Source organism: Haemaphysalis longicornis, unplaced genomic scaffold, assembly GCF_048455015.1.
Source record: "Haemaphysalis longicornis isolate Haplotype H1 unplaced genomic scaffold, Haemaphysalis longicornis Haplotype H1 scaffold_7, whole genome shotgun sequence".
Lineage (NCBI taxonomy): Eukaryota > Metazoa > Arthropoda > Arachnida > Ixodida > Ixodidae > Haemaphysalis > Haemaphysalis longicornis.
The window spans coordinates 178,274,097-178,346,185 of record NW_027526422.1 but is presented as its reverse complement, the minus strand read 5'-3'; the positions used below and the strand labels follow the sequence as shown (position 1 = coordinate 178,346,185).

General features: G+C 48.9%; 1 protein-coding gene across 1 annotated transcript; it reads left to right on the top strand.

Moving 5' to 3' along the window:
- The first annotated feature begins 33,300 nt into the window (after window positions 1-33,300).
- On the top strand, window positions 33,301-47,740 carry LOC144145579 (uncharacterized). The gene is made up of 3 exons (XM_077677230.1): window positions 33,301-33,548; window positions 38,869-39,273; window positions 47,051-47,740. Exons 1-3 carry the CDS (start codon window positions 33,438-33,440, stop codon window positions 47,306-47,308), a joined length of 774 nt encoding a protein of 257 aa, XP_077533356.1. The 5' UTR covers window positions 33,301-33,437; the 3' UTR covers window positions 47,309-47,740.
- Window positions 47,741-72,089: the final 24,349 nt, after the last annotated feature.

Genomic DNA, 72,089 nt, shown 5'->3' with positions numbered 1-72,089 from the left:
GTTTGAAATTATCAGTACCCTAGAGGGAGTGTTACCTTCGTCTTTAGTTGAATGTGGCTGCAATCAAGTTATTTTGACAGGAACAAGTGGGCCACGTCGTGAGAGTCATTGAGGCCTTGTTGATTGTGTCTGCTTCTGAAATGACATTTTCACTCGGCTGAATACTTTCCAAATATTACAATTTGTGAACAAAATATAATAAAGTCATAATTAGTTGTACTACAACAAAGGAGAAAAACGCCGACATACGTTTTAAAGACCCTAAAGACCCTCTGGTCGTTGTCTCGAGAGCACTAAAACAAAACTAAAAATTGTTCAAAGTAAAATCAAATATTCGTCGTCACCAGTGCATGACCTTAGTAAAAGCTATCTGGTCTCCAAATTTCTAATGATGAAAGAAATGCCCAGAGAAACTAAAGGAATGAATAGGCAGCTTGCCTATACACTTTCAATAAACAAATTGAAAGAATTCTTCAATATCTATAAACTGATGATTGAGGCGTGTTATTAAGGTGTCAGTGGGTTTCCACACCCAACTTGCGGGTAAGCGCATGAGCTTTTAACAAATGAATTAGTGGAGATGCGTAGTGGCTATGCACCAGTCATGGCTTTTATTAGTTTACCTTTACAAATACGATCTTGTGTGTCAGTGTATTAGGTGGCTCACTCGCGCATGATTCAATTGTTTTTTGGACATTGTGTAGTTACCAATGATTTCTGGTTCTATTTCTGATTTTCATTGGAATTGTAAATATGCCGGGAGTCCTGTAATAAATTTCTGGCTCTAATAGAGTGCTTCTGTGTTCGTAAAGCCAGCCTATATAAGAAAATTGGCCACCTTGCTTAAAACGATCAAAACCGAAGTTTGGTTCATTCCAAATATTGTCTCGTTAGAATCATGCTGACATGACTTTTAACACACACTTCGCTCAAATAAGCTTTATAATTCAGAAAAAAGGGGAATGACCATGCGACCCACTAGCTCATTTCCCACAACAGAGGCTATGATTTCATATGTGCGATTAACTGAGGCCGGCAAAAGCAAACGCAAATTAGAGATGGCTTGTAAGCTTGCCAAACGAGATATTCTGCTGAAATGTGATGCATATTTGTTTTACAGCAGTAAGAAGGAATGGCGAGGAAAACTGGCTTTGCCAGTTTGTCCCGCCGTTCTCTTTTAACTGCGTGCTGTGTTTACCGCTGGTTTTTTATTCATTTAAATATTTTTATGAGTTTGTTGAACAGTGAATAGTTTACGTGCTCAAGCAATTTTTGGCTGTGATGGTTCCCTGTAGCATTTATATCAATGCTCTCTGCTTTTTTAGCCAATTATGACCCCATTACCAGCCTTAATGGGGTCGTCTTTTGTAGACATCTAGTTGAAATAAATATTTGTTTGCATTGCTTTACGTAACTTGAAAGAACCTTGTCCCAGAACCCCGCTTAAGACATTTTTCTCTTTTTTTGAGAACCAGGAAGGGTGCTCATCGTCGGTTCTTGCTGAAGCAGCAGCATCCGTACTTAACACGTGAGCTCTGAACACGCAGTAATTATGGTATGAAACATTCTCCCAGTATGAGCTTGCTTTGTAGAGGTCATTGTAGATGTCAAAGCTCACGACAGTGTAGTACAATGTCTAATGTAGTGCACAATGTCTCTACAACAGGACCTACCGGGTAGTCCTGTTGTAGAGAACAATTTTGTGGCTATAATGTTAGAGAATATTTTAAAAATGCACGTCAAATACAATTAAAAATAGCTGTCTCAATTGGTGGCCATTTTTCTGGTGGAGGCAGAAAGGGCATTGCAGAAGCAGTGCAGAAAGTGCAGTGAGGCAGAATAAGAGTTTTACCTAGGTGTAGAGATTTAATTGCACATTCAATGTCCCAGAGTTGCCAAAGCTAATCCAGAGCCCTCCTCTAAGGTGCACTTCATATCCCATGTGCAAATTTTGCGTAAAAAGAGCTCAAAATTTACGATCACTTTAAACCGATTTTAATGTTTCTAGATACAAATATTCTAGTTTAGGCTCACGTATTTATACTAAAATATTCTCTAACAGTTGTATAGCTACCAAATCTTTACAGAAAAACGTTTCGCTTTTGGTTATGCACCTTCTTAGCGAAAGAGAAATGTGATTAAGAAAAGCAGAAAAAACTCAAATATGGAAAGTAGCAAACACTAATTCTGCTGATAGAAAAAATGCTAAATGTTTTTTTAGATAATCGTTTACTGATTTCAGTTCTAGTCAACTCTAAAAAGGGCTATAGACGTAAATGCTTGCCATGAAGCACCTCGTACTACTTGCTAAAATTAATGAGCACTGGCTGTTGGCTTTTCATTTCCAACATGAGCCCACATCCACCGGCATGTACATACCGCAAAATAAATTAATGCGTTCGCAACAACGGCATCACATTTCAACAGTGGGTTTCACCAGGGTACTCGTATGCATAGTTTTGTAATGTTTACAGTTACTGGTATTGCTATGTGGGGTGTTACGAATCAGCCCGCCGCCGCACTTCCCGGCACCACTCCTCAGCTGTGCGGCGAAGCCACTGCGTGCGCTTGTGAAAACAGGCCCTATCGGGTCGGTGAACTATGCTTTCACGTCGAGACCCGCCAAAGGACACCGAGGCCCCGCGATCGCAGCGGAGTCCTCTCTCCCCTCCCTCTGGGACTCAGCGTGCGCCGATGCTACCTACTGCTCACAAACAATGCAAACAGCGTTGTGTGTGTCTCTAACGTTCGTAGCGTGCGCAAATTTAGAGGGAACGCTGTTTTGACGGTCGCGCTTTTGGGTATAAATAGAGGACCCGCAAGCGCTATAACCCATTCCTGTTTGAGCAGTGAATCACTGCTGTCACTCTGCTCGTGTCCTGTACTGTTACCTCGCCCGTCGGGGCGTTGTTCTTTGGCTTCGTCTCACCTCTCGCTATGAAGTAAACAGCTACGTCAGCCTACGGCTTCTGGACTTCTTCACGGCTGCAACAGCGGCTGGCCTCTCTTCACACCACGCTACCACACGTATGTCGGAGGCGCCGGAGCTCAGCTCGGGTCGGACCACCCGGTCGCAACAGGGGTCATTTATTCTTAATGTATGTTCATATAACTTGATATACCACCAAACCTTGCAAACCCTGTAGCTTATATTTTTTCTTGAAGCAAAAATATTAATGCAAAAGAAAATAAATGGCAGTGGGGACCCAACTTTTATGAGTAGATTAAAGGGACACTGAAGTGATATGTAAACATTGCGGGATTACTAGCGCACATTGTAGTCCGGAGTCCCCATGCCATGTTTCGACCACTCTGGGCGCGTTTACGCGATTATATTTAGTAGAAAAATTAATTAGAAACTCGTGTCCTCCTCTCTTTACGCTCGCCCATTTTCTGTGGCGTTTTCGTGTGACGTCGGGAGGAGCCGAGCTCGCAATTGGCTGCGCTACTGCACGGCTCCCCGGCCTTCAGACAGAGTAAGTCGGCCCAGCGTTTCATCCGCCGGCCGCCTACGGGTCGTCGCAATTTGTTCGCTCAGTTGAAACGAAGCCAGGACACGTTTGTGAATGGAAGAATGTGCCTTTCTTTACTTGGTTAGTTTGTACACTGTATATAGCTCCAAGTCAAGGTCGCTTCACACAAGCGCTGCACAAGCGCACATGCGACGCTTCGCTGACTGGTACACCAGTAGGAAAATATAAGGCCTCTTGAAGGCGGGAAAAGAGTCAGCGAAGTCAATATAGGTACTAAGGAAATAAAACCAACTGATATTTTTACCGTACAATGTAAAACTAGTGTGCGGGAAGCACTTTTTTGCGCTGGACGAACAAGCACAGCCGCCAGCAGCACGACTGCGCATCTGCGAGGGCTTTTCCGTCTAAGAAATGCAATTGCTAGAGGTGAGATATTGTGGAAACTTGGGGGATGCTTAATGCACGAGTGCAAAACAACAAATAGTCACCTAAGCTGCTTGGAATGCTAAAACTAAATAAAAGTGTAAACTGGTTATACATTATATACCTTATGTTTCCAAGCTTGGCAGCGCTCGCCTGTGGCCGAGTGGTTTGGAGCGCTAGGTATGTCAATCGCAAGTGCTTTGCCAGTCACAAGTTCGAATCTCCGCGGGTGCGTGCTTTTTTTTATCAGTTATCTTTTTCATTTTCCGCCGATGTTTTCTCTATAGAGTCCACCTTTTTTTGGGCCGCAACGTTCATTGCTCCACGAACTAAATCACAGAACGCGCGCAAGCTGGCACTGGCGCGCTAGCGAGTTCTCGTTGGCGTGCTGTTGCCATAAGCACCGTGCACTGTGCACTGCCCATAACCACCGGGCAGTGGGCACAGGCCAGAATCAACAGACCCTTGGCCTGGTGCGAACACGCTTTTTACAATACAGGCATGAGTGAGGCAAGCTCCAAATATGGGGGAAAAGCGCATGGCAGTTGAGCGTCTGCGGGGACGCGGAGGGCGTTCATGCACTGCGTAGGCCTCGGCTAGTGAATGCTACGATTCCAAGCCGTGATGCGAGGCTTATCTAATGCATTTTACAGCCGACAACATGGCAGAAGCGTGGTACCCTGATTACTGAGATATTGAGAATGCCCATCCAACAATGCTATCGGTTGTTTTACAGAACCGAAACCGAACCGAAACTTGTTTGATTGCTAACCTTGGGTATTATGAAATCATGGTGCCCCTCCTCCCATTGTCACAGCGTTAGTTGGTGCGGCCGCCACAAACCGAGCATGGTAGTTTTTCTTCTTTCGCGCTTTGTAAAATAATTACCGATTTGTTGACCGGATAAACGATGAAAAGTGCGCTAATTGGAGCCACTCTACGCAGTGCAAGCAAAAACGGGAGCTTGACAAATTCACTTCAGTGTCCCTTAGATTAAAGCCCCAGTACGGAGGAAACTATACCTATTGCATTTGGTCTTCCTTCATATTGAGCTTTCTTGCTCAGCTCAAGAATAAGGCCCTAAACATTGCGAGTAGCTACCGTGATTGGTAGTTCGATACAATACTGAGATGCCAAGGGTTTTAAGGTTCAAAGAAATTTTGTGCGGCTGATGTGTTGCACACCTAGTTGCTTTCACTGCATAAAAGGTCTTTGCTGCACAGTGAAGCTCGAAGGATGCGTACTGGAGTTCGGCAAAATGAACATATAATTGTTTTTTTCCAAAGTTTTGAATAATGAACAACCGCTAATTTTATGACTTCGGTACTGAGACGTGGCTTTAATATTAGACTTTATAAATCGATGTTTTAAAAATCGCTGGGACAAAAAGTTCAAGCAAATTATCAGCTGACGTTGAGCTTCAATGGAATGTCTCACATAAGCGAGCTTGAAAGCACGAATGTTTCATACCATAATCGCGTGTCATATTCTGCAATATGTGGCTGCATACCTGGTGTGCCATTTGTGAACCTAGGATGACGCACCCTTTTTGTACCACTTTAGGCGAGTGCTTTTGTAGAAAAAGGTCCTACAGTTTGAGGTGGTAAGTAGCACCCTAGGATGCGTTTAGGCCGAAGAGCGTATTATAAGGCACCTGTCCTCTGGTGTGCTTCACAAAGGGTGCTCCTGCGGCGACAGAATCGAAGCACCTTAAACAGTGTAAAATATTCTGTTATAAGGGTGCTCTGTGGCGACAAGCTGAAAGCACTCTTTTGGGTTAAAAAATGCTTAGTGTGTAGCATGGCGGCGAGACACCCCAAGCGCAAGCGATGGCGATAGCCCTAACGCGCATTTAGTATGCTGGCGATGGTAGTTCTATATGCGCATGATTAGTCGCCGTTCACACCAACACGAGTAATTTCGCACACTCGGAATTTTTTTATTTTGAAGTGCTGTTTTACGTGAGGATGGTAAAATCCCATACGTTATTCTGAAATAACCGGTGTTCTGAAATTCGCTGTAGTAAAATATTTCACACACAAATTAACGAGGATTTGGTACGGAATTTTCAAAATGTTCGTTAGTCTGAAAAAATTGTTAATCTGAGCTTTGAAATAACGGGATTTGACTGTAGAGCGTTTAATCGGCCGGCCGCGGACAGTCGTCGCAATTCGTTCGCTCAGTTGAAACTAAGCCACAACGCGTTTGTGAATGGACAAATGTGCGTTTTTTTTGTTTGTTAGTTTGTACATTGTATCAAGCTCCAAGGCCAGGTCGCTCCACAAGCGCTGCAGAAGCGCACATGCGAAGCTTCGCGGACTGGTGCGCTAGTAGGAAAATGTAAGGCCACTTGAAGGTGGAAGAACTCAGCGAAGCCAATATAGGTACTAAAGAAATGAAATGAAGTTAAACTTCTACCGTACAGCGTAAACCCAGGGAGCAGGAAGCACTTTTTTGCATTGGGTGAACAATCACAGCGGTCAGCAGCACGACTACGCAACTGTGAACACTTTTTCGTATAAGAAATGCAATTGCTAGACATGAAATATTGTGGAAATTTGGAGGACGCTTGCTGAGCGAGCGCTATACAAAAAGTAGTCACCTAAGCTGCTTAAAACGCTACAACTAAATAAAAGTGTAAAGTGGTTATACATTATATACCTTATATTTCCGCCGCCATCAGCGCTAGGTATGATGTTTTGCAAGTTGAAAGTTCGAATCCCCTAGCGTACTAATGAGTTTTCGTAAGCTGATTTTTTTTCTTTTTCAGCGGATGTTTTCCATACCGAGTTCACCATTTTTGGGCCATAACGTTCACTGCTTCACGATCGAGTTCGCAGAACGTACGCAGACTGACACTGACACGCTAGCCAGTTCTCGTTGGCGTGCTACTGCCATAAGCACCGACTGCTCGCGGGCAGTGGGCACAGGCCAGAATGAGCAGACCCTTTGCCTGGTACTAACACGCTTTTTTTACGATACAGGCATGAGTGACGCAAGCTCGAAATATAGGGGAAAAGCTCATGGCATTTGAGCGTCTGCGGTCACGCGGAGTGCGTTCATCCACTGCGTAGGCCTCGGCTAGTGATGGCTACAATTCCAAGCCGTCCTGGGAGGCTTATCTTAGGCATTTTACAGCCGCCAACATGCCAGAAGCGCGCTATGGCGATTACTGAGATATCGAGAATTCCCATCAGATAACGTCGGATGTGAAGCATGTTTTACAGAACCGAAACCAAAACTTGTTTGAATGCTAATCGTGGTCATCGTCAAATCACGGTACACCTCCTCCCGTCGTTACAGCGTTTAGGTGGTGCAGCCGTCTCAGACCACGCATTGTAGTTTTTCGTCTTTCGAGCTTTATAAAATAATTACCGACTTGTCAATCGGATAAACGATGAAAAGTGTGTTAGTTTGAGCCAGTCTACGCAGTGCAAGCAAAAACGGGAGCTTGACAAATTCATTTCAGTGTCTCTTTAAAATCGGACGCTCTATCTGGCGTTGAAGTGAACCAGAGAAGGCTAGGCCGTTTGGCCTTAGGAGAGCATGGAAAAACTCATGAAGCAGTGCAGGGAAATGGGCTGGGCGTCGTTTGAATTTCGAGAAGCGCAGAGTAAAATATGTTTTGAGAGGAGGTTGAGAGCCATGAATCAACGTCGGTGAACAGCTAAATTTTTAGGTACCTATGCCTGAAAAGTATAGGCACGCAGTGCTCAAAGAAGACTAGAAGGCTAACGTTTGAGTACGGAAAGAACAGTGAAGAATCACAGAAAGCCAACGTAACGAAGAAGCAAGGCAGATAGAAGCAAATAAATGGAGAAAAAAAAGGAATCTAAAACGCCGTTAGAGATTCATAGGGCAGAGAAATTGGACATCATAAAGGAAAATTCCTACGGTAGTTCCAGGGACAGTGCATTGCTTTTTGACTTTTATAGGGTAGAATAGGTTGTTTCAGGAGTAGGCGTTTTGTGGGGAAGTATACACTAAATGATGGGGTATGCGTGGTCTGAGGAAAAGAAACTTTGCGGCACGTATATGGTTGAAATGTGAGTATATCCACTCAAATTTAAGTGAAGGAAATATTGGGGTTCCAGAAGGCCTGGGATTTCGGAGTAGCAAATAGGGAGTTAACTTCAAGGCTGTCGAGGCTACCAAACGAAGATTAGAATGCTGGTGGACGAAAAGCAGAGGGGAATCCCGCCTAAGCATCACCTGCAACAGGAAAAAGTATTTACTGTTCGCCGTAAGAGCCGCGCTAGTATTAAACGAAGAGTATAAAACATATATGCATTTTTTGTGTCATGACACGTCATTACCCCGTTACTAAAGGTGATACCACTAGGAATCAATCAATGCAATGGGGCGCCTCAATTCACGCGCGTCTCCAGCGTACGGCGGCGCTGGCATCGCGATCATGCAGCGTGCAACGGCGTAACGCGGTTAATTTAATCCACCTCGACAAACCACAAGCGTGTTTATCGCGGGAGGATGTTGACGGAAGAGGAACAGCACGGGAGGTGAGCGGAAAAGATAAGCCGGGCGTTTGCTGGCAGAGGCGGCACGCGACTATGCTCTGTCGACGACAATCGCATTGAAGTCAGCAGATGCGCGGCCAATTTTTTTTTTCGTTGTTTCATAGTAAAATCCAATTGCGAGAGAGCCCGACAAGAAAACTCGATCACCACAATTGAATTTGAGTTTGCAGAAGTATTTAATAATAAAAGGAGATGACGCTGGCTCCAACTTAATCAGTAATATCAAACAAAACGTAGTACACACGTGGAGGCCCAGACTAATTACAGTCTAGTTTGAAAGAAGTGTCCTAAACACAGTAAGAACACAGGAGCAAACTAAAGACAAAATATGCGGCGTGGTGATTATACGCAGCGTGATAATTATACGCGTCACAGAGAGTGACGCCTTGTGTTACCACATAGTTGGTAGAATCAATTTCTGACCCTGCAGAGTTCACCGATTGTCTTCACGCACGTAATTTCTACGCTTTGAACACTGCCCGCAAAATACTTCAGAGTCAGTCTAAAAAGGAGCATTTCCTCTCCGGGTTCATTGCGGATCCGCTCGGGCATTGGAAAGCCTGGGCGAACGCTGGGAAGTTCCGCACTGCCTTGTTGCAGTCGGCAAACTGAAATCGCCGCTCGCTGGTCGTCGAGGAGGTCATGTAGCACAGAGTGGAAAAAAAGACCTGATCTCCAGACAGGTCTGGAGCGATGCCCTGCGGAGCACCACCGCTCTTCCGGACTTCGTCGAGGTAGGCACCATACGTGACCTCGATGGCGGGAATCTCTGGAAACAGGCTGCTCTTCCGTCCTTGTTGTTGGCCTTCATTGTAGTCCAAGCAGCTGTCCCTGCCCTTGTAAGCCTCCATTGAATCCCTGGGGGACGGAAGGGGAATGGGAGGTGCAAATGGTTATGAACACACACGGGACGATTTAGGAAAACAAGAACAGAAAACGTGTGGGCTGCAGGAAGCGACTGCAGGAGAATAAAGCACCTCCATTTTCTGGTCTGGCTCATGGTCCGGTCGTCTCCCGGTAAACCCTTGAGGTGTGCGCAATGCTACCCCTGTTTATATCTTGCACAGTTTATATCTCGGATTTCAAAACAAAAGAAGTTCCGTGTTCCCGCAGCTGTAAATGTTTAGTTATACTGAATATTTGAACTAGCTAGCCTTCACGAATTAGCCGGCAATTCAATTATTGTTCGCGAACACGTGCGGCTTGGTGAAGTTATTCTGCGATTACAATTTATGAACTCGTTATCTCCTATTCTGCAAGGCTCAGTATTTAATGGCGCTTAGTCACGGTTTGTTCATGTAGGAGTTACAAGAGGGGAAATAATTCGTAATAGATAAGAAGGATAGCTTCATTAGAGCTTCATCATGGCATGGCTAGCCCAAATGTAAGAAAACTTCAGATGTGACTTTATACAATAATCGCCATAATCCGCGACAGAGATTGCAATGGATGTCACGTTTCCATCGGCGGCATCTTTTTGTCTTAATAGCAAGAATATTTCGGGCGGGCCCGTTGGTTCACCTGGTGAAAATTTATCCTCCAAATGTGCCATTCAGGTGCCACTGTAGGCCGTAACGATCCAAGGATTTCATCAACTGTAGCGCCATGGAGAAGCCGAGACCCCCATAGAACATAGCGCTGGTCCCGTTTCCGTAATATAACGGATGGTTGACGGCACCAACCGCGACGTTGAGGGTACCCGTCGGGCGATCATAGCGCAGATACGGCAGTTCGTAATTAACCGGGTAGTTGAGGACATGAGCATTCACTTGTGACCGGGATACCGCCGCGAGGCTCTCAGAGGAGGCAACCCAGTACTCCAAAAACGATGATGCATTACTGGGGAAGGCGTTATATAGGCGATCGAGCTCTTCGTTGTTCAAGTAACGGACCGGGGGCCACAAGTGAAGAAGCGCGGAATTGATTTTCGTTGTAGCTGTACGGCGGTTTTCGACATCCAGCCAAACCGCCCCGTTGACCTTGCTGGATGCTGTTCGCACCAAGTTATTGAAGCCGGCGGCGACAAATGCCCGTTCTTCCGGCAGAAAGCGCGATACTGAGTTTGCCGCCACCACCAGGAGGCCGTAGGCGGACTCCACAAAGCGCTCGCAAAAGTACGGCCTGAAGCGATTGCTGGCGGCGGCGTCCCCATAGCGAGCCATCAGCAGCCTGGAGTAAGCTGTCGGAGCGTAGAGCTGCACGAATGACCAGGCGATGAACATCAGCAGCGGCTCGTTCGTGTAGTCCTGAAGCACGCGTCCGAACTTCCGGGAAAAGCCTCCATCCGTGAGCAACACCTGATCATCGCTACTCACGTCGGGGTCAAGCTTAGTCTGCCTCAGGGCGCTCAGCCACTCATTCGACGTCACGGATGGAGTGTAATTTGTCATCTGTGCTACCGTCACCAACACGGGCTTAGTAGCTTGGCTTGCCCCATTGCCCTATAGAGACGCCCCAATATTTCGCCTTCCGTTTTGAGGATGCCGTCAATAGCCGAGCCCGTGATTGCAGGCTGACTTGCATTCTCGAGAAGAATGTCGTAAAATGACCTCCAGTATTTGTAGCGCTCGCTTTCTGCTACTGAGTCGTGGTGGTTTAGTTGGACGGGTATCAGCGAGCCCGGAGCCACTGTGAAGCGCCATTGGGGCGTATAATTCAGTCGGAGGATTTTTACCTCGAGTAAAAGCGGAACATTCCAAATAAATTTCAATGTGAAAAGTGCGTAAAAGGCACTGACATTTGACGGGCTTTGGCTGCTGTAGGGCCAGGACAGCCCGAGGTTTTCGAGGATGTCCCAAAATTTTGTGGCTCCGGATCCGTATTTCGAATGGTCACCAATGCAGTGCTCGTACATTGACAGTGGTTTACGTGCTACTTCTAATATACGGTGTCCTCTTAACAGCATGTCGTGGAAGGCCGGGAACCAGGATTTTCGCACGTCGTCCATGGCTGAACGGGAGCGGTCTAGGTAGCTTCCGGGTGGCTTCCAAGCGCTGCATACGTAGGCCTGGAAATCACTGCAAGGATCTAAGCTTCTGTTCAGCGTCGCGGTCAGTAGCTGAGCGTGACGAAAGCAGGCGGTGGTTTTGCAATATGGTTCCATTGGCCGCTTCCCACTCAGTGTTCGTAGCAGCAGTAGCGCAATAGATAACACGACGATGGCGCCCACGATAAATTTGATGCCGAACTTCAGGTTCCCCGCTTGAGAGTCGTCTTTCTCTGGCGCACGCCGCGAACAAGGAGGAGCCGGTTCCACCTTCAAAGAAGAAAGATGGAAGATTAACTTACAGTAAGTAGGTTCACAAGTGCATGATCCACTGGAACAAAACTTTGTCATGTGCGTAGCCACTTCGCGTGGCAAATTTCATGTTTTTTCATGGCAACACTTATCAATGGCTAAGCATCGTCTACATCGTCTACATCGTCTACATCGTCCACATCGTCTACATCGTCTACATCGTCTACAATGGCTACATCGTCTACATGGCATCTACATCGTCTTTGCGTCTATGTCCTCGCTTTTTTGTTTTTGTCGGTTTGCGTCCACCTTTACATTGCTCGCTCGTTGTGCTGCGGCTTTTGGGGAGTATTTCACGGTGTACTCAGCTTCGCGGGTAGATAGTGGCGCCACATCTTACGTGGAAGCACTTTCTGCAACGGGATGTAAAATTAATTATACTGACGGATCGATAGGAGACAATTCACCCCGATGCTTTCAGAATTAATTATTCCCTGTGGTTGGTGTACCCTGCTGTCCTTACTGGCAGTCGGGCGCTCCACGTCCTCACTGGCCGTGCCGTCGCTTACCTAGAGGGACACGTACTAGACACACATTTTTGCAACGAAAACCACACAGATGCCGTGGCATCAACACAGCCGGTCATTTTGAACCCCGGAAACCGCGGGTCCGATTCCCACCCTGTCCGAAATGCACCAACTGTTATCGATTCTACCATTTGATTCGTTTTACAGTTTCATTGAAAGTTTGGGCAAGAACTTGTGCTTTTTGACGTAATTATTGTTTCTACCGTAGGTCAATCGTGCTAGATTCGGACCAAATTGATGTCATATATTTGGGCTCACCATGCCTTTAAATTGAAAATGATCCATATCTCTGTAAAAAGGCCGGAACAGGACATTATCGCGCGTTTGTCATAGCCTACCCTTTAGATATAATACCTATGTTGTTATAAATACACGGGTTATATGTAACTCACATTTTAGACGCAAATGTTTGGCAGTAAGATAATTATTTGGACGTAACAGCCTATCGCAGCGGCGTAAGCGGCCGCGTTATCTTTGAAACTGCTCAATGGTAGCTTCAGTAATGAGTGTGTTAGCGTCAGGCGCTTCAAAAGCGATGTTCTTGTCCGTTCCAGTAACCAGAAAATGAAGCCATGGAGGAACATTTTGCTGCATACGAATTCAGAAGCAGCAACGTACATTTACAACGTGAAGAATTATTGAACACAATGATGTCAAAAGAATTTCATCTTAAAAAACACTACCTATGTATTCATTGTTTCTAACTTGTTGCCTTTGATGAAACAAATGTTTCGTTACGGACGAAGATTACCCTCCACAGCTTCCAAATACTCATTCTTTTTGTGCAGCAGATCCTAGGCCTTTGCGGAAGTTACAAATGCACCTTTACATTGTGTAAAATTATTTCAGCACGACGTCGCCCTGGTGCGCATGACCCTCTCAGAGGGGACTCCAGATCACCTAATCGTAGCCTGACTTGAGGATAATGCTGGATTTTGTAATTTTATCTTCAAAGGATAATGTCAAAGATAGTGATCTCTTTCGGGGTTACGACCGACGTAGTTTTAAAGACTGCGTTAATGTAAAGCAGTCTTGCAAAGCTGAGTTTGCGCACTTGTCACCATTGTGGCCGCAAACGTTCGGGGTAGTGTGGGCTATCAGGACAATCATTGCATGAGGCGGACACTGCAGACGAATTGTGCAACTGTGGAGAAATTTCCTTTTGTCCTTACGTTAAATTGTTTTGTTACGCCCGACATGATCACCTAAATTTCCTATTCTGTTTACCATTTCATGTACAGGGCCGTCCACGCTAGGTGCGAACACGGCGCAGCGTGGCCACGCTCCGCGGAGCGCCATCACACAACCCGCGGCCGCGCATCGAAGCTAAGCGGCGCAGGCGCACAGGGGCTTGGAGGCGGGGCTTCGTGTCGTCTGCTAGCGCGGGAGAGCGCCGTGCCTGCTTTGCTGCGAAGCACGCCTAACTGTAGGCATGCTTGTAGCGTCTAAGCGCGCCGCGACGGCGTTGAGGGAAAGCGCACTTTCCTTACTGCGGCACGTTGTGTAGTTTCTGCGCACGAGAACTCCCAGCTTCCGCTTTTCAGTTCCGAGGTGCCGGTTAAATGCAAGTATTGTTGAAGGTTGAAGGCATTTCAGAACTGGTTTGGCTCGGGTTATAGGGCTTAGCGCCACAAAACGACTCTTGCTACGAAAACGCTGCAGAGAAGTGCTCCGAATAACCAGCCAAGGAACTTTACCGTGCATTGAAACGACGCAGCAAATGCGCGTTCTTGCATTTCGCCTCTTTTGAAAGCGGCACCTGCTACCGGGATCGGACATGGGTCTCCCGGCTCAGTATAGCCAACCACCCAAACCACTGAGCCACCGCGGCGGGCCAGGTGAAGTCCTGGCGGGTTTTTCGGGATTTAACCGCACCCTAGAATTGAAGAGGGTAAGGGAGCAAAGCTGTATTTTTTGCGTGTGCTCTCTAAACCAGACAGCCTTATGCCTGAATGTGCCATCCGGACGGCTTTTTAAACAACGGAGATGTTACTGGCCGTAAGACCGCCGTTGCAGCAACAAAAGAGAGAAAATTTTGAAAGCTCGTGGGCGCGTGCTTGAGGCGACCTCCGAGCGTCCCCGGCACGCGCAGTGGATTTTGCGCGACTAAAAAGCTGGCAAAAACCTCGAGAAGCGAGAACATGCGGAGCACTCGTGAGTGTATACCTTGCAGAAAACGCAGAGTCCCCGGCTCCCGCAGTGGCTCTAGCAAAAAAAAAAAAAAGAACCACCAGCGCTGTCGTCAATCCCTACCGCTCATGTAAGAAAACTTCAGCGTTAATGCTAAAGTCCAATGCTAAAATAAAAAAAAACACCCTGCTTGGTAGAGGTCACCGCGACCGACACAGTCTCTGGAATCCATTGTGGATAATTGGAGACATAGCTACGAGTGTGCCAATACTTCCCGAGACGACTTGCAGATAATGCAACCGCTTCTCGAGTCGACGACGAAGAGCTGGTTGAAGACTACAATGCAGAGGACTACTTTCAATCCACCACTCGCTTCGAGAAACACGACGACCGGTTTAATGCATATGACGACGATTACTAGCACCGCAACTATGAAAGTAAACAATGATATTAAAGCTTAGCTGCGTCCAGCAAAGCTCACCTACAACAGCTTCAACATTGAAGTCTTGCGCGTGAGTGCTAGCTTCCCGAATTTCTTTTTATCGGAGTATTCACATGCTCGGTCTTGCTCGAAGACTCTCCTGGATTGCTCGATGCGACTTCGATTATGATCAACGAGCTCATGGAAATCGACAAGAAATATAGTAAATGTGAAAAGAAATCAGTATATGCCGAGTCCACAATGCAAATGTTTGTTTATTGTAAGGCATTGCATGCATTGTTAAGCATATTGAAAATGTATTGAACATATTGGTGATTTTTCTGTTCGTGGCGTTTGGCTAGGCCATGTGTATAGGGATAGTATAGAGAAGAAAGCAGAAGTTGTGGACCTAAAGAACAGAGAAGCCGTTCCACAATTGTGTAGCATGAAACTGGTGACCATACCTTCATTGCTCACGTAGGCCCATTGCGAGGAAGTACGGGTCTTACCAGAAAGGAGGGCACGTATAGGTGGCAACAAAGAAAGGGCCGCTGTCTCCCAATAACTAGCCATGTAGGGAGCGCAACCAATGACGTATGCACCACAGTTTAGCACACTAGAGCTGGACCAGTCCAGTAATCGACCGTAGAGTAGACGATTGTGCTGGGGGCGTGACTTCCTTGCTGGGCGACTGCTTGAACCATCTCGACGATGCGCGGTATTCATATGTGTGAAAAAAGCCAATACACATCGGGAAGCAATTCGGCAGATCGCAACCCAGCCGCTGTGACCAAAATTCCACGGAGGCGAAATGCACAAACAATTATGTTCTGTGTAATGCCAGTGAGCATTAAATAAATCCTAGTGGCCGAAATTATACGATGCCGTTCTATACAGCGTCTCTCATTGAACCAAACCAAGCCAGTCCTGAAATGTTTGCAACAATACTTGCATTTAACCGGCACCGCGGAACTGAAAAGCGGAAGCTGTGAGTTCTCGTACGCAGAAACTACACAACGCGCCGCAGTGAGGAAAGTGCGCTTTCCCGCGACGCCATCGCGGCACGCTTAGACTCTGCAAGCATGCCTAAAGTTAGGCGTGCTTCACAGCAAAGCAGGCACGGCGCTCTCCCGCGCTACCAGACGACACGAAGCCCCGCCTCCAAGCCCCTGTGCGCCTGCGCCGCTTAGCTTCGATGCGCGGCCGCGGGTTGTGCGCTCCGCGGAGTAAGGCCACGCTGCGCCGTGTTCACACCTAGCGTGGACGGCCCTGTACATTCTACTAAGGCTCTGGCCCATTACTCTTCAACAATGGTAGTTTATTTCTGAACTCCGTCTGCCTACCTGTCCTGTTGCTTCCGGTGAAACACCGGCATCGAAGTTCTACTCCTGTCATTCGTATCTGTGAAGAACTCTTTGCCCGGCATAACAGTCACACCTGCGACGCCCAACTACTAACGACCAGTCGCACACTGTGTGATCCTAATTCTCACTCCTACGCAGACTTTTCTAGTCTCATTGCTCAAATTATCGACCTACTCCCATCCACCAAATATCCCGTCCTGTGGTTTGCAGTCAATGACCCGCATTGTAAACCTAACTTTCGTAGCAGCGCTGTCTGTTTTAAAGACGATAGTCTTTCTTGGGCTACTGAAACGCCAAAATTTTGGTCTGTCTGTCCGTCTGCCTGTCTATCTGTCAGTGACTCGATTCAGCCACTCGGCCAAAGTGAAACAGAAGCTGCACAATAGCCTTAAATACACACAGCCAAATCTAGACGTCTACGTCCGGTGTTAATGTTCATACTTGTCGACATTGTTGAACAAGAACAGGACATTACGCAAATATACGGCAGAAAATGAATACATAAGTGATATTGTACTGTTCCTTTATTTAAAAATATAGAATCTCGGTTTTTGCCATTGAAAATAAATTATACCTCGGCTGAAGCAAACAGTTGCCGGCTGTTGCCAGCGCTCACGGCGGCATTTAAGAAACCAATCGGCAACAGGTAAGAAAGGTTCCACTACATGGGTTTCCCGTTCCGCTTGAAACGGTCGTAAAGTAGGGCAACGTGGTTCTATAAACGTTGCAGTAGGGTGCCTCGATTCATCCGCGTCTCCGCCGTACGACAGCGCTGGCACCGATGCACCCGACTTGGATCAGTGGAACGCGGTAAATTTAAATTGTTTTGAGGAACCTGTAGCGTGTTATCTTGGGAGAAAGGAGACGGGAGAGGAACAGCATGAGAGGTGAGCCAAAAGAGAACGGAGGCATTTACTTGGCAGGGGCGACAGTCGACTGTCGTCTTTCGTCGACATTTGCAAGGAAAGGAGCAGACTCGCGGCCAGTTTTTAGTAAAAAAGTCTTCAGTCCGCATTTTGTGTAATCTATGTGTTTCCTTCTATGCAAACATAAAAGTAATCGCGGTCTGTGTTCTCGCCGCGGGGCTTTGCCATTGAAGCCGACCCACTCAACCCGTCCGTGGTATACTTCGTTGTTTTTTCTGGGCACCTCAATTTGTGATAATGCAGACGTAATCAACTCCTCGAGTGCACAACCTAGAATAACCTCGAAATGAATGAGTGAATGTGCGTAAGTAACTGCAGAGAGATCTTTATCACGCGTTTTCTTTCAACCGTTGTATATTCAGAAATTGCTACAATAACGGCCATTTCTATAATCAAAAATAGGCCCAGGTAATAAGTCAAACACTTGACACCGCAGTCGTTGGTTACTATCGTAACTTCGCTTCGTACGAGTATTATTACCCTGGACTTCGCCAACTCATGTCAATACGTCTATCGCGCGACAGCGATCGATCTGCGTGACTAGGAATCTTCACATTTGTCATTTGTTTTTATTTTTTCGTAAAACAAGGTGTTGTGCTTGTTGGGGAATTTGTGGTAAGAAAAAATGGGTGCTAGAACATACTTCCGGCAAACATAGCCGAGTAACTATATAATCTAGAGAAATTTCTTCTCGGGGAAATCGCACCCATTAATAACAAACATTCGTATTTAATAGCGGTAAAAACACCATGCCGCCTCTCTCTACGAAAGAAAAGGAAGTTTCCATCTATAAGCCAAATTCATTGTAAGTAAAATATAACCTAAAAAATGTAGTATCCGGGGTTTCGGTTTCGGTTTTGATGTCGGTGGTTCTACCACCAGGAGGCTACGTTGCGGGTATACCTCTGACAAGGGCTCTCTTTGGCTTGTGTCCTCTACTGGAGCGCACGTCTCCTGCTTCGCCTCTTAGGAGCCGTCGCTCACGCGACACCACAATGGCGCCGCCGACTCGGAAATGTAAGCACCCCGCGTCTGTGGAGTAACATGTAAGCCGCCGTACTGGCCTCAAGTTTTTCGTTTGTATATTTCGGCTGAAATGTTCAGTCAAGTTCGGTAAAACGTTAGACCTACGCGGTCGACCGCATCGGGAAGACGGCGGCGCGACCAGAGGCATTGTTCCGAAATCGGCCTTCATCCAGCGGTACGCAGCAAATACATCCAATAATATGTAACCATCAGGTAATACCTAAAGATATCGCCAAGTGGAACCAGGTATTTATAGCACCAGGATTATATAAACTTCAGGAAGCACAGTAAAGCAGCACCACTTCGTTCATTATCTTGACAAGATGGCTGCAATAGCCGCAAAGCCAAATCCATTTTTGCCGGGCCAGCGGAGGCTGGACATCTCATGGCGCGAGTGCATCGCTCGTTCGAAACATACCTTCTCGAAGCAGGCTGCGAAGAATTCACGCCGAAATGTGAAGCAGCATTCTTGAAGACCCTTTTGGGTAACGGAAGTAAATCGAATTGCGCACATGATCGAGTCAGCCAGACCGGCGGGCGCAAGCACGGGTGACGACCATTAATACCTCGTTCAGGCCCTCGCGGCTCCATTGACGTCTCGACATCACAGCGGGCGAACCGCATTCAGGTCTGAAGATTATGTCAAGCAGAACGGCATCAGCGATCGACTTCGCGCGCAGCGGGTCGACAGTACAACCCCAGGCAGCACAGGACTGTTCGGCCTAAAACAGGCCAATTTACTTTGGCCGGTGATTTTCTGTCCGGCCGTTTTCCGGCAGCCATGTTCGGCCCATGTCCAAATGTGGGCCTTTTGGCCGTATACGGCCGTACTCCCATCGCTGTCCAACGGCCAGTGTCCGTCGGCCAGTCGACCGGCTTACGGTCATACGGCCAGATTCCAGCCGTAGGGCTCCGGCCATTCCAAAGTCACCCGTGTACGGCCGAAGTACGTGCGCCGGAGGACAGCCGAGATGCGGTCGTCGGATTCCAGCCGGACTACAGCTACCGGAAATACGGCCGTGCTACGAGCATTGGAGTTCAGCCACAGTACGTTAGCTGTACTGAGGCCGGTCACTGCATGTCGCGCAAGCAGATGACTCATTCGCGCAGTGCAGAAGCAGCACAAACCCAGCATTTTGGGTCCAATGCAGCCACATCAAAGTGAGCTCGCGCGCAACCACCAGCCGTCAAGCTTTCAGCGCAGCCTTGCTTAATTACCAGCCTCAGTTGACAGCAAAATTCATTTATTAAACAGTGCTCACAAATTGTCATTCCTTTAATTGCTGTGCCTCATTTACTGCCGAACACAGAAAATATTCAGTTCTTTGTAGAGCTTGAATAGATGTATTGTCCAGGTCCTGATATCCTCTGTGGGGCGGCTTACCTGTAATAAACGGGGAAAGAAGAGGGGGGGGGGGGCCGGAGGGCGCATATTTTAGTGGGTTGAATTTCAGAGAGATAAATTGCGCCGCTTTTAGCCAATTTCTTTTAGGGCAATATTCCGGAACACTGTCATGCTATGACTACATAAACTATTTTTATAACAGTTGCTTGACCAATTTTGATGTATATAAAACCGGCGTGAATGCCTTTACGAAGCGTTTTGGTTCTCAACAAAACACTCAGGAGCATTTAATATAACTCCTTCACAAAAAAGTGTGCCAGTTTTTGCCCATTTTTCTTGCAAAGGCATTTTCTACTCGATCAACTTTTCTGATGATCTTGCGCAGGGCTGATCCTAAGAAGGAGCGAACAGCTACTTTCATTTTCAATCTATTTTAATGTTGTTTTCAGGAGTATACGTCCACACCACTTAATAGTCCAAACGAGCTTAATTTTCTTCTAATGTCATACTACGTTCAAAAAATTCTAGACGCGTCGTGAATGACGCCCTGCTTCAGGTGGCTGCAGGTGTATCCCTTTGTGTTCACGCAAGGAAAGGCGTAAAATTAGAGTTACATAATTTGTTTAAAACCAATAACATAGCAATGGTACATGCATACAGGAAACCTTGCATACTGCAACGAATAGGGCAATAAATATTTTATTGGTCAAGGTTGAATGCGTAGGGTTCTCAACCCGTCGGAGGCAAACTTGCGCCTCTGGAAGTTTATTTATTTATTTATTTATTTATTTATTTATTTATTTATTTATTTATTTATTTATTTATTTATTTATTTATTTATGATGCCTGCTTGCCTTTGCATGCATTACAGAAGGGAGATACATAACACTAAGCATTATATATGAGACACAATAACAAAATAATTCTACAAAGCGCGCTGAAAATCGTCAATATAAACAGTTGATGCAATCATACGTCGAAGATAATTACACTGCAGTATTGATGTAAAATAAAATGAATAGCGCTAGGCGTCACCTTTAAAGGAAAGTTAATAATTTGCTTTAAGCTAGCGGTCCCACTTTGCGATATGTAGAATGGCGCTTGGACATACTTCTCCCCTTCTACAACAGTTTTCGAATGATAGATATTACGAAAAAAGTTCAACCTGTGGTTTCGTCTGTGATCTTTCACGTCCTGCCATTTCAGTTTACTTTTACTTTCTCTCATGCTAAGTTGAGCGTGCCAATTACCTAATACCAATCGCACTGACATATTCTGTATGTTTTCGAGCGTATCAACGAGCTCTTTGGTGTAGGGATCCACGAAAACACATGCGTACTCCAAGATTGAGCGCACATGAGTGAAATACGGTTGTTCTTTTCAGTTAGATGGAGGTTCACTGAAATTTCGTCTCAGAAAGCCAAAAACATATGCAGCCGTAACTTTTATGGTGTGAACCTGCCTATTTAACCTCTAACCACTCCCTAAATAAACTCCTAGGTATTTATATTCCTCGGCCGTTGTCACAGCAGCATAATTTACGGTATACGTATCCAATTGGAATGAAGGTTTTCTTGTAAAGGTGCCGTTAACACACTGTTTAACATCCAAAAACTTTTCTGAATCAGCACACCAGGATGTTATTAAATTCGAATAAAGCTGCAGGTATACGGAATCAAGTTCATTCGCTATAGTCCGGTTAACTACACAGTACTTTTGAACAAAGCTATAGGGCCAATAGTAATAACAATGCAAAAACCGATTCATTCAGTTCATAGGATGAAATGTACTACGCAGAAGGTGATATGCAACACCATCATTTGCTTTTTTGGAGTCCAAGAATATACAGTCAACCACTTTAAGCTTATCTATTGCAAGAGCCAAATCGTGCGTGAACTCAACAATCTGCGTTGAGCGAGAAAATCCTGACAAAATCCGTGTTTGCTAGGATGCTGGCGATTATGTTTACCCAAACGAGTCATATCCCAAGAGTAGCTAAGCTCACCTTCAAACATGGGAACTAAATTAACAGCTAGGCTTCGTCAGTGACAAGGCTCTGTTGTTATCGCAAATTTAAAATAATTTTTTTTTCTAATTAGGCAGTCGTAAAATCCCCTGAAGTAACATAGTGCAGGGCATGAAGTTGATCCTACCAATGCACGAGCGAGTCTCTTCTACGTTTATCACCAACAACATAGTGCAACATTGCTTGTCGCAGTTTAATTGTAAGCAGAATAACTTGCGCTTTTGCTCGCACTTGCCTTTCTTTGGTGGGGAGTCCTTGACATGGTGGCGGTTTAGCTCCTGCGTGGTGGCCGCTTGCTCCACGCTCTTGAAGGCCAGTTATTTTGGTGAACCATCTCCATCTCGGATCGGACATCTCCGGCGGGTCGATGTCTCCAATGCTCTCCATTTCTTGAGCGGGCGAATAGCCTCGAGCTGATGCGTCTACGAAGCCGGCGGCAGAGGCGTGGTATAGCGGCGATGACTGGCGAGGCTTAGCTCACCCGTCGGTGTGGCACAGTCTTCTTGTGGCAATAAATGACATTTCGATGGCCTAAAAGGTTCCCTGCTAATGTCCAGTGAGTCCTTGCACCTTGCCCGTTCACCGAGAACACTCATTACTGTTTGACAAACGATGTTCGTTCATTTAAAACGTAGAAACACGGAGCGGATGAAAAACGCGTCCCCGTCATTCGGCTCCCTAACGGCTTTTTCTCCCCCCCGGAAAAAAACCGGTCGGTCTCCTTCCAAACACGTCTGTGCATGAATTCTCGGCGCCCAGACACGAGACGTTGTTCGGCTGTATGCCGTTTGCCGAAAAAATGACGTATAACCAGGTACCTTACGTAGGCCGGTCTCCTCTTGAACACCGGTTGCCAAATATTCTGTGGCCATTCGCTTGCCGTAATTCGGCCGAGGACAGCTAACCGAATGAAAAACGTATATTCTGGGGCCGTACGTCCGCCGGACGCGCGGGTCACCGTTGAAACAACGAATGCACGGCAGCCGCGCTCCGGCCGGTCTCCTTTCGAACACCAACTGCCGCAAGAATACGCATATTCTGTGGCCGGTCGATTGCCGTGCTTCGGCCGATTACCGCTTCCCGAAGAAAAAACGGATGCCCTAAGGCCGTAGTTCGGCCGTTCTCTTTCTCAACATCGGCAGCCGTAAGAGAACTGAATATCTGGCAGCCGGTTAGCTGCCCTTGTGCGTCCGGACACGGGCGGACGGAAAAATGTCGAAGCGCTGGTTGCCGAATGTTGGCCGTTCAACGCATGATCAGTGGCTGCCAGAACCTGGATGCTGGCCGGACATGCCAGAAAGCGGCCATAGACGGGCCGGTCTTGGGGCACACTTTCTGTGCCGCCTGGGACTTCGGCTCCGACGAAGCCGCCTCACTCGTGGATCAACTCATCGTGGGACTTGCGTCCGATTTCACCAGGGAACGTCTGCTCGCAGAAGGCCCGGCACTGACATTTTACCAAGCCATCCAAGTCAACCAAAACGTAACTGAAGTCCAGGATCTGATGAAATGATATCGAGCAGCCAGAGAAGAGATAATTCAAGCGATCGACGGGGCTCAACGAACTTGACCGTTTCTGTTTCATCGTGAATTTCGATCTACTACGTTTAGAAGCAGCCACCGACATTCACCGCCAACTACTTGTGGCCGTTGTGAAAAGACATGGCATCCACTTCAACAGTGCCCACCCCTCAAAAAAACGTGCTTCAGGCGTGGTAAACGAGGCCAATTCATGAATGCCTGCCGTACGCCGCGTCCTGCATCCAAGCATCCGTCATTGCCTCGTGTGAAACGACACGTCCGGCCACCAGTGCGAAACAGCGACACAACACCCAGCGACAACAAGGAACCTGTGATCGTCAACCAAATCGGGGAACATGCAACTCCATCATGCCAAGGATTCTACTCTGATGTCAAGGTGAATGGCGCCTTAGTTTCCCTGTTCGCAGAAAGCAGACGGAGAGAATCGCAGCTGGCTGAAGAAATGCGGCTGCTAAAATCGCAACTAGCCGGTCTTCAAGAGAAACTACGAGCGAAATCGTCTGAACTTCAGGAGAGAACAAGTGAGTCTCAACAGATTCAAGTTCAAGAGGTACACGACAAAGAAGCTGACAAACGCGAGGGAGACGCCGAGAAGGCCGACGAAGAGGGCAAGACCAAGATCCAGGACGTCAAATATAACGACGAGTCCGCCGATAAGGACAAGAAAAGAGAAGGGGGAGCCGAAGGTAGCAGGGGGCTCACCAGAAACAGTGCTGTGCGCGTGCCGTGAAAGTGCAGTGGTGTACAGAGAGTGCAAATGAAATATAAAAAGTGTTTTGTAGGGACTTATAATCGCCCCCGAAGGAAGGGTAGGCAGGGCAGAGACTGCATATTGAGTGGTTGAATTTGTGTCGCTATTTTGGGTTAATTTATTTTCTGTATCTGGCCTTTCCTACCAAGGGGGGGGGGGTTGTTTCAAGGGGGGGAAATATGTAGCATCCGGGTTTTTGGCAGCTCGGTGTTTCGGTGGTTGTACCACCATGGGGATACTTCGCGGGTATATATGTGACGTCACTCTGAATAACTGCTCTCTTTGGCTTGACGCCTCCACTCGAGCGCACGTGTCCTAGTTCGCCCCTTCGGCGCCGTCGCCGACGCGACACCACAAAAAATTCTGAGTGGAAAATAAACCCTTAAAACACATGAAAAACTGAGTGTCTACTGCGAGATTCGACACACTCGAGAAAGTCTTTCGTCGTTTGTATACAGGTAACGATACAATACAATGCAGGAATCTTCAAGGACAGCGAGATTTCATCCTGTTCTTTTACAACGTGATAATTAGTATGAGAAGCGTCGTGTTTAAATTCCTCATTTGCAGCACATGAGCTATATAGCAGAGCGCAATCTTGTAGAATCTCTTGGGTTACTACGTGGTAATAGTTTTAAAAATTCTCAAACCTTAATTTAGCAAGTAAGTAAACTCGATATATTGTTAATTTCTAGTATAACTGGAAATTTATTACAAGGTTTGCCTGAGCACATATGACTCACCAGGCGTAAGCTCTTCGCTAGGCCTTTAAGACCCTGAATGGTCCCCCGGGAAGCTCGTTGTTCCCGGTCTTGATTGAACGCGGGTGCTGTCTTTGTAGTGCTCGTGGCTGCCGGGTCGGATGTCTTTGAGATAGTCTGGGAGTTTAGGACAGGGCCGTCTTCGACGTCCACTCGGTCCGGGCTGTCCACACGCGACGCTCTGTTGAGGACTCGCGAAGGCTCCCCTGTGCTCGGCAGGTCCAGGGCAGATTGGTAGGTCGGAGTCACACCTGCTCGGAGTCCGGGGGAGGATCCGCGATTGGCTGGAGCAGCTCCGCCCGCAGCAGGTGTCACAGCTTCCTCCGGCAGTGGCTGAACATGGGCGGTAGGCGTCTGACGGTCGGCCACACTTTGACGTCCCGAACTGGGCCTGGAGGACGCGCAGGACGTCTCGCTCATGCCATCCGCGGCGGAGGGCCCTTGGCGGTTCCTGGTGGGTTTTTTTTCTTTGGCTGTAAGCCGAGCCAAGGGCGATAGTCGTCTCGTTTGGAGGGGTCCTCCAAGCTGCGATGGGTGTATCCCCCGGCGCAGAATCCGCAGTACGTTCCTGGTGAGATGCAGGGCTGGTAGGATCCAGCTGAGGGACACCAACGTTGGGTTGGCGGTCCTCCCTGCTGTAAGGAACGAGTGAACGCCTGCCAGTGCGTGTAGAGGTGATGCTGGAGCTTGGTGCCAGCGAACTTGCTCCTACGCCGGTCGCAGGCGTTCGATGGGCAGGACTGGGGTGGCATCCGGTTGAGGAGGAAGTCCAGTGGGTGTCATTCCCGCGGTGTGGGAGGAAGGCCTGCGGTAAGAGGTCTTCTTGAGACCATTCGTTTCGCAAGTCGTCGTTTCACTTTGCATTTTTACTCGGTGCAAAATGGCGCCGCGTCTGGCCGAAAACAGCTTCTTCTTTCAGCGCGCTCCCATAGCGGCTCGTGCGGACAGCGGGATGAGGGATGATGATAAATGTAACTAGATGCAAGCTTTCACACGTTTTTAGTTTCGTTCTTGATGGCGGGAACTGTTTCCGATTGTTCTCACAATTAATAGTCCTTAGGAGAACATATGTGCTTGTACATTTGTCGCACTGGCCTAAAGGGGTCTATCCTGCAGATGTACCTTCTGAGCAACGTGTCGTTAACCCTCCATTCAGCATTTTCATTTTTTCGAATTGTAAGCTCGCTTCGAATTGTTAGGGTGACTCTCCCACCAGCGGAGAGGAAGAGACGTAGAAAGCTTTAATGAATGTTCAAGAGATTCGCTCCACAATCGGCGGGGCTGGCAACTTGAGATGGGGTGCACCTGGTGAGGCGAAAAATGAACAGAAATTAGAAACGGTACGTAGAAACAACGAATAAGAGCGAGAAGAAAATGAAATCCCTAACGAGACCGTGCCCGACACCGTCCCCGACACCGTCTAACGACACCGTCCCCGCTGCATCCGAATGACCCCCAGGGCAGTTTTTACTTTCCGCGAGACCTGCTACCACTAACTGAAGTGTCCTTCACTGAGTAGTACGACTAAACGTTTTCTTTATTCGCAGTTTTTATTCAAAACATGCTGGGTGGACTCTCCATTGTGCTCTGTGTACTCTATGAAAGATGGCATACGGCATGTCTGGTGCTGCTTCCCGCAGTATGTAATCCAACGTGAACCAACGAAAAGAACTCATCTGCAATTGATACGAGGAAACTCTTTAGAAATGGATCACTTTCTTTGGCCGCGGCAGAATCACGATGATGCGGCGCGAAGGGCAAGGGCTGTTTTTTTAAAGACGATAGTCTTTCTTGGGCTCCTTAAACCCAGAAATTTTGGTCTGTCTGTATGTCTGTCTGTCCGTCTGTCTGTCTGTCACTCGATTCAGCCACCCGGCCAAAGCAAAATAATGCCTGCGCAATAGTCTTATATAGTCACAGCTAAATCTACCCGTCTTGGTCCGGTGTAATGTTCATACTTGTCAACATTGTTGAAGAAGAACAAGAAATTACGCAAATATGAAACAACAAATCAATACAGAAGTGATATTTGCAGTGTTCCTTTATAAAAATTCAAACATGCGTGACTTTTGCGAAATTAAATACTTCATCAACTGCAGAAAAAGAATTCACTCCGCCGTCGCCTGCTGTCGCCAGCGCCACTATAGCTTCTGGCGCCATTTTAAGAAATCAACCGGCAACAGTTACGCAAGGTTCCACTAGATAGTTTCCACGTTCTGCTTGCAACGCACGTGGAGTAGGGAAACGCGGTTCTATAAACGTGGTAGTAGGGTGCCTCGATTAACGCGCATCTTCGCCGTACGGCAGCGTTCGCATCGACACACCCGGTTTGGAGCAGTGGAACGCGGGAAATTTAAAATGATTTAAGCAAACCTTTGGTGTCTTTACCTTGGGAGGAGCGCGACGCAAGAGGAACAACATGAGAGGTGAGCGGTAAAGCGAAGGGAGGCATTTACTTGGCAAAAGTCGATAAAGACTATCGTCTTTTGGCGACATTTGCAACGAAAGAAGCAGATACGCGGCCAATTTTTTTTATCTATAACCCACCTGTGGAAGGGTACTACTCACCGCTCGTACACTGATTATAGCTCTTGTAGTAGGCACGCTAACACGGAATAAAAATTTGTGCGGTTTCAGTCATTGAGATATCTAACGTAAGTAGCATGCCAGTTATAAAAAAAGATGTTTTGCGTAAGCAACGCAAGCGGCATGTCGACAGAATTTTGGCAGCGGTCTGTGAATAGAGTGAGACATAAGAGAGCTCAGAAATATATATTGGAGAGAGCGCGTAGAGAGAGAGGGAGAGAGAGAGAGAATAATAATAATGTTTATTGGGAAAAGCAATGGGTAGAAGTCCACAGTTGAAGATCTCTTGATGTCTTTCAGCCTCAACGGCCGTCAAAACCTCTAGGAGTTGATAACTGAAGTCCAAACTGGTGAAGCCCTCTCCCAAAGCTGTTAAGAAGAATTGAAGTGCTATTGCTAATTTAGTGGGGCGCGGTTGCAGCACCCTGCACTGTGAAAGGGCGTTCCGTGGTTTAGGGGAAGATGGCGGGCATATACGGTGGGGCGCCAATTATGCATTTATTGGGGTGGGAAAAGCTGCTTTCTAGAGTGGAGATAGCTGCCTTCGAAGCTCTGGAGAGGTTTCCATGGTGACTGCAAGTCGAAACGCGGCTGGAAGCATGCATCTGCCTTGAACGATCATGTGATTCCCGGCCCCATTTGCAAGCGTTACAGAATCGAGCACAAAGGAAGTGCGCGTAGCAAACAAGGGAGAGATAGGAATGGCGCACTAAATGGCGGTTGTGGAGAGGCAACACGAGGAGCCACCACATTTCAATTCCAATGCTAAAGCTGAAAAACTGACCGCGAGTGAGGGCGCTAAGCACGGTTGCAGTGATGCCTGCGGAACGTGCGAGAAAATACGCTTTGCGTCCTGCTGACGCCATAGCAAGGCTTGGGCGTAGGGCCGATCTTTAAGTTCATGGGTGAGCAGAACGGTGTAGCTTCAGATATTGTTGAAGCCAGTAGAACAACTCGTCTCTGTTACCGGAAAATCACAATATAAGAAGCATGATTAACATTACACGGGTGTGGTAACCAACGTGTCCACCCGGAATCGAACCCGAACAACAAACCGAAAGTGAACCCATAATTTTCGTCAACTGAAACTTAACGCGAACCCACATTTTTTCAGCACACCGGACCCCAACTAGAACAAGACCTGGACGGGCTCCTCGGAGCACTTAGGTGCTATTACTTGCTTTAAAAGCGAATGCCTGCTGACAGCTGCTGTCAAATTCTTTCCTGCTACATTGCGTTTGCTTCTCTTTCGTTGCTACGGATTTTTTTTTACAGCGGAGTTGCTGTAGCTGGCCGCAATGCGTGGCGTATAACGCGCAACGTGTTGAAAATACCAAGAGAATGCCAAGCGCTCGTGAGCCCGCGCCTCGCAGTGACCGCCGAACGTCCCTGGCTGTCGCAGTAGCTTTAGCAAAACGCAAAAAACTGGCGAAAAACACTGGAGAGGACCTCGCGTTGCCTAGCAACCAACGACGCCAGATCTGCTGCAACACCTGCTCCCCAGAAACTCGACGCGACCCCAGGAACGTAGTGCACGCGTATTGCTTGTATTCACTGGCGAGGCACGCATGCAGGCAACAATGCGAGTGCGCCGTTACTGGTTACGTCGGGCTCCGCGGGATGGCGGTACTTGTCCGTGCTAAGCACATGATTTGTATTGGACGTTCCAAACTCTACCCCTGAACGCAAGTAAAGCCTTGAGTTGAATGTGAGTGCGATTAATAACATCTCTGTTGACACCACCGTTGAGAATCGGGTTGCATCAGAGCAGACGACGCACGCCAGTTTTTTTTTTCTTCGGCTTGCGGGCGCAGTGGCACAAGCTGCGCCACGTCCGTGTCGCATCGGCCATAAATACGGCCGTTTCCAGTGTTGCCAAGCGAAGAAATTGACAGCTAAACTTTTCTATTAATACCACCTATACATAGGGCACGTACGCGCCACCGTTGCGCTCCATATGTCGTCAAGCGCTACCGCGCATGTAATGCATGGCACGAGGAACACGACAATACCGATGCATGTGACAGGGACTACTACTAGCACAGTGCAAAGCGACGGTGGAACATGTAAATAAACAATTTCAAACTTGTACAAATGTGTGCAGATGTGTCCTTGAGTTCTTACGTACACAGAAATCCTGCAGCTTCGCTATGATCTAAGCTTTGCGCGACTTAGCGCAAGCTTCTCCAGTATTTTTTCTCTTTTGTGGAAAATTATTTGCCCTGCTTTTCTCGCTATACCACGTCTGCACGCATTTCAAATCTTTCATTTCTTCCTCTTGCAGTGCGAGGCACGCATCATTCTCTAACTTTAACGCATTATATACAGGGTTTCGCGAATTTCGAGGCTCCCATCAAGACAGAGAGAACAGCTTTTATTGTGAGCACTGATCAGAGTATCATGTGGGAGTGGTTCTCTATTCACGGGAATCCATTGGCTGCCTTGACCGTGGCTGCCCACTCGGTGAGGATGAGCTGGTCTGGTACGGACGGGCTAAACAGCGGTGTCTCCCCCGGCTCTCGGGGGTGGGGGGAAGGGAATATTAGGGGTGGCAATCCTGGCGTAACTGTACATTTTGCAATAACGTGCCTGAGTGTCCCTGTGTGCTGGCAGAATTTGCATCCGGCTGAATATTGGCTTGGGTGCATTAGGTTAAGTCGGGTGGGACGAGGATATGTATTTGATCCTTTGTGAGGCTTGGATGTGGGAGTGGGAACGTCCTCCCACTAAGCCTGTAATGCTGAATAGTTTCTTGAAATGTAGTGAGTGGGATAAGCTCTACCGTACTCTCCAGGGCCTGGTTGGTCAGTACGCGAGCCGGTTGGTGAACAAATTCGTTGCCCTCCACGGAGACGTGGGCAGGTGTCCACACGATTTGCACCTTTCCGTTGCGGGGTCGCTTGATAATGTTTGATGTACTAGAGGGGCAACCCATCCCGATTGGTAACTTCGGTATGCTTCTTGAGAGTCAGTGATGATTATACGGGCTATGGTCTGCGTGAGCGCCAGCGCGATGGGTAATTCTTCCGCTTTTTTAGTTGAACGTGTTTTTACAATAGCACTTATGACCAGATTGTGCTTGTTCGTCACTACTGCTATCTTGTACTTTCGTCCAGCGAGAGCTGCTGCGTCAGTATAGACCGTGTTTTGGTCTGCTGTATAACCTTGTTATAGGCTTTAGCTCTAGCTTACCGCCGGCCGGTGTGGTAGACGGGGTGCATATTCCTGGGTAGAGGACGAAGAGTGAATTGCACTCTCCATTGCTCAAACAAATTATAATTCTTGGTTTCCAGTGTCGGAAACCCATTTTATTTTCTCGAGGACTTTTCTTCCCGCTTGAGTCTCGGCAGGCCTTGATTTTTGGCTTGAGAGATGGTCTTCCGCTAACTCGTCTAGCGTATTGTGCAGGCCCATTCTCAGCAGCCTCTCGGTGGACGTGCTCATGCGAATGTTTAGGGCGTGCTTTGTTGCTGTCCTTATGTGGGTGTTAATTTCGTCGCCGTCTTTCTTGCTTAAAATCAAATACGGTATGATGTAGGTGATTCTCGAGAGCACGAATGCGTGAACGAGGCGAAGGCTGTTTGTTTCTTTGAGTCCCTCTTGTCCATTTGCCATTCTTGGTATTACGTAAATGACCTTTTCAGTGGTTTTTGTCAGGCTCTGGATTGTGACGTAACTTTTACCCTCGGCTTCAATGTGGAGGCCAAGTACTCGAAAGGATTGGCAGGGCTTCATTGTATGTCCTTCCAAGACGAAGTAGATGTCTTCTGGCTCCATCTTGTTCCTTCGAGGCCGCACAACCAATAACTCAGACTTTTCGGGTGAGCTGGTGAGGCCACACTTTTTCGCATAATGGCTGACGTCTGTTGCGTCAACGCAACCAACCAACTGACACGCAAAACCAAATTTACGTACTGCGCCTGCGCAGTGCCACCCACGCGAATAATAGCGTTCGGTGACACTTTGCGTAGGGCTCAAAACGCTACACTAAAGCTCCCTAATATCTAGAGAACAGATTGCCGATGTTAGCAACATGTATGAACATTCAAGTTGCGAGCTTGGTTAACTGGAGTAATTTGATAACTACCTGCAGTCATGCCCAGTTTTTGATGTGGCATGTGCACTGGCGTAGTAGCTTTTGTTTATTTGGTACACCTGCATTGCTACGGCTTGCATATGCGATTATTCTTCCCTCGTAAAATTCGGGGCCATATAGGGGAAATTTGCTTCCACATAACAAAAGAAGAAGAAAACCATCGTTGGTTGTGGTGGGTATGCTTTCTTTTCTGGCGCTCTGGTGGCCACTTTGAACATTTCCCTCACTATGGAACTCACTTTGCGTTCTTTATAAGCGGTTCCCTGATATATTCAGTGTTACTGGATCGCAACATTTTTTTACCGTTTTCTTACTCTTTGAACGGCCAACCGCTTTTGTGTACCACCGGCGATGACGCCGGATTTTTATTCATTGAGTTGTGGGATGCTTAGGCGTTAATACTTTCAGGACTCCGGGGTCACGAGGTCTCGGGACATTTATATTCCTCGGTTCATTTTCACAGGGATATTAAAACCTGGCTGATGGTCGTGGTAAAAGCAGGGTTCAATCTCGGCCACGGTGCCTGCTTTCCGACTGAAAACCGAAAACCGAAAACGGCCGTGCGTCAAGATTGAGGTTCATGTTGAACATTCCCAGGTGGTCAAAATTAATCCAGTGCCCTTCACTACGGCGTACCTCACAGCAGCACAGGTGCAGTATTGGCGCGTTAAACCAGCGAAATTTTAAATTTGGCGACAGCACACATCCAAGCCTTGTCAGCTTGCTATTCACCTGCTCGAGAACAATTAGTGAGAACATTGGCCCGTTTGGACTGTCGTGGGGTGTCGGAGGAAGTGCTGCTGGGACCTTGGCCAGACGCGAAGCGTTCCTACAAGGCATTTAAAGCTGTGCTGACATTTCTGCGCAGCAGCGGCCTCTCAGAGATATTGTAGTTGAGGCCCGTCCGGCTTAACTTTAACACATACACCGTATCGGTATAGGCATCTTCTATACATAGCCCTTTATTTATTTCTCCGCCATCTTCATCTCTCTCGTCCTCTATCCACACTCTTTGCTCCACTTTCCCTTCCCACACACAGAATAGCTGGCCAGATATACTACCATCAGGCCGACCTTTCTGTGTTTATTTCATTTCAATAAAATTCCTCTCTCTCTCTCTTGCGACATAAAATATTTATCGTTAGTAATTATACCATGACAGGCAGGTGGCTCGTGAATCGCCCACAACCCTTTTCCACCCTCCGAGCACGACAATTTTAGCTGATGCAGCTGCCGTCTTGCTCTTCTCACCCCGCATACAACCAGCGTCTTCGCAGGCGGAGGTGATTAGGCTCCCTGATATCGCTATAAAACAGGCTGTGTGACAAGACTTGGTCAACGTCGCGAAGCATTCCGGTCCACTTCTCTGCTTTGACCAGCCGTTTTAAGTGCGAATGCACTTTATAAGCGACCCTGAATTCCGTTGACCGCCGTCCGTCCACATAGCAACAGCTGCGGGTGCGCGCGCTCCTCGTCTTCCTTGGCAACGGGGGGAGATGGGCGCGCGCTGCCTCGCCGCTGACATGGCACATACCCACGTGGGGGATTGGCCAGGAATCTCCTCGTCTTCCTTGGCAACGGGGGGAGATGGGCGCACGCTGCCTGGCCGCTGACATGGCACATACCCACGTGGGGGATTGGCCAGGAATCTCCTCGTCTTCCTTGGCAACGGGGGAGATGGGCGCGCGCTGCCTGGCCGCTGACATGGCACATACCCACGTGGGGGATTTGCCAGGAGTCGGGCGTGAGAAGGGCTAATGCACCCGCTTAAAGGAGTACTGACACGAAATTTCAAAGCTGAGATCCGCTCTAGCAATCAAGTACAACGACAACACAAATAGGTGTCTGTGAATAAATGCATCTTTCTTTCTTTGTAGTTGTGTGTGTGTGTGTGATCTCTCTTTCGCGAACATTACCGAACCGCGCAAATTCAACTGCTGCATTCGCACTTTCACATTCTTCCCCTCGGGGAAATGCGGGGAAATTTTTGTTACAAGATAGCCTACAGCGAATCGGGACACGCCGAGAGCGGACAGTATCCCCATCAGCGCAATCACCAGCGCCGTGCAGATTGCGATACAGACGGCCGGCGAATCTCGCGGGGCTCGTGATTGTGCGCGAGGAAGAAAAAGCAGTTGGCAGCGGGTGCGGGGCGTGCAGCAGCGGCAGTAGCCTCGGCATCGAAGGCGGCTTCCAGCTTCGCCATCATGGACATTGACGAGGAGCACGTCCCGGACGGCCCCGCGGTCGAGGCGGACTCGGAGCTGGCCGCAGTCGCCGCGCGGCTCCCGGTTCCCAAGCGGAGGATGGACGCGCAGGTGAGCTCCAGCTGGCGAGTGGGGCAAGGTCGCTGATCAGTGCCGCACGTTCCGGAGGAGAGTTTTGCAGGAAATTCCGCTGTGGCGGGCCATGTAAGGAGGTTGCAGATATGAATGCGGGCATTCACAAGACCTTTGCGCGCGTGTTGGAGGTATTGAACATGAGAGTGAGAATAACCGTTTATTAGGGGCAAACGATGGTGGTTAAGACTTCACTCGTTCTCGTGGGTTGGCTTAGTTCAGGTACGCTTCTGCCTTTGTAGTCCTCGCGTGGGTGTTCGGATTTTTTCAGCTTGGACGGAGGTGGGCAGCAGTCTGTGTCACTCCTTGGGCGAAGGATTGCGATGGGGGGCCGGTGATGGGGTGTGCTGCCAGTCGCGTATGCATGTGGCAGGGGCTTTTATAGGAGAGGGGCACATATCCTGCTTGGGAAGGGTGAAATAATTTTTTGCAACAGGTTTAAATCCTGTGTCGACATGTGTGACAGAAATGCCACGCAGTTTAAGCAGCAGTGAATGTGACCGTGATGCTATAGTCATATTAGAGGCGTGGGAAGCAGTCGGATTGGTTTTGTGCCGTTACCTCTGCGAAGTTACAATAAATTACGAAAGACGTCGTCAGCCGCGACGAATCTAGCAGGGCCAGCTGTCTATTTGAGCAGAAACCCTGAATTCACCATGAATAAAGTTAAAGTTTAAATACATTTGGCATGTTTTGAACACTTCTAAAGTCTCATGGCCCTCAGTAGGAATACTGACTGCGCTTTTGGACGGTGGCGCTCGTGATGTCACTATCAGCTGTGTTCTGACGGGGAGGTATACTGAGCAGTGTTCCAGGCAGAGCGGCTGTTAGGCCCGTGGTGACGCAAAACTTATCTGGTTAACGTTGCGCTACCTCAGGCTTTTCTGATGATTGACATGCACTTTGTTTGGACAAAGAGGCAGGAACGCAACTTATGCAGAGCCCACACGATTACCCTCCATATGAAGCAGTAAAAATAGCTCCCGCTGAGTGAGATTTGCGTTTGCCAATTGAATTGACAGACATCCCTGACATCCCCCCGCCGTTCCCGCTTTGACACCCAAATTTGTGCCCAACCACGGGAATGCGACCAGAAAAAAAATTAGCAGTGGCTTTCGGCTATGCCAGGATATACGTAGTGAGCTAAGGTTCAACCGATTATTCTTAGCTTTCCTGGCTGTCTAGGATTAGTTGATTATCCTGATTGCTGCTGCTAAACAATTTCCAATCAAATCCAATCCAAGCTAATCCAATCCAGTCTAATTCAATCCAATCCAATCGCCGCGGCGGCGGCTCCGGAGCGCCAGCTGTGCGCCGTGAGACGTCACTGCTCCTCGCGCATGCGCAGCACGGCTCTTCAAGAGCCACGCGAAATTGCTCAACCTCGGCTAGTGTAGCTCACGCTACAAAAATAGACTGACTTTATACGCACGACGTCGTGTGGTCTGGCGGAAGCACTATACGCACGACGTGAGTGACGCGCCAACGCGGCAGCCAAAGCAACCGGCGCCGCGCTGTTTCCAAGCGGCTCTATCGCCCTTTTCCGTCGCACCACGGGTCGCGAAGCCGATGGTTCAAATGACAACCGTACAACGCTCCTCGAAATGGGTTTTCGTTTAGCTTTTGCGCTCCGTATCGCAATAAAAAAAAAGCACAGCTGATGGTATTAATGCAAAGCACGACATAGAACCGGATAATGCATTTATTTCACCTACGATTGCAGCTATGCGACTTATTTAACATGCTCTGTGCCACATTACGTCCTTGACAGACCGACCATATTCCCAATTACCGATGGGAAATTTGGGGCTCTTTATTAACGTTCAGCTCCCTAAAAATAACCTAGGTTATAATTTTCACTCATTTTTTATGTCGGCTTAAAATCTGCATAGTCAATGCAGTTCAGAAGCGCTCGGGTTGCGATTGCATCGAACCCCAACGGATGGCGGTGCTCTTATCCAGCCTCCGAATTAATACTGCGGGGTGGAAGCACCTGTCCTATATTTAGAATTAACACGTATATGGAGGATTACGTTGACCGATAGCTTAAACAATGTGGCAAATTGTTCTACTCATGCGCGTTAAGAAAGTTACAGGTTCAAGTTCAGTTGCAACAAATTATTAAAAAACGAAGTCAGATGCAGCCCCATTTCATTTTATTCTTAAACGGATTTCAGTGACCACATGCAAGCCAATTTTCACCATTTAGAAATAAATACCCACGACATTTCATTTCAAGCACATCCACATGTGTGGAGCAATGCTAACAGCTTTCATGTTTGCTTTGGTCATTAGCCATTTACGTACACTAAAAGACTGAACTCCAAGAACTGCTTGGTTTATGTATACGTCGTGAAGGAACTTCCTTCATGTGCGAAGGGTTCGCGAGCCTGACCCCCCTCGACGATATGACACCGGCACGCAAGAAACAGAAAGAAGCAGTTTATTCCGGACAATAAAACAAAACGGCATACGTAGAAGTATCAGCGTGTAACATAGCAACCGCGACACTCAACAACAAATTGCACCGATCGTTCCGAAAATAATAGGGCGCTTTAATTAACACTCACGGCGATTTCCGCGTCTATTGTCCGATTCTGTTATCGTGATGTCAGAGTCTGTTGTCGCGTTTGTGTACTTCAGTACCTTTTGCAGTCGTTCAAGTCGTACACTTAGCCGCGAATGGACGACGTCCACTGTTTTTGTAGCTTTCACTACGAAAAAGGCGTTGTTCCAGAGCTGAAATTCTCAATGACGGGATCGAAATCGCTAAAGCAACTAAATCGTGCCCCAGCTTCGAATGCCATGCCGCCTCCGTCGAAGCCGCAAAGGGGCTTGGGGAACCCGCCAACCCGTGTGATGAGGGCGCTTTCAGTTTTCAGCAACTGCCGCGTTGGCGCCATAGTCGCGTCGTGCGTATAATGGCTTCCGCCAGACCACACGACGTCGTGCGTATAAAGTCAGTCACAAAAATAACCGACTAAGTGGATACCTACAAACAAACCACAAACGCTGGATGAGCCGCAGAATTCTCTTAACATTAAAATTGCGCCTCGGCATGCCGTAAATAGTCCTCTAACTGCATATCACTTTACCGTTTTGTGAAACTTTTAGTAATTTCACCTCCAGTAAAATGCAACCTACTGGGACGGGCGTATGTCGGAGCACCGCCTTCAATATAAGCATGAAATTGGGGTGAATAGTGGCGCAAGTACGCGGCGGTCGGGTCATTTTGACTAAGGGAAAAAAATTTATTTTGGGGATGACCATAACCTCGTAGGTGGGAGATTGGGGCGGGGAAGGGCTGCACTCGTTGAGGGTTGTTGTTGAACAAATTTGGGTTCCATACGGACCCGTGAAACGTGGGACACGGAAATGAGGAAGGTATGAAGCTGAGTGAGCCGGTACACGTCAATTTACAGCAAATATAAGACGGGGCATAGTAAAGTAATAGACCCTAGCTCTGACTAAGAACAGGTTATTTCTATTAGGAAACATTGCTATATACATTAACAATGAAACATGTTATCCGAGGCATAAGTTCGAGCGAAGTAAAACCATAGTTCTCTGGTACAATGCGCCAGTTGCAAAAGCCAGCTTCCATGAAGGGACCCTGCAACACTTTTTTTATTGAAATCTTAAATTGTGGCAGAACGTAGTCCCCCAAAACACACAGTACTTAGATTATATGGTCGCAAAATACCTCAGCCACAAATTACTGCGGCATGCCCGCCAGATAACTCGTAAACTCGCTATTTTTCTCTTTCCCGGTCTTGACGTTCTTAGAGGGCTGGAATTACGTCACTAAGGCCATGCAGCGGAGGGTGGCCGGTTTTGCTTCAGTTCCAGCAATAAACGGTTTTCGATAGAAACTGCTTAAAAAGGCCACCAAGAGAAAGCATAAATGGAAGGCGTATCTGGTGTGACCAGCAAATCACGCAGTGCCGCACCGTGCTGGCGATACCTACACCCTTCGCAGTGGCTCCAGAGGCGCAGGACAGAGTGAAACCGCTTATCGATAGTGTTGCAGGGTCTTCTGTGTTGCAGGATTAATTTTGATCACCGGGAGATCTTTAACGTGCGCCGAAATCTCGTATACACGGGCGTTTTTGTTTTTCGCCTCCATCAGAAAAGCGGCCCCCGCGGCCGGGAATCGAGTCCGCGTCCTCGCGCTGAGCAGCACAACGCCTTAGCCAATGAGCAAACCGCGACGGGTGGAATGCAAGTAACAGACATTTAATTTGCTTATGCAGCTGCACATAGATTGTATTCTTTCCTTATTATCACACGAACGCCCTTCATTGTCGTACGAATACTAGTAATTCTGATGTTATATGTAATTGAAGCAACAACCTCTGTAACTATAAATCGATTGTATATTTGTGTCGATTGTGTACTTACCATTTCACGCGAACGGCATTCCAGTGAGCGACGAGGTGGTTAATGGTGCAGCTACACAGGTCGGACTATGCTGACCGAACAGCATATGCGATTACGCATGGGTGATGAGATAGTAACCTGGACTATACACAGCTTGTGAGTGGTGGAGCCCGTCCATGCATTGTTACCATAATCAGGCTTGCGTAAATCGTGTTCCTTGCTTGTGGCATGTATGCCAGTTACAGCGGTCGAAGGAAATTCAACAAACGAAGTACTGCTGGGATGGTAACCTCGGCCACATGCATCATGTGCATGGTGGGAGCCTAACACAGTCCGTGCTTTGTTACCGTGATCACGCTTGCATACATTTTAAGTACGGAGCACTTTAGGGGCCCGGCTTGTCGCCGTAGCTCGTCCGGTGTCACGGTATCTAGCGACCGCAGTCACGCGGCGTCACGTGTCCAAGCTGAGGCTTCGAAGAGATAACCGCTTCCCCTGGTCGGGATCGAGCCCGTGACCTTCGCGTTACCAAGCCGATGTCAATGCCATTGCGCCACACAGACACACAATACTCATATGCAAAGTACTGGTGGTGGTTCTTGCTCTGCGCTGTTGCCACGGACGCTGCCGTTGTTATCCGCGAAAAGGTGCAAAATAGTTTAAAGGGCGGAAACAATCATAAACTAACGCAATAATTACCTCAATACAATGAAAACTCAATCCAGCGTCTCTTTACAGGTCATTTCAGAGCGTCGGTGTATCTCTTGACTACTTACAGAACCAACGCCACGCTGATACGGAAACTATTCAAATAGAGGGTGACACAGCCCCTCTGGTGAATCGCTGCTCCGAAGATGACTGCTTTCGCGTTCAGTGGAACTGCTTTAAGTATTTCCTCTTGGCCGCTTGCGGCGCACAGGGCAGCCATCAGCAAGCGGGCGTGCTGCTGTGGCTGATGCTGTTCGTGCTGTGCCGGCTGTCGGCGACCTTCAACCGGCTCGTGATGCTGGCCGTGGGCGCGCTGTACCCGGCCTACCTGTCCTGCAAGGCCATAAGCTCCAAGAACCCGCGCGACTACGTGCGCCTCATGATGTACTGGGTGGTGTTCGCGGGCTTCATGAGCGTCGAGCCGCTCGTGGACCTGCTCTTCGGCTGCTGCCTGCCGCTCTACGCCGAGCTCAAGGTGGCGCTCGTCTTCTGGCTCCAGTCGGGAACCACGCGCGGCGCCAGCCTCGTCTTCCGCAAGTTCGTGCTGCCGGAGTTCAGCAGGCGCGAGCGGCAGATCGACGCCCAGCTCGGACAGCTGCAGGTTCGCGCCTCGCAGGCAAGTTCCCTGCGGCACTTATTGCTGACCACACTGTTGCTGACCTGGCGGATATTGCTAGAGCGGAAGCTTGGACGAGTTGTTGCTAATGCATCGTGGTGATGGAAAGCGGGAACTAGCGACGTGGACAAGAGGAGAAAACAAAAACGACACGGGAGGCTTCGTTTCGCCTTCGTTTTCTTCTCTTGTCACCGTCGTTAGTTCCCGCTTTCCACCAGGTGCCAAGACTGATATTGATATTGATTTCGACCACGTCAAAGCAATACGAGGCGAATCAACCTCCGATGGTTATCCTAACATGCGAATCATTGTTTGGGTTTAAAGAGTTATGTTTACTATAACATCAAATTACTTGAGATTACTTATATTCTTTGCAAAAACAAGAAATTACAAGTGCCTACTTGGAATTTATTGTGCTTACAAGCGTACCCGATTAGTCAGGGCAGTATATGCCTAGAAATGAAATTACTTGCGAATACTCGTATTTTCCAGAAATAACTAAACTTTCTAGGAATTATCTCGCAGATATTGAGCTTAGAAGCAACCCCACATTACTAAGGTCGCTATGCCTCATAATAGACAATTGTGGCGTATCCAAACGCACTTGCAGTTGCAATTTCTTTCTCATCACACCCACTCCCTTTGTACGGTTATTCCAATCGCCGAATGATGCGTGCGTGTGTGTGTGCGCGCGCCTATGGTTTTTTTATTAGGACGTTTTGCAAGTATAATAGCGCATAAACAAGTGTGAAATACACTAGGAAGCCTTAAAGTTATTCCCTGTGGGGAGACCTCTCCTGAATAAGAGCGTAGAAAAGAAGTATTCGTCAGTTGTAATAAACGACCCCGAATAATAGTTCTTAAACCAATTCATGGTTACTAAAACAATCTACACAATGAGATACGAATAATAGTTCTTAAACCAATTCATGGTTACTAAAACAATCTACACAATGAGATAAACACTCGTCAGTAAGCGTGGAATTTTTTTACTAGTGAATGAAACGAAACCGTCACTGACCGTAAAGAACATATTCGGAAAGTCAACAGTCCCAAATGCCAATGAGGGCACAGGGGAGTTATTTTGTCTCCTTTCTTCTGAGTGAGAAAGGGGATTTTGAAATGGTAGGAAAGAAAGTGGAGGAATTTGTGCTCCGGTTGCGCTGCGCGTCCACAAACTTCACATAACGCGTTCCAGACTCTCCCAAAAGAGCGGCAAATTCGAGTGAATGCTTCCTGATTTTCTTGCTTGTTCTTTTGTATATAAGTTCGTGTCTCCATTGCACAATATTAGTGAGCGCTGCTCCAAAAACGTCTTCGTGAAGGAGGCCTGTTTACAAGCTGCCACCCCCCTCCCCTTTCCCCGTGACTGGAGCATCTAGTACTACGTGTCAGCAGGTGTCCACCGGCCATAATCTGCATGGTATCCTAGATGGGGTACCAATAGTGCCAAAGGTAACCGAGGACCTCTCTATAGCGATAGCTTCCACTGTCTCCGCCCTCGCCTCCGCTGCTGCCACGTCTGGCATTCGGTTCGGGGGGGGAGGGGGTGACGTGCATGTCACGGATAGACGTTAACATGTATGCTGGAAAAAAAAAGGGAGAAGTTTTTGCTCTCCAGGTGGAATTCGAGCGAACTACCACAGGATAATACGTCCGACGTCCAACCAACTAAGCTACGGGAGCAAGTGAATTTCTCTCATATTTCAAGTTATGTGTTGATTAGTGTTAAGCGAGTTCAGGAACGTTAGCCAGAAGGTTGTGTCCCACTCGCTGCGCGAATTTAGATGGATTTTTGTTTTGTTTATTACCGTTCCGAAACTTCCATTTTCACGCAAAATAAGACCGCAGCACTCTCTTATACCATCAGTGGACTTCTTGAATATAGGCCTTCGTGCAATGACCATTCAACGAGCACCGCACCCGGAAGCATTGCATATTCATAACAAATATAACATGGAATAAACAAACCCTAGCTTTTTGTTAAACGGTTCGAGCTGAACGCGAGAAATTAAACCTGAACACAACGCCACTGCATTCCATTTTAGACAAACATACATTCTTAAAAATTGCCGCAGGTGGTTTTCACCGCAACACTACAGAATGGCCAATCAGCGTGACCAAATCTGCAAATTTGGTGAATGACGAGGTCCAGCATGCCATCATAGCAAAATATAGTATCTGCGCTATGACAACAGCGGAGATGCATGCCTTGGGCTGTTGTGACAGCGCAGATACTATATTTTGATCTAATCGAATCCTGGGCTTCGTAATTCGCCAAAATTAGATTTTGTCGCGCTGATTGGTCCTTCCTGACTGTTGTGATGAAGCCCACCTGCGGCAATTTTGAAGAGCAGTAAAACTAGGAGTTAAAGTAACCCCGACACCATGTTTATTTCTCACGTACATTTAGGAGTTCACGACGCTTCATTGTTATACGCAGAAATAGGTGCAAAAAGAAGAAATAAAGCACGGTTCAGAAATTAAGAGCTTATTGAGACGAAAGTCACATTTCACGGAACGCCTGGGGACAAAAAATCGTTGTGGGGTAAACATAGTTCGCACAGAAAGTTGGATTCCGAAGCGCGAGCCGGGGATCGGGCGCTGCAATGGAAACAACTGCGCCCGAGGTAGATCGCAGGCGAGGCCTGGCTAGCCGGGAAGTGTAAAGAGCACCGCCAAAGAACGGTCGGCCGCTTCCCCACGGACATTGTGATCCGTATTGAGAGGTGAAGCTCCGCCAAGGCGAACAAGGTTCTCCTGGCGATGGCTACAGCGAACAAAACGAGCTTCCTAGAGGGTTGTCCAGGGTGATGGTGAAATGGTGACGGGCTCGGCGGCGAAGGTCGACGGAAAGTACCACAGCGGAGCACCAGAAGGTCCAACAAGGCTTTCGCCTTCACTTTTACACAACGTCTCCTTCAATTGGGTGTCCACAACACGATAGAGGAAATTATTGAGGCACAACGAGCTGGTCAGCTTACCCGCCTTAGCACCACCCGCACCGGTCGTCACGTGCTCGCCAGCCTGGGATACCCCGAGCCGTCGTCACCTCTCCCACCAAACCCTGTGGCTCTCGCCCCTGTCCTTCGTGCACGTTTACAAGTTGCCCCGCTCCCCAAGAACATGCACGCGGAAACCAACCAGGGCCGACGCCGCGCCCGAGTCGAAGCGCTAGCCCGCAGGTACGGTCAGGACCCACATGTGATTTACACCGACGCAGCCAGTTATCCAGCCAACCCCAACGCTAAAGTGGCAGTGGCCTCTGCAGTTGCTGGCAATGTGTAAACAACTTGCTCTGTACGCACCGATTCCATCAGGGTGGCCGAGGAGACAGCCATAGCATTGGCTGTGTCCCACATCACCACCGCTCGACCCGCGGAAGCTGACGACGACGATACCTGGGCAATTATAACAGACTCGCAAGCCGCCTGCCGGGCATATTCTTCTGGAATCCTCTCCATCCAATCAAACAACATTCTTCGACAATCCGATCCATCCAAGCTTCCCTTCATTCGTATCGTCTGGACCCCTGGCCATGCCTCCCTTCCTGGAAATGAGCACGCACACGCGCTCGCCCGAGAAATGACCCACCGGGCGTCAGGGGAAGCGGACAGACAGATCCGGGGTGGCTCCAAGACATCAGCTTCCATCATCCCATCCCACGAACCTCTCAACTATACAATCACACTCGCCTACTACCGCACACAAAGAAAAACACTACCTCCACCCCACCACTCCCTATCCCGCGCCGACGCCACGTCATGGCGGCAGCTCCAGACACACACGTTCCCAAACTTACACCACAAACACCTCTTCTACCCCACCCAATACGCTGGCAACTGCCCGGCTTACCAGAGCCCCACTCCCACCATCTACCACTCTGTATGGGAGTGTCCGCGTCCACCAGACGGGCTCACCCCTATACGCATCCCCACCCTCTCCTCTTGGGAGGCTGCTCTGTCCAGCACTGCCCCGCAAGACCAACAACGGCTGATCGAGCGGGCCCGCCGGATAGCGTCCGCCATTGGAGTCCTGGACTGAGGACCCCACTCTTCGGCTAACAAATGATCAATAAATGTTTTCACCACCCTCACTTTTTTAAGTAGTTCTAAGTTCCCCTCCCCCCTCCTGACTTTTTTTCTCATTTTTGTTTGCACAAGCCAAAAAATGCAGCGCTACTCTTATATCAAAATTGGAAAAAATGTACTCGCTTTCCCATCCACCCTGATGACGTCGTACTGCAGGGCAAATGAAAGCTGCTGAAAACGTTGCGTTCGAGAATTTTTAAGCCCGTTGTGGCCTGACCCGCGAAGCCCCTTGGTGCACTCCTTGACGGTGTCGTTAGCACGATTAGCACAACTCGTTCGGCGAGCGTCCGCGGCCCCGGAACGCCAGAGGATTAAACCGGCGTTGTCGCACGCCAGCTATTGCGTCGTTGTGTGCTGCTAACTTCTTTGTCCGAACTCTTCAGCACAGTATTAAACTCTTTCTTTGAACAACGGACACTGCTCATATAAAGGCTTAGTTTGAAATTATGTACTGCCTGCTTCTTCACGTGGAGGTGAAAATAAAGGCAAGAAACAGTCGAATATCCAGGTTAAAAAGGTCCTAACACTGTCCCCACCAAGAAACCGTGCGGGGTTCGAACCACTGACCTGTCATATCACGGCCGAGGGCGTAACCGCTCGACTAATTCTGCCAACACCAAAACCAGTAACTACTCATAATATTCAAAACATCGCTGGCGCGTCTAGTTTTGTCGTATTATAAACATTCTTGGAGTGATAACGTTTGTTGCTCATGCACCGCTCCTACAGACGAGTCCCTTCATTCTGATATCAGAAGCATGAAGTGGACTCCCTTATTTAACTAATAGAAAGCTGTCGTACATTCTTGGTCCCCCGACACAAACCACAGAATAATGAGTGGAATGCGCCACGCCACTAGAAAAACAGGCTTCTAAAGTAGTGGTTTACAAAAAAATGGCTTAGTTGGCTATGTCACAAAGCAGCCGATTGTCGCTAGAGAAAAAAGTGTGGTTCATTCTTCTGTCATAGGAATCAGTAAAATACGAAAGTGAAATGTGCAGCCAAATCAGCAGCTGAGCGTGATTTGCGAGTCGGCGGCGGTCTTGTGGGTGTGCTTGGCGAGCGACGTCCTGCTGGCGCGTCGCTTCGGCAAAGGTGTACTGGCGTCATTTCCGTTGCGGATATGACGTCAGGGAAACCTTGGTGTATCCCGGCATAAAACACTTTTGTTTTAAAATGTAAAACTCGAAAACGAACAACCCTAAGTCTAACGTACTTTTTAGTCCTAACGGTTGCTTCCCCGCAAAAAGACCCTGTATGTAGGGGTGCACTCTTTATAGGTAGATTGCTCCGTTTTACTGGCGTCATCTCCGTGACGGAAATGACGTCAGTGAAATCTTGGTGTATCCGGGAATAAAACACTTTCGTGTTAAAACAGTGAGTGTTTTTCAGTTAACGCAACTGTGCTTCCAAGCGCTAAAATACGTCCCCAAAGCTCGAGCGGAATGGAAACCCCGAAGCAGCCAACCACTTCACGCTGCTTGTTGGGTGCAGCGCTTGAGGCGTAGGCGATTATATCTGCCGAGAAGACATGGATATAGCGCCTGCGAGGGAGTTCGCATGCTTAAGGCGACGCGCGCTAACGCTTGGCGATGCTTACAGCGACTCGTTTTAACACGTTGTGGAAAGGAATAGGCGTTTTACGCATGCACTTTATTTTTTGAGTGAGTAGTTGCGTTTCTGTGTCACTTTAAAAAAACCACTAGACGAAGCATTACTTACACGTGTTTTTAAATACAATGGTATATACCAAGTACTGCAAGATAAGACAATTCCCGGCGCTTGTCGTCATACCCGGAGCCCCCGGGTGTGACGTAGCCTCTGCCGCATTTGCGTGTTTTTATACTTCAAAATTTATAACTTTATTGTTACTGCACTGCTCTTGATCATGCTTTTTATTCGCTCTCTACACTACACGAAGAACTGACGTAATCCTTAGAATAATTTGAATAAAAAGCGTTTTAGGGGGTGGGGGCTTTAAAAAGAGTGTTTGCCCTGGGATCAATAACTAACCATTTTCAAGGCACAAAGCAGAGATTGCCAGTAAAGCACGCTACTTCCTTTGCATATACACCTCGTTCCTGCTCTTCCCATTCTGCAGTTTACATTTTGCGTTATGTCGTGAGAGAGAAATAGTGGCGAAGGAAAAAAAATAGTTTAAAATTACCATGAAGACAACATGCAAGTTTGATTCAATACAACGGTTGCCTGGACTCTGAAGCAATTGTAAAAACTTACCCCAAAATTGCAGAAACCGTGTAATGCCTATATAAAAGGACAAACAACGAAGCTTTCATCAACACCCATTCCATTCATACAAAGGTCAAATTAAAATATTTCAACCTTCAAGAAATAGTGGCGACCTTCCTGCTACCTTTCCGCCTGTTCTTTATGACGCCACATATGCTACCCTGTACATATTATTGGTGCAACGTTGAGGGACAAGAAGGAAGTGGAGTGGATGAGGGAACAAAGGCGTGTTAAGGGTATATTACAAAAAATTAAGAAGAAAGAAACGTGGGCAGGACGTGTAATGGGAAGGCAAGATAACCGTTGGTCATTAAGGGTAACAGACTGGATCCCTTGAGAAGGCAAGCGGGGCCGGGGGTGGCAGAAAGTGAGATGGGCAGATGTGAAGAAGACGTTTGCGGGGGTGAATTGGTCGCAGTTAGCACAGGACCGGGATAAATGGAGATCCCTGGGAGAGGCTTTTGCCCTGCAGTGGGTGTAGGCAGGCTGATCTTGTAGTGCACACAATGAACAGTGCGTTGCCTTGTGATTCTCTTCCTCGCATGGCAACCGACAGAAATGGCGAATTTTGCACCATAAAATCCTGGCGATACTTACCCAGTATCTCTACAGCGTGGCTACAGTAAATTGCATTCGTGTCGCAATTGCTGTCAAGTGTCAATTAGACGTGTGTCGCTAAAAGTCCTAAAGAAGTGTTTGCTGCCCACCAAAGGAAATGGAAGTTTTACGCGAAGAGAGCCTTTGGACGTGGGTTAAAGGGCCCCGGCAACATCGTAAATGCTTTCAAAACGTATACGCAGCAAATACATCCAGCACTTAAATTAACCTCTCCCACAAATTGCTGGTCTATGCCCATCGGATAACTTCGAAACCCGCTCAAAAGATTTTCCTGTGTCCCAAAACGTGGCGTCTTTCGAGCTCTGGAATCAAGTCATTCCAGAAGTAACGTAGAAAACAGGGCTAGTCGCTACTCTTCTGGATGCAGAGTTGCCGTATCTTGATGAGAGTGGAACATGAGAACGTGGGCCTGCGCAGTTGCTTTTACGGGGTTCATGTGTCATCTTATCTTTGTTTTATACCTTCGATGGCTTATATTTGTGTCTCTTCAATAAAAGCTTTTTTGGACCAGCGTTTGTCCACTGGTTTCGTCCCCTTTGTCCCGTTATTGGCGTGCTGGGAGGATAAATAGGTCACTACAGCAATGTAGCGGCTGCTGGCCGCTTCCTGTCTCTTGCAGGAATGAACGCATCCGATAGCCACTTCAGAAAAAAAGTCACAAAGCAAAGCAGAAACAGAAGGCGCAGAGTTCTGCTGCGACGAGCAAATTACGCAATGTCGTACCATGGTGTTTATAATTGTAGCTTTGACAATACTTCCACACGCGAAGTGTTGCCGAGTCCCTTTAATACCTACTCGCCTCCTGCCGTCTCCGCCAGGTGGGCATGACAGCGGCGCACTACCTGAGCACAGTGGTGATGCAGACGGTGTTTAGCCACATCCGGGACAACCGCAGCGTGGCCGACCTCATCTCGTCCGAGCTCAAGTTGAGCCTGAATGATCCCGGCGAGGGCTCGTCCTCCGTGGACGACCCCACAGAGATGGCGCTGGGCGACCAGGGAGGCCGCCGGGGCCCCCATCGCCGCGCCGGCGCCGAAGAGCCCAAGAGGCGCAAACTCACCAACACCACCGCATAGGCCTCCCCAACTACGCCTCCCAGGAAGAACCGGGAAGGGACGACGTGTTTTCGAACCAAACCTAATTTTAAACTGTCGTGGGAAATTGCGCTCCTTCAGCGTGGGTGAACTTGTGCACACACAGTGTCCGCTTTACTGCTCCAGGTTGCCTAGCGACTGGATAGGTCAGATTTTTTTCTGTGCTCGACTATCCTCGACGTTGTGCCCTCCCGCTTATGGTCCACCCTCGAAGACTACATAGTGGTGATGGCGCTGAGCACATGAAGGACACATCGCACGCCGCAGTGCCCAAGTTTAGCACAATTTTTATAATGGTACATTGGTTATTTTTTAACAAGCATATCAGGCACAAATTAAGGAGCTTAGGTAGCCGCGTGGGTTAGGAACAAAAATTTCATGCTCGACCATCCAGGGGAACCTTGTGCTCTGGGACGCTGCTACTTCTTTCGTCTTTTATAATAAAATTGCCGATCGCGTCTGCTGCCCTAATAGTCGTTTCTCACTTGTCAAGCACAGCGTACTGTGTAGTCGCGATTACTTGCGGCTGTTAATTGTGTTTGTTAAACCCCCAAAAAACAGCGGCCTATTTATTTCACGCCACGGTGATTTGCAAGCTGCGGGATGTCAATGGTTCGATGGCCCGTGTATTGAGAGACTGTGGGCTCTTCTGGAGGCAGACTTGGCGAGCAGACTCGGGAGGATTATACAGCCAGGGTGTCAGACTTCAGTGCGGTTATCAAAATTTCAAACTGTTGGCGCTTGACGCGCCGAAGCTATATACAACTGGGCCGTGAGGCACGCCGCATACTGAATAGCTATGAACAGGTAATTTCGACCACCCGGGTATTGAACGCGCGCGCAAATCTGGGCATGATTGGCAGCGCTTTTCTCCTCAACCAGAAAGACAAGCGCGGCGGCCGTCATGAAACGCACTAAGACAGCTGGAAAGCCAATATCGGCTCCTCGACAACTACACACATTATGGAGTGAAAAAAAGGGGTGGGGGGAAAGTGGATACTGTAAAATTACAAGCATGGCGGTAGCCTCCCTTTTCCCTGTATATGTAAAGTCTATTTAAAAACGGTGTTTCCGTGATGACTGAACCGTAGGCATTGGTCCTACTTTGGAGCCAGTTAAGGCCGCCGCGATGGGGTTAGGAGCACGGGTGGAGACATCCAGCTGTGAAAAATGCTATACAACACAGTTTGCTCTCGCAACTGAATAGACCTGCCACAAGAATGGTAGTTCCCAAAGAGCAGTGGAGATTCATGCGCATGACGAGTGCACTCATTTGGTTCGCATTGAACTTTCCTACATTTTATGCGCGGCTAAAAAAATCTTGATGTGTGCGACGGGGCGCTGAGGCACTCTTTCGGGCTTCAGCGCTGAATACATGGGATTGAGTACACACAGTCCTTTGCAACAAATATATTGGTTCTCCTTTCACGAATATTTAGCAAGCCCGCTGGTTATTTTACTCAAGAAATGGCTGAAGATGTGTGACAGCAGGAATGGCGGGAGTAGAGATTACAGTTACAGCCTGTAAGATCTGATCGCACCTGATAAGGGGGATTCGCCTTTGGCGATGGTAGCCGCTGTCAGACGTAGAAAAAGAAAACGACGCCTGCGCGCATATAAGTTGGCCTGTGCGCATATAAGTCACATAACATTCTGGCTTCAGAAGAACGGGGGAAATTTTAAAAAAGCTGACGTAACCGGCCAGTGATGCGCACAAACGCGCTAAAAGTTTGTTTCTCTCTCTCTCTCTCTCTCTCTCTCTTTCTTGAACTTGAACGAATTTTTTTCTTTTTTTTTTCTCACAAGATACTGATTGAATGGGTTCCGCGTGACGTACTGACGGCTCACTGCAAGGCCGACGTAGAGGCCCGGCTAGCACTCTCCATTCCAACTCCGACTTCCCCGTTAGACCTGGATGATGCCACTCTCCTGCTGACTAGAAAGGAACACCTCCGGTGCCACACACGTGCTTTAATTCCACCGTGTGCTGCCAACCTCCCCCCGGTCTTACCCGTGCCGAGGAGGTTGCGCTTAGGAGGATCCGGGTGGGGGTGGCCTTAACTCACGCCTCGACCCACCAATGGCTTCACTTCAAGGATTCTTTTAGACATCCCGGTTGCCCAGTTTGCCACCGCAGCGATGCAATAGCCGACATACACCACTTGCTGTGGTCTTGCCTCGCTTTGCGTGCTACGTGACTGCGACATCTTGCAGCGACGAGCCTCCGCGTGGGCCCCATCATCGTTCCCCATCATATATGGGCCCCATCATCTATGGGCCCCATCATCGTTCCCTCCCAGACTTTATACGCGAAGTGAACATTTTCATTTTCATCTAACAAACTTTCCTCATCATCAACTCCTACTCCATATCTATGCCCTGTGGCAAAGTAAACGCTCACAAAAATTTCTTCTGTTCCACTGTTTTGCATCGTATGATTGATTACAATGAAAAAAGACTTCTTCTTGGCCAATCCCCTGAGAAGGTATGTGCAATTTTTTGGGCCACCACCGCCACGACCACTGGTCAGTATACGCGAATCCACTCAGGAGGATTGAACTATAACCTAGAAGTGGTTGCAGCGCTGTACCACTTTACGCCGAAGCTGTTATAGCTAAATCCCTAATCCCTCGTTTCTTGCGTACGTCGGACAAGAAAACCCCCTCGTTGTCGCATCTCCTGGTCCGGGGATAGGTGCACGTGCCGTGGTGCACCACACGTGTTCTCTTTTCGCGCTGTAGGCACAATGCCTCCTTCGGCCACCTGTTCGGCCCCGGCTCTTTATATTTTCATGTAAGATGACGTATATTGCCTGTGAAAATATTGCCTTCCCGGCAATTCACGTGCGCTTAGAATTTAAGCCGACCTAGAAAACATTTAGCTCCAATCTACGCTGTGAAGGTGGTTGAACTGTGGAGCTTCAAACGACACCCACAACGATTTCCCTTGCGACGTCACCTGCATTCACACGAGTGGCTCTACAAAGAGTGAAACCAGAGAATCTGGCACCTGTTACCTGTATTTCGCAGGGGCGGCGTCCGTGTAACCGAGTGAGTGAACGCAGCAGCGACAACAAAAAGAAACATCCCCCTCGCGAGGGGCACGATCAAATGTAGAGCATTTCCGCGGGGGGCGCGCCTGCTAGTCGTATGGATTACGTATTGGTTGTTGTTGTTGTAATTGTTGTCTTCCAGCGTAGACATTGTCGATGAAGTCGATGGTGAAACGTGAAACGTGCCGTGAACCCCCTGCCGCGGCTATGACGCAACGTGGAGCGGCTATGACGCAACGTGGCGCGGCTATGACGCAACACAATCCAACACAATCCACTTTAATCCAATCCAAACCAATCCAAGCCAAGCCAAGCCAATCCAATCCAAGCCAATCCAATCGAACCCAATCCAATGCCCCTCGCGAGAGAGTGTTATAGCGCCGAAATCGCGCCACCACACAAACGCGTGATGTTGACGTCACGATCACGCCACAGATGTTAGCGACCGGAGCGCGCGCGAACGACATATGTGGTTTAAGCGCGAACCGACCGCGGCGAGAGAGCGCGATGGGAGCGCTCCCACCTGTTCTTGCGCGCGAACCGACTATTGCTCAGCGCGAACCCAACGCGGCGAGAGAGGGTGTTGCGCACGTCCCCACCTGTTGTGCGCCCGAACCGAACGTGGCGAGAGAGGGCGTTGCGAGCGGAGAGAAGGCGAGGGGGATGCGGGGTAGAGGGCGCGCATGTGGCCAACGCTTGAATGAGTCAAGGATATAAGGCGCGTTCGTAACCTTCCAATCTGTGTCGGCTTTGTGGCGCAGTGGGTAGAGCAACATGTACCTTGCGTTCCGCCCGCAGAGTCGTGGGATCGAAACCTGGCGCCGGTAAGTAATATTTTTTTATATAGTGTAGGGGGAGCGATGCGGACTACGGACGTCAACGCGGGTGACATCGTGAGTTACTGAAATGCTCTGCATTTAAAAGAAAACAGCGAGAAGCGCCTGGAGAAGTGGGAGAAGCAGGAAGACGGCAGGTGTGGCTAAGGCGTCATCTCTCTCACTGCCTCCGCTCACTCTTTTTACATGACTCATCGCCATGGCCGTCACACTTTCGCTGCTCGCTGGCCGGAATACATGGAGCGAATAGGCGACGAAAAGTCGACGAACAACGCCCGGCGGCGTCCGCCCTACGCGCGGCGGTGGAAAAAACGTCGTCTGCCACCGATCTGCTGAGGACGTTCGCCCGGCGTCAACGGCACCGGAAGCGGCAAACAACCAGCGTACCAAAACTAGCCAATCAGGAGGTCTCGCCGCTCGCCCCCATTTCCGCCTGCTCCGCTTGTATGCGTGCTTTATATCTTGCTCCGTGTCTGCGTGGTCTGCTGGGCGATGTTCACCATTCACGCCGGTCGCGCGCTTTCGACACTGTCGTCGTCGAAAGCAGCCTGGATAGAATTCAATGACCGTAACCATTCAGCCGAGGTAGTGAAAAAAGCTTTCCGCGTAGCTGGAGCAAATGATAAAGCCGATAAAGTGCAGACGATTTTCGCCGATTGTAGCCAGACCACATTCAGATCCCCGCTTCCTTCAACTGCGGCAGCACATGCATATCGGCAACACAACAACAAGATTAGAAACTATTTTAAACAATACTTTTACGCTTTTTTGAAGTTTTTCATAATTTTACAAAACGTTGTAGTGGTATCGAGAGTTTTTGCTTGTGATGCGCTTCATTTCGCAGCATTTGGCTCATCTAGTCACACTGACAGCACTGACAGCGACCCAGCGGTGAGGCTAGAGTGTACTAGAAGTTTTAGAGTGGCCCGACCGGCCGCCCGGAGAGGTGCTCGTTTCGCGCAGAAAATAGCGGCGGCGCTGTAGTCAACGACAACTGAAAGCGAAAGCGGCGGCTGGCCGGCCGCACGGCCGTGCGCGCGCCAGGAAACGCTGCTGCTTTACGCGCGGAGCGCTCGACATTTGTTCTGCGGGTCATCCAATTGCTTAAATATACCGTACGTACTGTGGACTGTGGGTAACGAAATGATAAATAAACGCTGCAGCTCATTTTGAGTTGGTTTTGCCTTTCTCGCTCGACAACAACAAGGAAAATTACGGATTTTCCTTTGCAGCATTTGTAGCGGATTGTAAATAAAGTAATTGCAGCGACATTTTCGCTTTTTCAATTTCCCATGAAAAAGTATTTTGCGTGAAATTGCCTGGTATGATCCAGTTCATGATTGCTTTATGATTGTGTCCTTATTGGGCTGCCTGATGGACATAGTTGGTCGACGCAAATGACATAAAAAAATATATGAGGACTGGGATGATAGCTTCTCAGATGAATTTTTTTATTTATTGTCTTGCAATTTACGCTCGCACTGCAGTTATGTGGGTTAATATCATAAGTTGCGTTTGTTTTTATTGCGTGAGTTGTTATTATAGCAGTATTTAAGCAGTGGCCCGGCCGCTCGGGATAATTACGGGTCACCGCGGTGGCCGATCACAGAATGACACCCGCAAGCGAGGTATCCTTTTAACTAAAAATGGGTTAGCCCAGCGGTTAGCTCAGTTGTCCCAATGACCGTCTTTCATAGAACTATTCCCGCAACGTTCTATTAATCGCACCACCTTTCACCTGATTCGGTCAAGAAAGGAGTTGAGTCAAATTAACACAAATTTAATTCACAAGTATTCTGATGGTACAATTACACGCACATAAAACAAATGCAAAACATAGATCAGAAAATATATTGACCGCGACAACAATGAAGTACACCACGTCTACGTTCAAGAACGCTAACATTGAGGTTCAAATAAACGGATCTGGAACAAAATACACATTTTGTTTTCGTTTTCGATAGCCCAGAAAATGAAATGTAAAGCGGGAAATCATGCACAAAGTCTACACAGGTAAAGGTTTAGGAATAACGCTAACATGGAGGTTTAAATTGACATTTTTGGCCAACGCATTTTCATAACTCGCCCTCGATCATTAGCGACGGCTAAGTTTAATTGGTGTTTGCTCCCACCTTCGCATATAATCACGGAACTTGATTAAACCTTTTGTATAGAAATGAATCCGTGTCACAATGTATGCAGAACCCAACCAAATTTGCTGTCAAGGTCTCGCGTGCTGGTTGCAACGTACCAACGCCGTTAAGGTGTTTGCTGTGAATGAGGGCTGTGGCACATCCATAACGCTGTCATAATGGATCTCCTTGTTGCTGAAGCAACTGGTAAAAACGTCCTAGAGATCGCTAATAAACTTTCAAAAATGCACGAAAGAATTCAAAAGCCCCCTCCCCCCCCCCCCCCCCCCCTAAAATACAAGAGGTAGTAAACACAGCGGCATCTTCCCCTGGCATGCAGGATTGGTCATGCAGACTTGGCACTCCGTTTTCAGTACACACTTCCTTACCAAGTGTCTGCAATAGGTGACATGGCAGGTTAATAAAATAAGAAAGCCCACTAACGACAGTACAAGCATCAACGGCAGGGGTAGCCCAGAAGAAGGCTCTTGGTATTTTCGTTCCAAATGAGAACGTAAAAAAACATTAAACTTTTTGCAGCCTATATAGAATGTGTGCCCGCCGCTTTTGCTTCATGTGCGGAGTCAAGAAGGGGAAGGGAAAAACATTCCTGGTGCCTGTCTGTCAAATTAATCCCTCGTTAACTCGAAATCTGCTACCTCAAAATGTCTTCTCGAAACTTTTTCTCACAGTGTGTTTACCTCCCATAGGCGCTAAGCATTTGCCCGCTTTATCTCGAAACGTTTTTTTCGGGGGACCACGGATGTCTGGAAATACTGGCAGAGAGGACAAACGGAAAATTCCGCTGCAGGCAGCTGATAATAAGGTCCCCGTTCGAATGATTACTCCCGCCGAACACGGTCGTGAAGTGCAAGTTTACGCGGACTACGCGTCCCCGTTACCGGAATGCTGTCTGGCGCGTACATCATTGCTGTGGACGACGCAGCTGATCATGCGGACGAGGAGGAGTCTCCAGAAGTGCGTGCGTATACAACGGCACAAACAGCACACATGCTGCGTCTGCTTTGTAACAAGGTAAAATGTAGAGGTGGCGACCACCAATTCATGCGATGCATTGAGAAGCTCGGGAACGTTTTTCTGGGGTGCAGATAAGAACGCGAAACAGCCGAGCGCAACACAGTTATTTCTTCTGCAATAATAAAAGTTTCTTTTTCCTGCGAATTATTTTGCCTTTATTACGAAATCTCCCCCCTGCAATAGTGCTTTTGTTAGCAGCACTAGCGGTTATTTCAGGGACCTGGCTACAAATTGTCTGCATTTGATTTAACTCGAAACTCTGCGCTTATCTCAAAATTTTCAGCTAATTTTACGACTTTGAGTTAACGAGAGGTTACTGTATATCAACAATTATAACGTTTTTAGAAAACGCATAAAAAATGAGAAAGTATCGTTCAAGCGGAGTCATAACGTTTCTGCGTCTACTTTCTAAATCAGCTGACCAAAGGCGCAGGTTCGATTCCCAGCCGCGGCGGGGCCGCTTTTGTGATGAAGGATAAAAGCGAAAAGCGCCGGTGTCTTCGAGATTTTGGCGCACGTTAAAGATCCGCAGGTGGTTAAAATTAACGCGAAGCCCCCCAGTACCGCTTGCCTCATCGCCTGTGTAGCGCCGGCGCGTTAAACTTCATAATCCAAAATAAATCAGCTTCGCAAGCGCAAAACACCGCCGCGAGCAACGCAAATATTGCCGCGCGCAGCCTGGGAGCTGGTGCCGGGGAGCGCCGGCTGTTCAGTTGTCGACGACAGCAGCGCCGCCGCTATACCGGTTTTATTTTCTGCGCGAAAGTCGACCCGGCGGAGCAATGGGAGAGGCTGCCGCTCGGGCCACTCTAAAACTTCTAGTACACTCTAGTGAGGCAGCGGCGGACGCCGTGTCTTCGCCCCATGGAGGAAAAAAAAAAGCTTAGGAGAGGCCCTGACGTCACACCCAGCGCATCCGGAAACGCCATTTTTGTAAGTCGAATGGCGGACTCTTTTTCCCTCTCTCTCGGTGCACCTTCTCCTCCTCCTCCGTCCTGTATCGCCTCTCTTGCCGTCTGCATCTGCCAGCGCCGAGCCGGCGGAAATCAGCTGATAGGCAGGTAGAAGCCCGTTTTGCAGCGCGTGACCGTGAAACTAAACGCGCGGTTACACCGTTACACGGCCTTCCGTGTGTCCGCAGCAGTTTTGCGACGCGGCTCGCTCTAACAATGCTGCAATGCTCGGTGCCAGGCTGCAAGTCGCGATCGGTACCCAAGGAATTGGGCGTCACTTTCCACCGGTTAGTGCATCATTCCGCTGACTAGTATTGCTGTACATTGGTGTGCATTCATCCTTTGTTTGCAATCGCCGCCGTTTACAGGTTCCAAGCGATGGAGAACACCGCAAACAGTGGGCGAACGCCGTGCGGCTACCGGACTGGAAAGTGCCCAAGTTTGCGTTGCAGTTTCACTGGCAATCCCAGAGATGACTAGTCAATTAAATGGCCGTTCTATATATACAGGTAAGCAGCACTTCATGCAGATTTCAAGCTAAAAAATTGTGGAATGTTTTTACCGTTGTTCGCGTGCCTTCGATAGATTTTTTTGCGAAGGATGAGGAGGAGGAGGAGGAGGCAAAACGTTTTATTGAGAAAAAAAAAAAGGAGAGGGTGGGTGGCGTCAATAAACTTGTTTTCGCCAATTTTCAACTTGTCTCAGTGTCGATAAATTCAAGGTGATATCAGTTGAAAACGTTCATACACTAACCTCGCAGTCTGAAGCGTTGAAAAGCGAAAACCAGAGCGAGACCACAAAAAGATCCAGATTCCAGATCCAGCACTCTTCCAGTCAACAGAAGGACCCCTACTAAGGTAATAGGACTATGGAATTATATCGACCTTGTAACAATTGCAAAGGACTGCCGCGCATTGCCGGCCTAGCAAACTACATGCAGCGGCGATAACCAAAAAATTGAGTTGCGAATCGTTCGGTTGCAAGTCGCCTACGTACTGCACACCGTGTATCACTTCCCGAAAATCTACCTGACGGGTGTCCGCACGTACGACGGGGCGGCGCGTTCACGATATCTGCACTTCCATAGGCGCGTCGTGATCGCGACCGGAGCAAAAGCTTGACGCGGTACCAGGTGCACTTGCAAGTAGAAATTAAATGACATATTCACATCGGCGCAGCTGTCGCAACTCGCAGCATACTTTTCGAGTTCCGCAAGACCACAGCGCAGCAAACAGAAGCAGCAATCTTCGCAATCGGACGACAAGGCAGGCGCTGCCTTTCCTCCGTGACTGGCGGACGGCGGGCGTACCGTTGCTAGGACGCCGTTGCTAACGCGACTTCCAATGGCCGCCGAAAACACGTGACTTCCTCCACACTTTTGCCAATGCGCGGAGATAGCTGTGGGCCTCTCCTAAGCTTTTTCTTCCTCCATGCTTCGCCCCGTGTAGCGCAGCCCGACGAACACTTGGCACTGCGCCGCGGCGCATTTTCCCCCGGGCAAACTTCGTCGTGAAAGTTCGCTCCATGTATTCAGGCCTTGCAAACCACGCGAACGCCGTTATCATAAATTATGCGGTTTGCCCTTCACACGAGGGCTTTGAATGAGCGCAGTTGGTAGACCCGCCGCTGTGCTCGTTGAGCACTGCGTTTGTCTCCCCCGTCTCCTCGTGTGGGCGTAGCTTAGTCGGTAAGACGACGGTGCGCCGCTGCGTTTCACTATTCGGGTCTTGGTTCGATTCCTGGCGGCGCCAGTAATTTCTTTATTTAGCCAGGGAGTTTTCTGCTGACGCAGAGACGAAGATTTCCTTGGCTGGTAGTGGTATTGGCGGTGAGCGCGAACACGGGTGGCGCTGCGAAGCGCGCCTCCCTGACGTCGGCTTAGGGATTCTCGCATTTGTCGTCTGCTTCACCCAGGATCGCTCTCCCTGCTGTTTCCCTGCGCTCGGTCAACGTCTGATGCTTCTCCGCACCAGAATTGGCGTGTGGGTAACTTTTTATCACAATAATAGTCTTAAAATCGTATACACTGGCTCATGGTGTGAGTTAAAGTTTAGTTTTGGATACCGCTACGGAAGAAACATTGCTGACGTTGCCCCATTCCTCGCGAAGCCGGTCCTGTGCGGAGCGCGAAGAGTCCGAGCTAGGCGTCAGCTTGTGTATTAAGCCATCTTTCGAACAAAGGGAACAGTCAGCTGCTCATGACCGACAACTGCAAAAATGTAAGACCCAAACAAATTCTAGGCCTTCAAAGCTGCCGGCTTTGGCAGAAGGCATTACGATTCCCGGTAATCACATGTAAGGTGAAACAGTTTTTGCAACCTTGCCAAACGCTCGAAAGAATTGTATTACATCACTTTACGTTGTCATGGCGTGAAAGTATGCCAACATGCACTATGGGCCGCGCAAAAACTGCAGGTTGAGTTCCAAATAACTCACTATGTGCATAGGCGCGTGGTGGTTTTATAGCGGGCTTCTAACCAGTATGGAGGTTTATTGAACAAAACGAGCCACGTCTACGTTAAAGATTCAGTAACACTATGTTTGTTCAGACCTGGAGGGATATTTCGTTACATTTTCCACAGCCATATCTTCCCGATATTCGGATATGTGTTCCAGGAAAACTGCACTCAAGAGGAGGAGGAGCAGGAGGCGGAGGAGAAAAGTTTATTTAACAATGAAATCGAGCTGGTTAGTGGGCCGGGTCCTTAGTCCAGGACAAGATTGTAAAAGTAATTTTCTTCGATTCATAGAACGCCATCCCGAGTAGAGTAGGATTTGTTCTTTGCGCCTGGAACAGTTGGAAATGAGTAAAGAGTTGCTTGGAAATATTAATCGGCTGCGATTCTTGTAATATATGCAGGTATACTATTTATTCCGTTAGTTAGCGAGTATATCATGCCTTCAATACCATAATCATGTCTTCATTGTTCGGGTTGAGAGTCAGTTCGTTATGATAACGATTGTTACGATAGAAATTCGGAGTACACAAGCCGCCTTCGAGTACTGTGGACAGCGTTGTTTAGGGCGCGATCACGGTGGCGTAGCACAAACCTTCTCATTGTATTTGCATGTGAATAAACAAAGCACGCTGCGGATATGCACCTTCTTGCACGCAGCCGGAATGAAAGCCAATTTGTGAAGGTGGGAATGTATGCCATACAACCTGAAGGAAATGTCCACAGTATCTTTGTGAGCCTCCCAAACATACCCAAACCTCCTAATGAGATGTTTGTGACGGTGCAGAAAAATTAAAACGTTGGGTACAAAAAAAACAAGAAACATTAATCTGATACAAGGCAACAGAAACGAAAGAAATAGAAGACAGTCGTTTTATTTCCTGCTGTGCGATGTGCGCTTGTAGGGCCCCGCTGCTTGGTACGTAGCATTAAACTGTTGATTCTTCATAAGAGCATCTCAAAAATACTGCAGGAAAGCCTACGCATTTTGAATACTTATCGAGGAACTCTGAATACTAATCCTCGCGAACAAGTTAGAAAGGACGAGTTACACACGCTCTTCTGACCGATGCTCTGAAGAAAGTTGTTCTCTATCTCCTCGTGGGTTGCAAATTTGGGGGGTGGAGATACAGCTTAAAATTATTCAGATGCGTCAGAAGCTGGTAAAGTAACTTAATCACTGTAAATACGCTTTTTAATGCACTACAGCAACAAATCGGGCGATTTCTAGCACAGACACTGCCGCCCCTCACAAGCGGAGTGTAGCAGACGACAGCGGCGCGAGTCCCTAAGCCGACGTCAGAGCCAGGGGGCGCCACTCAAACATCTCACCGCCAATACTGCTTCGCAATAATAGACCGTCGTAGCTCGCTTTCCCGCAATCTGTGTTGCACAACCAAGCATACTTGGTTGTGCACAACCAAGCATACGGCGGTGGAGGTGACCACCGACAAAGATCGAGCTGCGGACGCCAAGGTTAAGCTCGATTCCCGTCGGGACCCCGCATAGACGGAGGGGGAAAATGCAAGACGTCGGCGTGGCTGCAATCCTCTGAACGCTTCTCCGGTACCCCTTTCCCTCCACGACATCTGGCACTGCTACGCTCAGTTTCCTTTTCTTCTACCCTCCCCCTCCCCCGGCCTCTCCCCACAACTCGTGGCCGTCCGCCCCAGCGAGCTCGGACGTCCAGTCCCAGTGCGCCCTGGTCGACAGGGCTCGGGCCCACAAAGCTCACACTTCTTGACTCAAGGGTCTCTACGCCTGGCCAGGAATAAAACCTTCCTCTCTCCCTTCCCGGTACGACGACGTGATGTGATTGGGCGTTTTACGTGACCCAAAAACCCGACAAGAGCAGCGCTGGGCATCCCCTTTCACCGAGGGAGATGGCACTGAATTTTCGATGCGTTATAACTGCCAATCAATTTTATTCCTTGAAAGACTGGTGCTGAAAGTTTGCGGTGTCTCTAACCCACAATATGCACAACACTAGCATTACACAAGGCATGCACTCATTCTCCGAGGAACCACCGTTGGTTCGAGCTGAGCACGCTCACGATACTGAAACGCCGTCACGCCAACTCAACACCGCCTCTATTGGGCAGGTGTAGTAGGGGCGACAAATGAATATGCTCACGATACGGTGGGAAAACGTTTATTTTACACCAACGTCCTAGTTACATGATTTGTAGTACAAGTACGTACTTCCCTTGAGGTGCGCGGGGCGATGGGGCGCCACGTGCAAGTGTGCGCGTCCTCGGCGCAGAGCCAGTGGGCTCTTCGGTCAGGGCAAAATCAGGGGTGCCGCGCGCGCACCGCCGTGCTGGCCAGATTGGCTCGCAGCAGCGAGGGAGACGCGTCCCATTCGCTCACAGGTGCGTACTGCATGGCGTGATCATCGAGTGGTTACTATATAGAAGCGTAGGGACAACAGGAGCTGCCTAAGGCACGGGCCGCGGCAGCCGGGAGGGCTGGTGAGCTTTCGCTGGCGCAGCAGAGTTGCAGCCGGCTGGTGAAGAAAGCGTCACATACCTTCGGCCAACGCCTTCGCTTCGGCGTCCTCGAAGCGTCTCCAGTGTTGCCAACCAATTTTGACCGCAGCTCCCCACACCGCGCCTGAAATACCCCTACACCGTCATACACAATATTGTTGGTGGCCCTACGTTCCGCCTTGCGCTAAAAATACTTTCGCGACAAAATGGCTCTGGTCTGTGCTAGTTGGTACATCTTCGGTGGGAATAAGCTTGAATAAAACGAACACAAAAGGAAGAGGGGGTAACGTGTGTGTCGTGTTATCCCCTCTTCCTTTTGTGTTCGTTTTATTCAAGCTGATTCCCACCGAAGATTTCGCGACAAATACGTCGATGTACATGTTATTTTTATCTGTCTTTTAGTTACTTCTTGTCATTTTTATTTGCCTAAATTAGTCCTTTTACGGCGAAGCTTCTTATGTTTCGGTTTTACAATGCAGCGGTCGCCGACAAATCGGCGTAAAACGGAACTTTTAACAACAGAGCTGTTTACGCTTTTAGTTCCGCCGTCCAGCATTACCAGCCAAAAATACAAAGAAAGACCCGACAACATGTGAGCGTGCGTCTCGTGAGGAGCGCCGGGCGTCGGCCATCTCGACCATCGAGAATACTCTGCCCAACGTTGGTGGCATTATCTCTCGCGTGCAGTTCCCTGGCCAGTTGACGGGCGTTCGCGCCGGAAATTGGGCGCGCGGACGCCGTGTTCGCGCTGCAGACGCTGAGTTCACGAAGCCGGTTGCCACGCGCTCTTGCGCGTACTAACGCGGTCCGATATGGGAGAGATGTGAAAACCGGCGGTGAAAACCTGTCAGTCACGGAGAACTTTCACGACGGCGAGTTCGTAAATCCATATGAGCTGCAATAGCCGGGTTTGCGACGAAGGGAGAGTGGCCGCCCCCCGCGCATAAATGGGTTAACGGTGATGCGAGCGTCCTTAGACGTTACACATACCGGAAAAACGTCGCTCCCAGAGCCCCTCAAGGTGCACGTGTCTGCACCGCACAACCAGCCAAACTTAATTCCAGGAACCCTTCGAGAAGGCAACACAAAACTCTAGCTCTGGAGACAACAATAACCAAAAATGGGGCCGCTTGCCCTAGTGGGGCAAGGCTGGAGAAACAGCAGGGGTTGCTTGTATGCGCAGCCAGGCTTCAAGCGCTCACCGATGCAGAACCATTTCGATAAAATGGTTACTAGAAAACAGGTGTAACCCTTTTTTAATCAAAACTATCACAAAACACTATAATATGACTACTAGCCGCTAAGACGCTCTTTGCCCCGAGTTTCATTAATTTTCATTACTTAGTTCACGGTGAAGATTTAAACTTTGGGACATCGCCGTGCGCTGTCAGTACATGTGCTCCTACGGGAAAAAAACAATTTGCATCACCGTGTTTGTCCGCTACAATGAAACTAGGTCGCCTTACAAGTTTCATTCAGCTATCAGCTAAGAAGTCGCAAATGACAAATAACGCCGTCTGTTTCATTCACTCCTTGGACTGCGCCCAGCTTCGCTTGTCATTCTTCTTCACAGAGTAGAGGGACACTGCATTATTTATTCATTCACTGGCCGTTTCAGAATCCCGAATTATTTCTATCCCATGTTAACGATGGGCAGGTACTAGACGTCATCTGAAGAGCCATCCAGGTGACAGTCATGTAGTAGTTTCATATTATTATGCAGTGTAGATTAGCCGCTATTCACTCTCTCCTACGCCGATAGACATACTGGGCTCCATCCTGATCATGGAGAACAGCTTTCTTGCTGATAGTTAACATTCCATTATTAGTTATGACGTCTTCCCTTTGTGCACCCATGCCGCTCTCGCTGTCGTTTTCTGGTGAGTCTGATTTTCTATCGCTCGATGTGTGTGAATCGAGTTACAGAAAGGCAATAAAGCAGCCAAAGTTGCCGTTACAATCCGTTTGATGAAGGGAAGGAGGAGGAGGAAAAACTTTATTGCTGGCAAAAAGTAGATTTTCGTCTTCCAAAGTGAGAGGAGCCGTCATTCCAGAGCCCCTGTAGCTTTGGCTGTCGCCCGGGCCCTCTCGACCAGTCTGCGCTGATCTTCCAGGGTCGAGCTGGACAGCACGGCTTCCCACTGTTCACCCGTTGGATTGTCATTCACGGGCACTGTCTTAGTTTCGGGACAGGCCCATGTGACGTGGTAAAGAGTAGCTGTTTCTCGCCCGCACAGTGGGCATTAATTTGACGGATGGACAGCGGGTTACATCGAGTGGAGGAGGCTGAGATATGGGTAGGTGTTCGTTTGCAACAGGCGCCATTCTACTGTCTCCTCTTTGGTTAGGTGTTTGTGCGGCTGAGGAAGAGAGCGGGGACTTAAAAGCTGATGTTGCAGAATATCATGATATGTCAAAGGGATTGGCACTAGAACTGTGGACTGGTCGTCCTGAGGTGGCGGGGCCCGGATAATCATAGCTCGGGCTGATGCATGCGCTGTTTCGTTCCCGTCCAGGGCGCTGTGTCCTGGTGTCCAGATTACTGAAGTTGTGGGTAGTTGACTGGGCGAATGTTTAGTCAGAATTTTATGGGCAATTTTAGATATTCGGCCTTTGCTAGAGCTGCGACAGGCTGCTTGCGAGTCGGATACTACTGTTAAGTGTTTGGTTCGCAGGGCTGACGTGATGGCTAGTGCTATCGCCGTTTGCTCTGCTTCTAAAGGGCGTGGTGTACTCACTGCCGCGGTCGTTCGTTCTCGCATGTCCTCATCAATAACGCTGATGACTACAGCTGGCCTCCCTGGGTAGCTGGCGGAGTCGGTGTACCGCACGTCTTTGGATTTTTGAAATTTGATTTGGAGAGCGCGGGCGCGGGCTTCTCGTCTCCCCTGGTTGTAATCAGGATGTATGTTTTTAGGTATAGGTCTTACGTAAATTTTGTCGCGATACATGTGTGGGAGTGTCATCGTGTGGTTATGGCCTGCAGTTTGTGTTGGATACCCTAAGCGTTCGAGAACCTGCCTGTCCGTCGGGGTCAGCTGGAGTCTTTCTCGCTGGCTGACAAGGTGTGCAGCAACGTGTTATTCTACCGTGTTGTGGACGCCGAGAGCCAGTAGCTTCTGCGTCGAGGTGGTGGGTGGAAGATTTAGGGCTCTCTTGTAGGCTTGCCGGGCGAGGGATTCTAATTGCTCCTGTTGTCGCCTGTTGATTGTGATGTTGGGTACGGTGTAAGTTGCCCGGCTGATGACGAGTGCTTGTACTAGACGGGTGGTATCTTCTTCTTTAAGACCATGGCGCCTGTTCGCGATTCGGCTCATGATGCGGATGACTTGATTTGTGCTGTGCTTGAGTCGCTGAAGTGCGTGCGATCCACCGCCATCTTGTTGAAGGTAGAGTCCGAGGATTCTGATAGTCTGTACTTGTGGAATATCTTGATTGTCCAATGTGCGGGAGATTTGAGGAGGGTCGTGTGGAATTTTTCCGCATTTTTCTTCATCAAGAGTATCCGACTTTTCCAGCGCACATTCAAGACCACTGTTTCGCGCGTACTGTTGGAGAATGTCGTCCGCACGCTGCAGGGCTTCCTGTATCTCGCCGTCCGAGCCGATGTTTGCCCATATGGTGATGTCGTCGGCGTAGATAGCGTGGTACACGCCCTCTATTACCGCGAGTTGAGCTGGAAGTTTCATCATCGCTATGTTAAAAAGTGTTGGCGACAATACAGCTCCTTGCGGTGTTCCCTTGTTTGGAGTAGGAAGAGGGGGGGGGGGGGGGTTCTGAGGTCCCCTATGCCGACCGTGGCGGTACGGTTGCGGAGGAAGGCGCTGATGTACGCGAAAGTACGTTGCCCGCAGTTTATGTCGCTGAGGTTTCTAAGTATGGTTTTGTGACTGACGTTATCAAATGCAGCATTGAGGTCTAATGCCAGGTTGGCTTTGTTGCTGTAGGGAGAAATCTGCTGCGTAATTTCTTCGTGGAGTTGGAGGAGAATATCTTCTGTGCTAAGGTGCGGACGAAAACCAAACATTGTTGGTGGTAAAAAGTTATTGTTTTGTATGTAAGGCTGAAGTCTGTTTAGGACAACGTGCTCGAACAGTTTGTCTATGCAAGAGGTTAGGGAAATAGGAAGCAGGTTTTCCAGCTTGGGTGGCTTGCCTGGTTTGGGAATCAGGACGATATCAGCGTGAGTCCATTCTCTTGGCAGTGTGCCTTGTTCCCAGTGGTGGTTGAAATAAGTTGTAAGGGCCTGTATATAGGTATCGTCTAAGTTTCGGAGTGTGCGGTTCGTGACCTTATCTGCTCCCGGTGTGATGTTATTGGTGATGGCATGAACCACCTGCTTGACTTCAGAGAGGGTGATTGGTCTATCCAGGTCTTCGTTGGGGTCGCCTCTGTACTCCTCTGGCTTGTCCGATGGTTGCTGTTGACCTATATATTTGTCCCGTAGAGCATCAAGGATGTCTTGGTTGGTTCCTGGGTGTTGGTGCATGTTTTTCTTAAGGGTGGTTTGCGTAGCTGATCGGCTTTTTGTAGGGTCCAGGAAATTTCGCAATAGCGCCCAGGTACGCCCAGGTACAGCGCCCTACCTAACGTGCCTTGGAGTTTGTTGCAGAGTTCGTTCCAGTTTTGCCGCATGAGTTCCGCTGCGTACTTGGCGGCTTCTTCCGTAATTTTTGCTATTCGAATTTTGAGTCTCCTATTCAGTTTCTGTCGGCGCCATCTCCTGAGCATACTTCTTCGGGCTTGACAGAGGTGAAGTAAATGAGGGTTGAAGGCTGGTTTTTCTTCCGATAAAGTCAGCTCCTTGGATTGGCTGGATACGTCTTCGTGCAGATCACGAACCCACTCTTTTATGTTGGTAATCTCTGAAGAGGGGTTGTTTTCTCTCTGCTTTCGAAATGCATCCCAGTTGACGAGGCGTGTTTTCTTTACGGGATGGTTCTTGCCCGTGAGAGGGACTGTGGTGACAATGGTCGCTCCCAAGTGTGTCTTCAGAGTTGTGCCATTCTGCTCTTGAAAGGTTTTTCGTCATCGTCAGGTCGGGACAGGTGTCTCGTGTTATGCTGTTACCAATTGTTGTTGGGTAGTTAGAATCCGTGTAAAGGGTCAGGCCTTGTTGATGGAGGAGTTCCCATAGCTTGTTTCCTTTTGTTGCTGCTTTGCCGTATCCCCAGGCCAGGTGTGGCGCATTAAAATCTCCCAGGATGACCACTGCGTTTCTCTTGACCAGTTTCAGGGTTGTAGCAAATAGTTAACCAAAGTCCTCTTTCTTGCGGCTCGGAGGACTATATAAGTTCAGTACAAAAAGACTAGGCTGACCCCTTTTAGTGGGCAGGATCTCTATAAGGATGTGATCAATATCACTGCCATCTATTGTATGTTGTACGACTGTAAGGTATCTTGCGACAAGCGTGGATATTCTGCTATTTGGGGATGATGTTGTGTGGGTGCTATAGCCTGGTTGTGATGGTGTAGATTTAGTTTCTTGTATGGCTATTACGTCTGGGCAGTCTTCTACGTGCAGTGTGTATTGGTGTAAAGCGCCACTTTTCTGTTTATACATGCGACAGTTCCACTGCCAGATTGTTAGGTTGTTACTGTTTGGCTGAATTGGCTTATTCATAATCATCCATTGTGTCAGGAGGCAGAGGCAGTGATTCTGGGCTAACGCTAAGTTTGTCTTTCTTGCGGTTGCCTTGATCATCCTCGTTTGGCTCAGGGGTACTTTGTTTTAGGTTAGTGTGTTGCATATGTTGCCATAGTTTTTTCATGTTTTCTTCGTTTAGGGTGCTGTGTTGTTGCAGTTGCTGTGTTTGCATCACTATTTCCTTCATTTGCTGCTGGACCTGCATGATGGCTTCGGAGAGACCAGCTACTGTTCGTTCTAATGTTGTTACGGGTTCGGCAGGAGCTGGTGTGGGACAGGGGTCACTCATGGGTTGGGGAGTTGTTTCGTTTTCGATTTGTGTGTGGGTTTGAGGTGAACGGATTAAATTTTTGGTAATTAGCAATGCTTTCAGTTGTCTGTTTTCCTCTCTTAGCTGTTGGTTTTCAGCTCTTAATTCTCTGAGGTGACCTATTATTTCCGCTAGTTGCTGGTTAATGTCGGTGGTCTGTCGAGATGAGGATTGAGTCGGTTTGTTCTGATTGTTTTGTGGGAAGAGCCGTGCTGACCAGCTCACCTTGCCAGCCCCGTGCCGTTGACCGGATCCGCTGGGCTCCATGGTGGCTGGTTGCTGTTGGGCAGGTTGCCTTTTGGAGCTGGACCGATGGCTCGCTCCGGCTCCGGCAGGTCCTCGGGATAAGGATCGTGACTGGTCATTGTTGAAGGTGTCTCTTCAGCTTTGGTGTTGGCTCGTCTGAGGTGACGGTGGTGAGTGTCGGACCAGTCTCTCAGGGCACCTCTTGTCGCCCGTGGGGTGTGCACCCTTGCACAGGACGCACCGAGGTGTGCACTCGTGTTCCTTCGCGGGGTTGGAGAGACCACACACTGCACGTTTCACGGTGTCCGGGTTTGGGCACACGTCGGCGCGGTGTCCTACTTCATGGCAGACGTAGCATACGCGGCGTGTTGGCTGACACAGGCTACAGTAGAGCATCGCGTGTTCGAAGATGACGCCTCTGGGCACCCGCTTTCCGGCGAAGGTTACTAGGGCCGTCGATGTCTTTCCAAGCATTCGGGCGGTTTAATATTTCGTATCCAGGCGCGTGGAGCTTGTCGATGAGTTCGCTGATTTGGAGTTCCGGGGGGAATGCCGTGTACCACTCCACGTGATGAGTCATCCGGAGCCGCGACGTACGCAGTGATTTCGTTTGAGTGCTCCCCTTGGCCGTATGGTGATTTTGTAGTCATCTCTTGGTAGGGGAGGAAGTCTTTTCTGTTGCTTAATTTGTGACCTTGATCTGGATGTGATGTCCGGCTTGGGGCTTCCTACGTCGGGGTTGATGGATTGTGACTTTTTCTTCTTGTTTCGTCTTCTTCGTTGTTCTACCTAGTCGTCTTTCTCGAGTGCTTCTTCTTCATGATGGGTGTTATTCATGTTCTCGGTGTCTTCCACGTCACAGTCCATGCCTGGATCGTTTACCGGAACCGCCGGACGCTAGGCCTAACCTCTGTTAAGCTTGAGGCAGCCGGCGCCACCGTTCCTCGGTGCGCCGTGTTCGAATTAGGGTTAGCTTGGCTGGGCCGCTTGAGATAGAAAAGCTGGCCGGAAAAGGCCAGCCAGGGCTCCTACCTTCCAAAATGCCATGTCCTCAGGTAGCGGATGGTTGGAGACACTCGAATCAATGGTTCTTTCCGAGGTGAGTGTAGAATTATCGCCACAGAAAGTGAGAAAATTCAGAGCCCATGTGGACTGATGAGGATGATGATGATGATTCCTATTGGTTTCCCCTTTGAAGCGGGGTGATGACATGTCATCTTACCAAAAGGGACTAATATAACCATGTTTTACACTCTTGGCTTAATACTAGCGCTGCTTAGGGCAGGCACTAAAGCTTATTAGGCCCGAAATACTTTCTTTTCCCTGTTACAGGTGGTAACTGTCCTAGGCAATATTCCCCTCTCTGCTTCCCCCTAGTGGCGAAGTCCTGATGAAAGGAAAATTTCATTCTTCACTTGGCAAAACTCCCAATCGCCCTACGCCTGGCGGAAAAATGGCTGAACGGCCCTACGGCCCTACGACGAGAGAAAAGTTACTAGAACGCCCTTCATGTAGGGCGAAAACTGTACAGTTCGCAACACTGACCGTCTCCCCGAATGGACCCCGCGCAGGGCGCGCGTTCGCGTCCCGGCGAGAGGGGGAGTTCGAGAATTGTTCAAACGGGCCAATGAGGTGAGGTTCGCTCCACTACCAGGGTGGCCCACCTGTTGCGCTACAGTGTTTTATCGCCGCAACGGTCGCTGCAGCCTTCACCTCACGCAGGAGTTTGAGAAGGCGGTTCGGCTCAACACAGTGCGCCGAGACAAGCCGGCATTTCGGGGAGAGAGGGAAAAAGCCCCGCGCGACGGCACAAACCTAGCGATCGCGCAATGGATCCCCACATCCTTCGGCAATTTGGTTTTAGTCTTAGAAAGTGATCTTATTCTGGACACCGCGCCGTTGTGCAGGAGGCAAAGCAAGCGTTTAGTGTAAGTAAACTTCACCACTTTGTAGGAAAGGCACACAGCGTGTGTACGGGTGTGTGCGAATGTGTTTGTGTATGCCCATGTGTGCGTTTGTGCGGGCCTGTATGGGTTTGGATGCGCGCGCGTGTGTGGATGTCTGTGCGTGTCTGTGTACGAGTTTGTGCGTCTCTGTCTGTGTGTTTGGGCGCGCGCGTCGTGTGAATCTTCCGTGTAAGTGTCCGTATTTGGGTCGGTCTGCGAGCGCTCACGTATGAACTATCACACTCACTATGACCTACATCGCTCATTGGTACTCAGGCGATTATAGCGCGAAAACAATGACTATGGGCGTATACGTTACTATAAGGTTGATTTATTGGGATCTTTTGCTCCTAATGCGCACCTGTCTTTAACCCCGGGTACCAGGCAAAGGTTGTGCAAAGCGGTGAATACTAATGAGTGGTGTAGGTCATGGTGAGCCCGATAGTACGTGTGTATGTGTACGCGTGTGTGTGTATGCGTGCGTAAGTGTACAAAATTGTAATGGTGTCGACGCGGCATGTTGACGGATGGACATCGACCACCGCCGGACGCTACAGCTACATGCAGCTTCGCTTTAAAAGAACCACAGTGCTCGTTTTGGCATTTTACCATTCGTCGTTCTTTTTCATTACAGGGAACGTGTAACCACGGGCTGTGTCAGGAAACGCCTGAGGCGGCCGCATTAAGCTTCAGGGTACCGATAACGAACAGAAAATACACCGACAAAGCGCGATTACAACCGAACGGAGTCATGTAGCATCCTACCACTTCGAAACGCCTGAATAAACGCTGTTCTGGCCTCTGCAGTGTTTGGCGAAAGAATTAGTCACCTGCTAGTACTCACACAGACCGCAGCCCGTACAATGTTCATGGAGTCATACCGATGCTGCCAATCGGAATGGGCCGCCCGATGGCACATTGGATTATATCAAGTTGACTCCCGCACAAAAAGCAGAAGCAAACTGGACGCCGGTCCTCACCTCTGTTCTTACCCCATATCAACGTATCTTTCAGCACCTTAAACTTACTGGAGGAGCTTACCTTCTCTCACATCTGCAACTCGCAAAGTAGAACAAAAAGCCTCTCCGACCTCTGTAATCAAATGCCTACCGTTGCCCCATCGGGCTTAAACTAAAGCGTCCAAGCCAATACACTCAGTCCAAGGAAAATTGTATCAACAAAACGGGACACTCGCGGGCATACTTGGAGAATGCAAACTTTAGCAATGGGAATTTTTAATATATATTTAATAGAAATGCTCGACTACGCCCATCACAATCATGACTGATTCCCAATCAGCATGCCGTCGCTACGCCATCGGTCGTATCACCAACCTATCCCTTTCCATACTCGCCCAACGCGCCACACTACCGGACACTCGCATCGTATGGATCCCAGGGCGTTCGTCTCTTCCCTCCCTCCTGCAAAACAGGGATATTGCCCTGCACTACCGCCTTCTCCGCCACCGATACCCACCCCCGCACCCACACCTCTCTCCGGAGGCGGGCCACATGCTGCGCATCCTACAAACACAGACCTTCCCACACAGAACACAATTGATACACAGTCGTCCACACCTCTTTACTGACCCTACCTGTCCAGCCTGCGGGGCACTCGACACTCACTACCATTCCCTCTGCGAATGCCCCGCAGACCCGTACCCTCCCGTTCCCTCCCCTCACCACTGGGAGCAGATGTTGCGTGACCCGGGGGAGTCAGGCCAAGTCCTGTCCACCTCCCAAGCCCTGGCAGTCGCAGCGGCCCTGTGGGCCTCCTCCACCCCCAACACCTGATCCCGATGGACGAAAAAACGTATCCCTTCCTTCCTTCTTCCCGGGAATGAGGTGGCTCACGCCACTGGCCGCGCCTTAACCTACCGGGCATTGCCGGAGGGGATGAACCACCCACCACCCCCCGACACCCCTACCTTCCAACCTCTACCACCCATCTACGCCACTAAGGTGAGTACTGCCGCCTCTACCCACCACCTCACCCCTCCCTTCCCATCGCGAACGCTCGGATGTGGCTGCGCCTACAGACCAACACTTTCTATAACCACCAATATCCACACCGCATATCTCCGACCACGCACTCTAAACTGCACACACTGCAATTCCCCATTGACAACACTCCACTTGGTATGGCAGCGCCCTACTAACCCCTCACCCCCCACCGTGCACCCAACCTACGAGCAGTGGGAGTGTGTGCTGCGCAGCGGCCAGCTCAAGGTCCTGGGTGCACTGGTCGAACGGGCTAGGTCAGCGGCCGTGGCAGGTGTCCTACCGGACCAAATTGGCCGCCCTTACCCGTCTTCTTTAACACCCTCCTTTACCCTCACCCAATTTTTCACAAACAAATGTTTACCCTCTCTCTCTCCTCCATTTCCAGCAGGAGCAGTGGGAGATGGTTATGTAGCTCCTCCCTTCTGTACCAGTTCACGCTCGTTGGAGAGATAGCTGCGGTTCAGACAGCTTATTGTTACGGTGCGGGGTAGGGGGGTGTGTACGTACGAGTACAGGACGTTCCGGCCACTGGACGTTCCGGCAGTACGAGCGCGAACCCACTCCCATTTTGCCGTCTGGTTATCCGCATCCCTTGACACATAGCCCTTCAAAGGGACCGACTGGCATCATCGTGCAACAGGCCCCGATACTGCTTTCCACCAGTTTCCCGCAACCGATTCACAGTTTGGCGCGTGACAGTTCCCGCGGTCGCCGACGAAACCCGTCGAGTGAGTCACAATTAAGGTCATGGGTGAAATATCTTCAGACGACCCGCGTGGGCTAGTTGAGGTTGGTGGTTATTCGTCCCAATGTTGTCAAGCGAGAGATAACGTAAGTGACGTCGCACAAACGATCCATGTCGAAATATAAGCCCGTGTAATGACACGGAAAGTTTACGTAAAGGCCTAGTTTGCTTGCTGGCGTCCACAACAAAACCAAGTCGGCTTTGGTGTTCGAGACCGCATTTTTTTACTAGCCTAAAGACGTTTTGAGCGGCTCTGGGAGGTCAGGGTCTGTAGACGAGCAACATGACTTGCATCTTCGGCAAGACAGTGTGTGCGGGCAACCGAATGTTCGCGATTTGAAGAGAAGGTCAAAATACTGTCCACGTAGCTAGGAGGTGTACGCGCATAGAAGCAAAAACAAGTGGCTGTAGTCTGTTGTCTCGTTCTGTGCAGTGTTGCACGCGTACGTAGGACAAAATGTTCCCAGTTCTGGTTGCGAGGCTCAACGTGCAATTAGGTCACGCTCGTAAGAATCCTTTTTCGTACGATCTGCCAAGCCATTCGTTTGGGGATGATACGGCGTCGAATGGAGAAACTGGGACGAACAAAGGCGCAGCAGGTCTTCCAAAAAGTCGGCAACCAAACATTATGTTTTCAGATCATGCTTGAAAGCTCGCCAGGGCTAGTGTCACTAAATAGAGCAGTTCTCGCTGAAGACGCCCATCGCATTCGTCGGGATAGGCAGCACGCAGCATTTGTCGCCAGAGAAACCGAGCGTATCCGCAGATAAGGTATTAGAGTACCGCCACGGAGGCACGAAAGTCAGTAAAGGCGGCCATTTTGAGGTTTATCAGTGTGGCGAGATTGCCGCATCTACAGCTTCGCCGTGAACTGGTCGTTCGTTAACACTGCCAAGGCTGCAGCAAAACG

Coding starts and splice junctions, on each gene's coding strand:
- LOC144145579 (XM_077677230.1), top strand. CDS start 33,438: ATGGACATTGACGAGGAGCACGTCCCGGACGGCCCCGCGGTCGAGGCG. Junction 33,549..38,868: donor AGCGGAGGATGGACGCGCAG/GTGAGCTCCAGC, acceptor TGCGGCGCACAG/GGCAGCCATCAGCAAGCGGG. Junction 39,274..47,050: donor TGCAGGTTCGCGCCTCGCAG/GCAAGTTCCCTG, acceptor CGTCTCCGCCAG/GTGGGCATGACAGCGGCGCA.